This window comes from Urocitellus parryii, chromosome 8 (assembly GCF_045843805.1).
Source record: "Urocitellus parryii isolate mUroPar1 chromosome 8, mUroPar1.hap1, whole genome shotgun sequence".
NCBI classification, from domain to species: domain Eukaryota; kingdom Metazoa; phylum Chordata; class Mammalia; order Rodentia; family Sciuridae; genus Urocitellus; species Urocitellus parryii.
Window position 1 is genome coordinate 106,974,142 of NC_135538.1, and position 67,391 is coordinate 107,041,532.

General features: G+C 51.5%; 6 protein-coding genes across 10 annotated transcripts in view; 4 read left to right on the forward strand and 2 right to left on the reverse strand.

Annotated features, from left to right (window-relative positions):
* The first annotated feature begins 3,774 nt into the window (after positions 1-3,774).
* Positions 3,775-15,944, forward strand: Aars2 (alanyl-tRNA synthetase 2, mitochondrial). Its single transcript, XM_077801621.1, has 22 exons — positions 3,775-4,218; positions 5,198-5,389; positions 5,973-6,118; positions 6,315-6,482; positions 7,146-7,290; positions 9,161-9,306; positions 9,476-9,584; positions 9,933-9,971; positions 10,071-10,182; positions 10,633-10,766; positions 11,201-11,345; positions 11,562-11,734; positions 11,853-11,966; positions 12,065-12,205; positions 12,839-12,976; positions 13,077-13,186; positions 13,336-13,444; positions 13,731-13,853; positions 14,074-14,184; positions 14,747-14,830; positions 14,940-15,050; positions 15,413-15,944. The coding sequence occupies exons 1-22, from the start codon at positions 3,976-3,978 to the stop codon at positions 15,575-15,577; spliced, it is 2,958 nt and encodes a 985-aa protein (XP_077657747.1). The 5' UTR covers positions 3,775-3,975; the 3' UTR covers positions 15,578-15,944.
* An 11,185-nt stretch (positions 15,945-27,129) lies between these two features.
* On the forward strand, positions 27,130-37,000 carry Drc5 (dynein regulatory complex subunit 5). The gene is made up of 4 exons (XM_026394480.2): positions 27,130-27,466; positions 28,504-29,072; positions 34,439-34,888; positions 36,791-37,000. The coding sequence occupies exons 1-4, from the start codon at positions 27,130-27,132 to the stop codon at positions 36,998-37,000; spliced, it is 1,566 nt and encodes a 521-aa protein (XP_026250265.2).
* Positions 37,001-37,828: 828 nt separating this feature from the next.
* On the reverse strand, positions 37,829-45,883 carry Tmem151b (transmembrane protein 151B). The gene is made up of 3 exons (XM_026394465.2): positions 45,767-45,883; positions 42,892-43,332; positions 37,829-41,736 (listed from the first exon to the last, which is right to left on the reverse strand). The coding sequence occupies exons 1-3, from the start codon at positions 45,881-45,883 to the stop codon at positions 40,609-40,611; spliced, it is 1,686 nt and encodes a 561-aa protein (XP_026250250.1). The 3' UTR covers positions 37,829-40,608.
* Positions 45,884-50,799: 4,916 nt separating this feature from the next.
* Positions 50,800-57,710, forward strand: Nfkbie (NFKB inhibitor epsilon). Its single transcript, XM_026394471.2, has 6 exons — positions 50,800-51,386; positions 53,699-53,801; positions 54,491-54,713; positions 55,758-55,846; positions 56,003-56,242; positions 57,103-57,710. The coding sequence occupies exons 1-6, from the start codon at positions 51,019-51,021 to the stop codon at positions 57,166-57,168; spliced, it is 1,089 nt and encodes a 362-aa protein (XP_026250256.2). The 5' UTR covers positions 50,800-51,018; the 3' UTR covers positions 57,169-57,710.
* A 1,277-nt stretch (positions 57,711-58,987) lies between these two features.
* Positions 58,988-62,583, forward strand: Slc35b2 (solute carrier family 35 member B2). Of its 5 annotated transcripts, none has more exons than XM_026394434.2 (4): positions 59,057-59,148; positions 59,661-59,857; positions 60,046-60,200; positions 60,977-62,544. In XM_026394434.2, the coding sequence occupies exons 1-4, from the start codon at positions 59,138-59,140 to the stop codon at positions 61,913-61,915; spliced, it is 1,302 nt and encodes a 433-aa protein (XP_026250219.1). In that variant the 5' UTR covers positions 59,057-59,137; the 3' UTR covers positions 61,916-62,544. The 5 variants fall into 5 exon arrangements, with proteins under 5 accessions (XP_026250222.1, XP_026250221.1, XP_026250219.1 ...); XM_026394435.2 differs by having other exon boundaries at positions 59,664-59,857; XM_026394437.2 differs by lacking the exon at positions 59,661-59,857 and having other exon boundaries at positions 58,988-59,148.
* Positions 62,584-62,627: 44 nt separating this feature from the next.
* The window catches only part of Hsp90ab1 (heat shock protein 90 alpha family class B member 1), a 6,510-nt gene continuing 1,746 nt past the window's right edge, over positions 62,628-67,391 (reverse strand). The window contains exons 3-12 of the mRNA XM_077802202.1: positions 66,993-67,199; positions 66,747-66,906; positions 66,243-66,376; positions 65,808-66,116; positions 65,193-65,358; positions 64,815-65,005; positions 64,450-64,597; positions 64,059-64,327; positions 63,128-63,461; positions 62,628-63,006 (exon numbers count right to left, since the gene is read on the reverse strand). Coding sequence (XP_077658328.1) covers positions 62,897-63,006; positions 63,128-63,461; positions 64,059-64,327; positions 64,450-64,597; positions 64,815-65,005; positions 65,193-65,358; positions 65,808-66,116; positions 66,243-66,376; positions 66,747-66,906; positions 66,993-67,199 — 2,028 coding nt within the window. The 3' untranslated portion in view covers positions 62,628-62,896. The remainder of the gene's footprint in view (positions 63,007-63,127; positions 63,462-64,058; positions 64,328-64,449; positions 64,598-64,814; positions 65,006-65,192; positions 65,359-65,807; positions 66,117-66,242; positions 66,377-66,746; positions 66,907-66,992; positions 67,200-67,391) is intronic.

Here is a 67,391-nt window from a genome sequence, read left to right on the forward strand (position 1 = left end):
AGAACATGTAGAATGTGAGCTGAATGTTGAATAAACAGAAAGCAAAAGCTCAGACTGGGAAACTGTACAGGTCGACCCTCCCTTTAAAGAAAAGAAGAAGATGGAGTAGGAATCTACAGCATAAAAGACTTAAAACACATATCAACTTTTTGGGGGGAAGAATAAATGGGCAAGACCATACACTTAAGAATATGCACTTGGGTGAGTGACAAAATTATAAAGAAATGCAAAGCGGTGGTTACTATGAAAGTCACCTTTGGGAGGAGGAAGGTGATTGGGGTTGGGGCAGAAGCAATGGAGGGCCCCTTGGATAGCTGCCAAGTTCTAGTTCATGACCTGGGTGGTGGATACAAAGTTGTTGGGGGCGGGGAGGGAGTACCATTGAGTGCTAAGGATTAAACCCACAACCTAGAGCACGATAAGCAAGCCCAGAGCTACATTCACAGTCAAGATGTATGCTTTTCTAACAATTAAGTTATACATTTGTTTCAGTTGGTTTTCTACATGTTTTATTATGACTTATAAATGAGTTTTTAAAACCCACCTCTAATGGAGAGATCAGCAAACATTTTTAAATATTTTAGGTTTTGCAAGTCAAAAGAGGCAAAAGAGTGGATACTATGTAAGTACTTATATAACTATCTAAAATGCAATTATTTTTAAATAGTTTTAAATTATTTTTAAATGAGTAAGGATAAACTCAAAGCATTCCGACCCTCGAAGATCCAAAAGCCTTGAATGCCGGATCTCTGCTGTCTAGCACCCGCCAGTCAAGAGCTCCCAGCACTAAGTTGTCTGGGGAACGAGTGACCCTCCTCTCCGCTGCTAGACAGCAACATCCTCCGTGTTTCTAAGCAACTGGCGGAGAGGAGCGAGCACGCAAGCGCAGGAGCTCCAGCCTCCACCACCCGCTCAAAGAGAGCGCCACTCCTCAAAGGAGAGAACCTAGGGGTCCCTGAGCCTTAGAAATCCAGAACTGGCAAAGGCACCCTTCCTAAAACCGCAATCCAGATTCTCCCCTTAAGCCCTCTACTACATCCTTGTCACTCAAGGTATGATCTAGTAGACCAGCAGCAGCAGACCTGGGAACATTCGAGAAATACAAGAACCTGCTAGAATCAGACAGGAACCTTTCTTACCTGCCAAACCAGAACCCCACCCCAGACCTCAGTGTCTGCATTTTTAACAAGATTCTAGGAGATCCGCATGCTTCTTAACGTTTGACAGGTGTTGTTTCACAGTCCACATAAGTCATTGCTATAATAAACGCATCAAACCAGGAACAACTTTTATAGGTTAAACTTTTAACCTAGACACTAAAGGACCGCCTTTATGATTTATAAAAAGAAGGTTCCGAAGCTGGGTTCCCTATACTGATCATGGGTGAAAAGTATCCTCTGTCCATCAGTCCAGGACAGAATATACCACTGCATTCTGATTTCTGCTTTCAAAGCCAAAGGACAGTTTCTACTCCCAGAATGAATGTATCGCTTCTTTAAACAAGGTGAAAATGGGGGGAGGGCTCAAAATATGAGTGCTTTGCACCTGGCAGGATAAGTAGGTCAAATGGCAACATAAGAGAAATCTCAAGACTGAGGGAAGACACAGCACACTGTCTTTAACAAGAATAGAGGCAGCAGCCAACATGGTGCTCACAAAATGCAGCTGAAGAGCCCCCAGAAAACAGACCTCATTTTAAACTGCAAAAATGAAATTCCTGCAAACACTAAGACAGTGGCTCTGTACTCCCGAGAAATGTTCCCACATTGCTAACTTCCCTGTCTGATGAGTTCTCTCCCCCTCCATCTGTCTTGGGAAGCTGCAGACCTTGAGTTTTACTTCCTCATCAGATGATGGTGGCAAGTCAGAATAGACACATTCCAGTGCTAACAGAATCACTTTGTTTCACCAAGAAATCCTAAACAGAAGTGATTCACCAAAGAACACCACATTTATAGAAAAGAAAATGATCATATTTTTTTAAAGGCCAGGACAAAATTAAAAGAAACAATTAAACAGAAAGCAATTTTAAAATAATTTTTATTTTATTCTTTTTAAATATTTATTTTTTTAGTTGCAGTTGGACATAATTTGTTTTATTTATTTACTTTTATGAGGTGCTGAGGATTGAACCCAGGGCCTCGAACATACTAGGCGAGCACTCTACCTCTGAGCCATAACCTCAGCCCCTAAAAATAATTTTTTAAATACATGATACATATTATAACATAGATGAACCTTAAAAACATCATGCTAAGTGAAAACAATTAGTTACAAAAGAGCTCGTATATGATTCCACTTATATAAAATGTCCAGAATTTGAAAATCCTTATATATATGTGGGGGGAGATTGGTGGTTAATGGCCAAAGAATGTCAGCTTGTTTTGGAAGTAATGAAAATGTTCTAAAAGTGATTTGCAGTAATGTTGCACAATTCTGTGAACATACTAAGTTATTTGTGTACTTTAAATGGGTGAATTGTATGGTGTGTATATTTCAATAAAGCTGCTTTTTTTTTTTTTTTTTTTTAATTCATGGTACCACACAAGATACAGGCAAGTCTAAAACATGGAGTTCCTACTATAACACAAAGACTCTCTGAGCACGATCTGGAAAAAAGTAGAGGCCCTGCTATATTTATCCGGGGAAACACTCCCATCTCAGTTTGGGAAAGAATTTCACAGTTTTTTCAAGGTCATCAGTCTCACAGAAATCCCCAGCTGGTTTTAGGTTCCTGTTCCAGAAACGCTGGAAAAACCAAAACAGGCAAAGCACTTAACAAAACAGCACCTTTAACCTACGTGGGCTACATGAGAAACAGAATCATGGTCTAGACATGATGGGCTCTGTCAGAAAACAAAGTTGAGGATTCTCTATTGCTATAGAAACTCAAGTCCAAAATAGACTACACAGGAAATGGTTTCAAAAGGCCCCCAAAAAAACAACTCACAAAGAATAGTGGCCAAAAGAACCCCTTCCTCTATAGCCAAGGCCTTCTTTGTCAGCTCTGCTGACCCTAATGGGCCTTAACCTTGACCCAGTCTCTGTTTAATTTCCCAAACCTACAGCAGAGGTCATCATGAGAAGCCTTGTGAGGAGTCCGGCTGCACCCACAAGGATCTGTGTTGGCCTTACAGTCACAGCTGTTACAATGGAGAGAAAGACACAAGGGGAGTTGGGAAAGATGCCTCTTGCCCTGAAGCAAAATATACAAAACTCCAGGGCATCTGGGAGCCTTTGGAGATCAATCTCTGCAGCTTTCAGCCAACAGCTTTGTTCTGACCTGGTGACCTGGATTCTCTCTTATCCCCAGGCAAATTAAAAGACCAAACGTTATTAAGCAATTAATAATGAAGCAGATGCTGTTTGCCTTCTGTGTCTCTGACAGAAACCTGCTCCAAAAGGCCTACTTCAGTCTCTAAGGAGAAAATTACTATCTCCAATGCCAAGGGCAAAGGGAATTGGCAAGTGCCTAGAACTGTGCCTGGCACATAGTGATATTCAATGCCCCTTGAATGAATGCTGATATTCCCTTGGCATTCTGTACCTTCTTCCCTCGGCCTGGAAAAATACACAGCACACACACGCAAAACTGAATCTACACCTCTTCATTGTAACCCCATTTATAGCCTTGCAAAATCTAAAAGCATAATAACAAATACTGCTAAAATAGATTTCAGAGGGCTGGACATTTTATTAATTTTGTTACTAAAATACCTAAGCGCCTCAATCAATCACTAACTCATAGGAGGCGCGTTCTTGATAAATATTTGTTTTATGCTAAGTGAATCGAGGGCCCACTGTGTGCCAGGCGCTGTGCTATTCCAACTTCTGCAGCGTCCCCTTCCTTCCCAACCACTTCCACCTCGGCAGAGGCTGCCCTAAGTCCTCCTGTCGCCAGAGGCCGCTGCAGGAAAAGCACGGATTCCTTTCACGTCACTCTTTGATCCCTTGAGGTCGCTGCCCAGAGCTACGATGGCGGCGCCGGTGGCAGCTGTAGCCCGGCGGCTGCGGCGGCCCATTCGAAGGTCGCCCGCATGGCAAGGCCCCAGCCGTCGGCCAGCCTCCACCAAGCCGCCTCCAGCCCAGAGCTCCGCCGTGAGGGACGCCTTCCTGAGCTTCTTCCGGGATCGCCACGGCCACCGCCTAGTACCCTCTGCCTCAGTGCGTCCCCGCGGCGACCCGAGTCTGCTGTTCGTCAACGCGGGCATGAACCAGGTGGGGGCGGGGCCGTACTCATCAGGGGCGGAGTTCGTGAGTTTGCCCGGAGAAAGGCGCCGCGAGATTGGGCAAAAGAAGTGAGGGGTGGGGCTCACGGCTTTGGGAGAAAGGGGCGGGGCGAAGTTGGATGACGCGTTGGGGCGGAGCTTACGCCTAGATAGAGACTGGGGAGGAGTTTACTGGTCAGGGACGGGGTTTTTAGTCTCAGAATGGCAGGTGTGGAGTCCAGCGGAGTTATGAATAAAGATAACTTGACCGTTAATGTTTATTGAGCACCAGCTGTGTTCTCGGTAATGTTTTCTATTCTTTGATTTTGAGCAACACTTACTCTTTCTAGACTTCGTTGTTCTCATCTGTAACTTGAGGATCGGGTTGGAGGTTTACTTTAAAAGCCTACTAAATGCTGATAGTTTGGACAGTGCCCAGAACCAGTTTTGTTTTGTTTCTTGTTTGTTTTGGTATTGAGGATGGAACCCAGGGGTGCTTTACCCGTGAGCCACATCTCCAACCCCCCCCCTTTTTTTTTTTAAATTTTGAGACAGGGCGTCCTTAAGTTGCTTAGGGCCTTATTAAATTTCCCAGGCTGGACTTGAACCTGTGATCCTCCTGCCTCCAGCTTCCAAGTTGCTGGGATTACAGGCATGTGCCACCGCACCTGGCCTGTGATCAGTTTTGTTCCCTTAAGTTACTGAGTGTGTTTGAAGACGCTGAGATAAAGGCGTCACCTTTCAGTGCACTGTCTCCGGCCACCGGTACATTTATCATTCTTGATTATTTTACTAGTAGAGGGTCCCTAGCTGTGCTTCACACACACCAGAGATGGCTGCCACAGGCTCCCAGGTTGTCTTCCTAGGCCAAGACCACATTGTACTCTCAAGGTCACAATTGGCCTTCAGTCTGAACAGCTTTTGCTATGTCCACTCCCCATTTTTCTCTTCTAAGGAGATATCTGCCTTCTCCCTTCACATGCTTCTAGTTCAAGCCCATCTTCCTGGGCACTGTGGATCCTCGAAGTGAAATGGCAGGCTACCGGCGTGTGGCCAACAGCCAGAAATGTGTGCGAGCCGGAGGTCGCCATAATGATCTGGCAGATGTGGGTCGGGACCTTTCCCATCACACCTTCTTTGAGATGCTTGGCAATTGGGCCTTCAGGGGTGAATATTTTAAGGTGAGTCTCTAGGAAGTTCTGGAGTTAAGAAAGGATCAGAGTTAAGAAAAGATCAGACTTGATCCAGAAAGAGGCCAAGGTGAACTCTACCTTCCCTCCCTGTCTTCTTAGGCAGGGCCTCATACTAGATGTAGAGGCAAAGTGCTGGATAAACAGGTATAATGGGACTACACCTCATTTCCCTAATTGGGTTGTTTCCATGCCCTCCAGGGACTGTACCTCTCATCTAGTGGATGTGTTTACATTATCGTATGAATAAGTGGCCAGACAGCAGTGCTAAGGTGCTAACTGGAATTAAAAGTCACCCCAGACTAGGGTGGGTAGAGGATTTCATGAAAAAGTGGGATTCATTCTAGAACTTGAAAGAAGGTAGGCAGATGAACAGGGAAACTCTCTGGACAGGAAAAAAAAATAAACTTCAGAATCAGAAATGGTCTTGGTTTATTCCAGAAACAAGATAGGCAACGGAAATGGTTTTGTCTTCACTTAAGATCTGAACTCATGTGGCTTGGTTGGCACGTACTTGGGGCCTCCTCTCACCCACCTTCCCCCTTTCCCCCCCCCTTCCTGGTTTCTGCTGCAGGAAGAGGCTTGCAGCATGGCCTGGGAACTTCTGACTCAAGTCTATGGGATTCCTGAGGATAGGCTTTGGGTCTCCTACTTTGGTGGAGATCCCAAAACAGGACTGGACCCAGACCTAGAGAGCAGGGACATCTGGCTCAGCTTAGGGTAAGTCAGTCCCCTCTTTATATTCATTCATGGAGGGAAGGTAAACTGGAAAACAGACTGCCAGCATAGGTCCTTAGTCTCAGGGTCAGCTCTGTTCCTCTTCTTGCTGAGTTGGGACTTGGAGGAGGGAATCTCATGACAAAAGTGTCCCAGCTTCTGAATCTATCTCCCATCACTTACTTGGCTTTCTTCCCAGGGTGCCTGCCAACCGTGTACTTTCCTTTGGACCACAGGAGAACTTCTGGGAGATGGGGGACACTGGCCCTTGTGGGCCCTGTACTGAGATCCACTATGACCTGGCTGGTGGGGTGGGAGCCCCTCAGCTGGTGGAACTTTGGAATCTGGTATTCATGCAGCACAACAGGTAATGGGGTGCTGAAGCAGGAGAATTCTCGGCTAGAGGTTAAAAAGGTTGCCACCTTTTAGTCAGGGGCTGGGGTTGTGGCTCAGTGGTAGAGTGCTTGCCTAGCATGTGTGAGGCACTGGGTTTGATTCTCATTGACACATATAAATAAATGAATAAAATAAAGGCTCATCAACATCTAAAAAAATATTTTTAAATAAAGGTGGTAGTCTGAAGACTCATCCACTTTTTATAAAAACACACACTTAAAAGGCACTTAGTATGTATCAGACATATTTTTAAATACTTTTCAGATAATGACTGATTCAATCCTAGTCTTTGTCCATGCCAATTTAAACTAGTCTCTGGTCTGTTTGGATACAATGGAGTTGAACTTAATGCTCTTCAAGATTTTCTTCTAGCCTTGACATGTATTTCTAAAGGCAAAAAATTCTTTCCTACTGGGTGATGTCTGGGTCCAGGCAACGGTGAGGGTAGAGTTAGTACTGTATAAGAAAGGACAGGACTCAAGGCCATTGTCATGTCCACTGGGTGGGGGTGGGAGGGCAGAAGCATCCTGTTCCTCCCAGTGTTAATCTCCTTGGACTTCTCCTTACTCCACCTGGGCATCTGCCTCGAACCTGTATCCTGATTAACCTCATCTTATACATCTTCCCTGGTCAGAGAGGCCGATGGAAGCCTACAGCCCCTGCCCCATCGGCACGTGGACACAGGAATGGGCCTGGAAAGACTGGTGGCCGTGCTGCAAGGCAGGTGCTCCACCTATGACACTGACCTCTTCTCCCCGCTTCTCCATGCCATTCACCAGGTGAGCCTACCTCTGCCCTTCCAGAAGCTCTCTGACCTGCTTGTCACTAGCGCTCAGCCCCACTGGCTTGTCATCTTTGTTGAGAATTCAGAGTATTTCCAACACGTGGGGACAGTAAACAGCCAAGAATCCCAGGGTTTCAAACATGAGGCTGGGATTCACTGTTCCTTGATGTTGCTTCTAACTCCTTCCTTCCTTCAAACACTGTGAGTTGAGGCCTACTTTGTGTTGAGTCCTTTGTGCTTGGTACAGAGGATACAGCCATAAACAGAGAGATTGCAGAGATTACCTGCCAGTATGAAAGACAATAAATAAATATATGAACAAATAAGATCATAGGTTACTTGTAAACAAGTGATAAACATTGCTGATAGTAATCAAGGGGGATACCAAGGAATACTAGATGAGGTATGTGGAGAAGGCTCACCAGAGATGACCTTTGAACTGAAACCTAAAAGAGGAGACAGCAACAGGAAGTTTATTTCAGGCTGAGGGTACAGCTGGTACCAAATCCTTGAGGCAGGAAAAGGCTTGACATGTACCAGGGACCAAAGACAGCCAGCCTGCTAAAGTAGAGTCACAGGAGATGTAACTGGCCACGTGTCAGTTAGATTTTGCTATATAATAAAATACCCAAATGTTCCTTGACTTATAACCGCCATTGAGCTCGTGAGTCTGAGGCAGGCTGTTTGTTGGTTAGCTGGGTCATTCTTTTGGTCTTGTGTGAGGTCACCATACATCTGTGCTCAACTATAAGGCAGCTCTGTTTCGGGGTTTGGCTGACTTCCAGTTGGGGTGAGTGGGCTGTATGTCCATCATCATCCAGCTGGCTAGCTCAGGCTTGTTCACATCACAGTTCAGCAAGGTTCCGGGAAGGAAAGCAGAAGTGTAGGCTTGGGATGGTGTCCTTTTCACTATATTCCATTGACCAGAGCAAGTCACAAGGCCAGCTTCAGACGCAATGGAGAAATCGATTCTGTCCTTCCATGGGAAGTAGCTGTAGTTTCATCACAAAGTGCTGTGTGCTCGGGAAAGGACTGTTTTAGCAAACAACCCATCACAGAGAAGAAAGCAGGAGTCAAGTCTTGTGAGGCCTTGAAGTCCAAAGTGAGGCTTTTATTCCACCTGTGGTGAAAAGGACTGGGGTGTGGGGTGACGGGTCTCAGATACGCACGCTTCTGAAGGGCCACTCTTGTGTGGATCACGGGCTACAGGGTGATAAGAGTAATGGCCAAGAAACAGTTAGGAGGCCATTAGCAGGCCAGTCAAGACACCATGGGGCACAACGAAGGTGGCAGCAGCGGAAATAGAAAAAACAGATTGATTGGGGAGTTCTCATGGAAGTAGAAGAAAAGGACCCGCTGAGGGATCAGATAGGGAGGGGTAGGGTTAAAGACTTGCCAGCAGTGAATGACAGGGCTGTTTACTGTCTTGAGGAAGCCTGGGGAAGGGGTGGAATCCAGCGAGCACTCCCATGTGTAGATTGTAAGGCCTGCTTCAGAGGTCAGATCTGCACCTGATGAGTTCTGTGGCCTGTGTCCCTTAGCTCCTCTGAGCCTCAGTTTCCTCTGTTTAAAGGTAATAATACCTCTTGAACAGGGCTATTTGTAGGATGATGTCATTTTTCAATGAGGCGCCCAGTTCTGAGAGTAGAAATACAGTAAGTGATCACAGCCATGATCATTGTTAATGCTGATGTAAGCCCCATGTAGGCAGGACTAGCTCTCATTCACCTGGGTAGCTTCTCCAGAAGCCCATTCTGGAAGTGGGTGACTGTAGGGCTGAGGGCTGATGCAGTGGAATCAATGAAGAACATCTACCTGGGCAGATCAGTCAGGGCCAACAGCATGTTTCCTCTCCTGTTTTCCAGAGCTGTGGGGCACCCCCTTACTCAGGCCGGGTAGGAGCAGCAGACGAGGGACGCATAGACACAGCGTATCGCGTGGTGGCTGACCACATCCGCACACTCAGTGTCTGCATTGCTGATGGCGTCTCCCCGGGAATGTCAGGTGCCCCGTGAGTCTGGAAGGGCTCCACAGAGTGGCAGGAGCTGTTGGGGGCTACTGGGCAAGGAGGGAAGGACATGGAACAGTGGGTCAGGTGGAGAGCACAAGACAAATGGGGGAGAGGGCTTACTGTGATCAGGGGCTGCTGGGGGCTCATATCTGGGCTCTGAACCCCCTAGGTTGGTTCTTCGTCAGATTCTTCGGCGAGCTGTGCGCTTCTCCACGGAGGTCTTACGGGCACCACCTGGCTTCCTGGGCAGCTTGGTGCCAGTAGTGGTGGAGACACTGGTAAGGCCTCCCTAGGCCCTGAAAGACCCTACGACTGAGCCCAGCTAGTACCCCTGAGCCTGGGTCCCCAGGGTTCCTCATCCTAAGTGTCCAGCCCAGCATCCTCTCTGCCAGAGTTGCTTACAAGAGGCAAGGAGGCTGCCTGAGGGTCCTGGCCCAGGCCACTGAGCCTTTGACCTTAGGGTTCCCTTCTGCCTCTATCCCTAACCCACAGGACAACCAGTGGCCTATATATGCCCCTTCCCCTGTCCCTCAGAGGGCTTGAGCCTCCAGGGCAGTTGTCCTCAGGGAGGCCTAAGGTGGGCTGGCTGCCCATCAGGCCTCCTCAGCCCTCTTTACCTTCCCTAGGGAAACGCTTATCCTGAACTGCAGAAGAACTCAGCACAGGTACTAGATTTGGGTGGAGAGGGAGGGACGATGGGAGATTTGTGGAGAGAGATCCCCCTCTAAGGAGACCCAGCTCCACTCCTGCCCTGCCCTGTTCAGATAGCCAACCTAGTGTCGGAGGACGAGGCCGCTTTCCTGGCCTCCCTGCAGCGGGGCCGGCGGATCATTGACCGAGCTCTGAGGCGCCTGGGGCCTTCTGATTTGTTCCCTGGTGAGTAAGGTACCTAGCTGGAGTGTGAGGAGTTCCCAGACACCCCAAGGTAGGGAGGGGAAAGAGCTCTGGGCCAGTCCTGTGGCTCCTGTCCACATCCTGCCTCCCTGTGCCTCCTCTCCTGTCCCCACAGCAGTCAACTCACCCCGCGTCTCCCTACCCTGCATTGCCCAGCCAGCCCTGCCTCATGTCCCTCTGATCCAAGGGGGCCTGCATGCTTAGGCGGAGCCTCCCCACTCCTCTAAATACCCCAGCTCCAGCCTTGGAAATGAAGCTTGAAGGTGACCCCTCATTGAGGAGTCCCTTGTACAGGGAGAGGGCACTTGTGCTTGGCACATGGTTGTCTCTATGTGCTTAGAAAAGCCCTGGCTCCTTACTTCTCCCTTATGTCTCTCCCCTTCCTTTGCTGTACCCATGTCCTCCTCAACACTCTGTCCTCCTTCCTCAAAGCCGAAGTGGCCTGGTCCTTATCACTATCTGGGGACCTGGGGCTCCCCCTGGACCTGGTGGAGCTGATGCTGCAGGAGAAGGGGGTGAAGCTGGACTTTGCAGGGCTGGAACGACTGGCCCAGGAGGAGGCCCAGGTACAGCTGGGGCACCCCCGTTCTGGTTCTCTTGGGACATGTCAGCCTCTTCCCCAGCCCTGAGTTCCTGGGGCAAGATCTATAGCTATTGAGAAGAATCCAGAGGCTGAGATAGTCTGTCCCCTCACCCATGGGAATGATGGAACAGAAAGCTCAGCCCCTGCTCAGAGCCTATGGAGAAGAACACTAGCTGGCAGTAAGCTGAACAGAGAAGAAGAGGAGAGGCCAGAACAGCATCCTAGAGAGGGGGCTCCAGGGGCGGTGTGTAGGAAGGCCCGGGCCCAAGGAGCCTGCGTGAGGGAGGGTCCACCAGCCAACCAAGCCCTGAGGTCATATTCCATACCCCTCTGCAGAGTCCGTGGGGACAGGGCTTTCAAAGGCACAAGTCCCATGGCATTCTCTGTACTTGTTTCTTTCATGCACGGGTCCTACAGCACCGGGCTCAGCGCACTGAGCCAGAGCAAGAGCAAGGACTGCACCTCAATATCCATGCACTGGGGGAGCTGCAACGCCAAGGGGTGCCCCCAACCGACGACAGCCCCAAGTATAGCTACTCCCTGCAACCTGATGGGGGTTATGGTGAGAGCCTGGACCCAAGCTGGTGGCCACAAGCTTGCCTGAACATGATTGGGGAGGACATCAAAGATGATGGCTCCCAGCCCTTATGCATTCCCCAGGCTAGACACCAGGGGTCGCTGCGGCCCCAGCCTGGTGCCTGCTGGCCTCAAGTCACAGACCCACATTCCACATCCCCAGCCACGGTCTACCACAGATAACCCTTCTGCACCCTGGCAGAGTTTGGCACCTGTGAGGCCCAAGTATTGCGGCTGTATGCAGAGGACGGGACAGCTGTGGCTTCTGTGGGGGCAGGCCAGCGTTGTGGCTTCCTCCTGGACAGGACCAACTTCTATGCTGAACAGGGGGGTCAGGCTTCTGACCGAGGCTACCTGGTGCGGGCGGGACAGCAGGTGAGTGTTCCCCACCCTAGGCTAACTTCTGTGGAGGCAGACCTAAGCCTGGATGGGGGCCAAAGGGAGGGAGAAGACACAAGCAATGCTCCCGCATCTTGGCCCTGCTCTCCCTCAGGATGTGCTGTTCCCCGTGGCCCGGGCCCAAGTCTTCGGGGGCTTTGTCCTGCATGAGGCAGTGGCCCCTGAATGCCTGCAAGTGGGGGACCAGGTGCAGCTTCATGTGGATAAGGTAAGGACCCCAGCCCAGTTATGCTCAACGTCTGTGACCCCTTCAACCTCCCCAGGCCCCATCCTCACCCAGGACCCTGAATGACAAAAGCGTTACAGGCCTGGCGTCTGGGCTGCATGGAGAAGCACACGGCCACCCACCTCCTGAGCTGGGCTCTGCGGCAAACCTTGGGCCCCCACACAGAGCAGCGGGGCTCCCATCTCAATCCAGAACGACTGCGCTTTGATGTGGCCACCCAGGTGAGCCAGGCACAGGAAGACAGGCTTTATATAAAGCAAGTGGCTTAGAGAAAGACAGTCCAGTGTGCCAGGATTGACCAGACTAGACAGTGGGCCTCTCCTAGCTCTGATGTTGGGTTCTGCAGGCTGCAGCTAGGGACACTCCCTTCACCTCCAGCCACCCACCTACCTTATTCCCACTGTCACCCTAGCTATTCTTCTTTACATTGGGCTGCCTTTTCCCTTCTCTGTTCCCCTTCTCCCTCTCTACCCATCAGCTCTAATCCTTCCACCAAAGTTCACTCATTGACGACTCCCAGTCCTACCTGCTGACCCCTTGCTTCTGCAGTGCCCTCAGCTATATTTCTCTCCCATTGGGCCTCTTGTTGTAAGTTTTCTAAGGACAGAAGTTGCTATTTTCATCAACTTCTGATGCCCAGTGAAAGGGCTGCAGCTTCCAGTAGGCCCAACTCCCAGGTGGCCTTCTAAGGAAGATAATTATTCCTCTACCAACGTTTATTGAGAACCTATTATGTGCCAGCCACTGTTGTAGAACCTGGGGATAGTTCAGTGAACATCAACTGCTCCTTAATGCATCAGTTACAAGGATAAGGCTAATGCCTGTTTCCATGTCCATTTCCCCCAACCCTCCAGGTCCCACTGACCCCAGAGCAGCTCCGGAGAATAGAAGATACTGTGCAGGAAGCCGTGGGGCAGGACGAGGCTGTATACATGGAGGAGGTACCTCTGGCACTCACTGCCCACATCCCTGGCCTGCGCTGTCTGGATGAGGTCAGTTGATGGAGATGGCCTGCTCCCTTCAGTCATATCCAGAAGGCTTCCTCCTTGTCCTTTACAGGCAGTTACAGGCCTGTCCCCTCTTAACCCTCAGGTGTACCCAGACCCAGTGCGGGTGGTGTCCGTGGGGGTACCCGTGGCCCGTGCGTTGGACCCCGCCTCCCAGGCTGCACTGCAGACCTCCGTGGAGCTCTGCTGTGGGACGTGAGTCTCTCTCTGCTGCCCTGACCCGGGGCCCTAGATCTTTACCTTTCCATGGTCTTTGGAGCCACCACACCTCCACTTGGGCCTCAGGCTTCTCCCTTCTCTCCAATAATCCCTTCTGACTTTGTCCTGCCTCCTCCTTCCCATAGGCACCTGCTACGCACAGGGGATGTGGGGGACCTGGTTATCATCGGGGAGCACCAGCTCACCAAAGGCACCACTCGTCTGCTGGCCGTCACCGGGGAGCAGGCCAAGCAGGTCAGTGCACCAGTAGGCCCAGGAGACTCCCAGGTGTGGACAGGGAGGGCAGGGGACACAACTGCTCAGGGATGCCCCGCAGTGGAGCCAGTGTTCATATTCGCACACCGGTGTGGCCAGGCCAGCTGTTGGCAACTGGCACCTGGTAAGATTATTTGGTGCTATTACCTTGATGAGCTCTTGGCTGTTAAATATTTCTAATTTGACCTTGACCAGCTGCAAGCCCCTGTCCTAGGGAGGTGACAGTAAGCCTGGAAGCTCTGACCATCTTGTCTCCTCTCTGCAGGCCCGAGAAGTGGGCCAGAGCCTCACCCAGGAGGTGGAAGCAGCCACAGAGCGGCTGAGTCGAGGCACCCAGGACCTGGGGGAGGCACAGCGGCTATCCAAGGACATGGGACGGCTCACGGAGGTAGGGGCCATCCCCATAAGGGAGCTGTTTCCCACCTTCTCTTGGTCCTGTTCCCTTCCCGGGCTTCCCTGGACCCTTTCAGTCTCTACCCAGCACTCCAGTTGGTTTGGGCTCCAGGGGTTTGTCTGCAGGGCGGGTGAGGTGTCCGCCCAGGCCCTGCTGCTCCCTGCCTCAGAGGCATGACCTAGGGAAAGGGCAAAATGACACACCCTGGCCACAGGCTGTGGACACTGCCACGATGCCCCAGTGGCAGCGACGGGAGCTTCAGGCCACATTGAAGGTGCTCCAGCGTCGCGCCAACACGGCCATCCGCAAGCTGGAGATGGGCCAGGTAAGAGGGGGTGTGGCCACGCCCCTGTGAACCCCAAGAAGCTTTCCCCTAAAAAGGCTAGGGTGGTGGGAGGCAAGTCAGAGCCTATGCAGGGACAAAGGGGAAGGGGCTGGTGACCACTGCTTCCTTCACCTGCCAGCCAGGAGCCATCTCAAACTGTGTCCCCATTTTTCTCTCTGCTAAACTGTCTCCCCCAGCTTTTCCTCCAGGAAACCTAACTTGATTAACCCCATTGAACCCGCATTGCCCTGTGACTGTCATTCCCCTCCTGGTCCATCTGTGCTCAGCCTTCCTCCTGTCACCTTCAGTGACTTATTTGTAGGGGCCTAGAGCTAAGATGAAAGGGAAGAGGCAAGGCAGGCGGGAAGGACGTGGGTGGAGCACAAAAAAACGAGGACATCCTTGGCAGAGCCCTGCCGCCACCACCACTCAGAGCTGATGACCTTCACTGAGGGAGGGCACAGAAGCACATGGGGATCTGGACTGGGGCTTAATTCTGAGGTGGGATGATGGGAAATCTGGCTCTCAGCTTGACCCCTCTACTGTCCTTCCTGCCCCACAGGCTGCAAAGAAATCCGAGGAGCTGCTCAAGAGGCACACGAAGGGGCCTCTGATAGTGGACACAGTCCCTGCTGAGTCCCTATCAGTGAGTGCTGGCACTGGGGGCTGCCTCAGGGCCCGAGGAGGACACGGTCCTGGCTGGGAGGTATCTGAGAGTCTAGGAAGCTAGGCAATCCCCTGTGTCCTCCCACCAGGTGCTGGTGAAGGTGGTGCGGCAGCTGTGCGCACAGGCCCCCAGCACATCCGTGCTCCTTCTCAGCCCCCAGCCAGTGGGCAACGTGCTGTGTGCCTGTCAGGTGGCCCAGGTAAGGGAAGCGGGAGAGCACCCCACCCCTGGCAGCTCCTGGTCCAGCTCTCTGATTCTGTATCTTTTATTCCTCCCAGACAAGAAGGTCAGGATGCCTAGGGGACATCCCAGAATGGGCATAGGGCAGTTTCCTTTTCCCTAAAGATAGCCCTTTGCTGCCCCAGAAGACACTGTGGGACTCCCTAATCCCCACCCCTCCCAGGCTCACTTCCCTGCAACAAGTCACAGATGCTCATCAGCCTCTGCCCATAGCTAGAGAGGGGCTGCTGGTCACCAGGATGCCACTCTTGCGGGTCCGCTGAGTGGAGGCTGGCAGCGAGGGCTGCTGTGCATCCCTTCCCCTTCTGATTCTGTCCTCAGGGTGCCACACCCACCTTCACAGCAGAGGGATGGGCGCTGGCTGTGTGCAGCCACATGGGGGGCAAGGCCTGGGGCTCTCGAGTGGTGGCCCAGGGCACTGGAAGCACCACAGACCTGGAAGCTGCCCTCAGGACAGCCCGAACCTACGCCCTTAACCAGCTCTGACCCAGGTCCACCCTGGCACCCACATGGACTAAAGGCACGCAGCTGGCACCCCGAAAGGGCCAGCAGAACCTCCAGTAAGCTGAAGCAGAGAGGATTCGAGGCTGGAGGCCAAGTGGCTGAGCGGAATTGGGCCACCTCTTCTGGGCCCTGCATGACACGAGGAGACATGGGCCAGGGGAAGCAGAAGTGGGCCCAGAGACACACCATCCCCACCCAATGTGAAGACACGAGCTGTTGTGGCTGTGATTGCTTATTAAAAAGTACTTCAGGGGCTGGGGATGTGGCTCAAGCGGTAGTGCGCTCGCCTGGCATGCGTGCGGCCCGGGTTCCATCCTCAGCACCACATACCAACAAAGATGTTGTGTCCGCCAAGAACTAAAAAATAAAAATATTAAAAATTCTCTCTCTCTCTCTCTCCTCTCTCTCTTTAAAAAAAAAAAAAAAAAAAAAAAAAGTACTTCACGGGCTGGGGATGTGGCTCAAGCAGTAGTGGGCTCGCCTGGCATGCGTGCGACCTGGGTTTGATCCTCAGCACCACATACAAAGATGTTGTGTCCGCCAGAAACTAAAAAATAAATATTAAAATTCTCTCTCTCTCTCTCTCTTGCTCTCTCGCTCTGTCTCTCTCTTTAAAAAAAAAAAAAAGTACTTCACAAAGGATTGGAAGCTCTGGAAGTTTCTTCTACTTAAAACAATGTCCAGTGCTTGCCTCACATGCACAAGGCCCCTGGCTTCAATCCCTAGCACCATCAAAAAAAAATTTTTTTTCTTCCCAGCATGGCATAGGTGCCCCATCACCAGTCCGACCACTCACACAGAGCAGAAAGGCCACCCAGGATCCCAGTCTGGACCATCCTCATCCTCAGAGTGCTCAGAAGGTCCTGAATGCTGGGCTTAGCTGGGTGCCACCTAAGGGCTTCCTGGCTATCGGAATCTAGAAGTGTCCTATGTGAAAGTCATGACAGCAGAGCCAACCCTCCCAGTGACTTCTTGTTTTAGTTCAGGCCCTGCTGACTTGTTGAGAACACTGAGCAACAGGAGCTGCTCAATCATTGAGACTGTGGCAAGCACCAGACAGTTTCTGCTTGGAAACAAGTTTCAGACTTGCTTTTAGTGGGAGAAATAGGCAAGAAAGAGAAACAAGAGCCAGGTACGGTGACACAGGCCTGTAATCCCAGCTTCTCAGAAGATTTAGGTAGGAGGAGGGCAAGTGTGAGACCAGCCTGGGCAATTTAGTGAGACCCTATAACAAACTAAAAAGGGCTGAGGATGTAGCTCAGAATTAGAGAACCTGCCTGGCATGTGTGAATCCCCAAGTTCAGTCTCCAGCACAGAAAAAAAAGAAGAGGGTGTTAGACAGTGATGAAACTAAAGTGAGACTGGGGGTCAGGAGGGTGGGGTGGCATTACTGCCTCACCTTCAGGTGGCATCCGAGCTGGGAGCCCGAGGTGAGAGTGTGAGCCCCACAGAAGTCTGAGACAAGTGTTCCAGGCAGAGGGCAGCCAGTGCAGGCCCCTGCAGTGGGGTGAAGAGGCCAGTGCCACTGAGCAGGGAGCTGGGATAGTAGGGGAGAGGTCAGAGAGAGCATGGGGTCAGACCAACCACAGGCTTTTTAAAACCAGTTACACAGCACCTGCCCCAGCCAGAGCTGAAGCAAACAGCTGCCCAGAGCTGGAGGAGGTCAGGGGCTGGAGGGATGGCCTCCTCCCCCGCCAGAATGAGTTCACCCTGCTCCAAGCCAGGCACTAGAACTGCCTGTTCCCAAATCCTGTTGCAAGATGAAAAACAGAACCTCTGTGGACCCATCTTCAGTGCAGGGGTCCCCTGGCTACCAGATTTTGGGGTTGTCTATTAAAAAAAAAAATGTGTTGGAATGCAGGGTGTCATTCCTCGAACAGTGTCTCATTCTGATTGAGTCGTGATGATTTGTGGGTAAACCCATGCAGGGCTTGAAGGGGCTGATAGCCCTGGTGCCTGACTTTGGACTGCATAGCTGTACCTTAGGAGTGTCCCAGCTGCTCCTGTTCACTGATGCTCACCACAGGCCCAGCTCCTCCCTGGGCACCGCAGTGCATTGTGGTATTCCCATTCTATTGATAGTGGAGCATCTGAGATATTCATTTACCCAAGGTAACTAAGTGACAGTAATCCACAGAGTTGAAGTTAAAGCTGAGTTCAGCCTTCATGAGACACCACCCCCACTAGGCTGCCTCTCCCTTCCAGAAAGATGTTTTTCTTTTTTGTTTCTTTTGTTTGTTTTTTAAGTAGCCAGCCCCTTGGAGATCAGGGACACCAACCACATTGGTCACTCCAGGTCCGGAAGTGGGGCTGGCACTCAGCTTGGGGCTGGGAAGGCCTGGATGCTTCCTGCCTCAGGGGCCCCCTGTTTACATCTTGGAGAAAGATGTGGGTCTTCAGGAAGCCTTGAGGAAGCTCAGTGACTCCTGGGGGTGCCCGGAAAGAGCCTTCCCATCCTCGGTTTCCACCATGCTTTTCCTGATCCACTTCCCCGCCCGACCCCAACCTTTTCACACAACGGTATCCAGAGGCCAAAGCACCCATGGCAAGAGCTCTGCCGTCACCTCTCCACACAAAAAGTCCACCCATTCCCAAACTCGCCCCCAGAAGCACCAGGCCTCGCCCAAGGTCGCGGAGCTCCCGCTACCAACCGCCCCACGCAGCCGATTCCCCAGGAAGCCCCAGGGCGACCAGCGAGCCGCGTGCCCGGCCGCAGGACAACCGTGGGGGCCGCCCCCTGCGCTCCCCACACCTCGCCCTGCGACGACCGCACGGCCCGCCCCCTGGCGACGCAGGCGTCCCTAACGACCCTGCGGCCAGTGAGGGCGAGCGCCCGGCCTCCGGAGCTGGAGAGGGACCTCTGGGAGAGGGGACACCCACCCAGGGCTCCCGGATCGATCCTACGCACCGGAGCGGGGCCCAGAAGCCCCTGGGGCTCCAGCGCCCTCCTCACACACAGCCCATCGCCTCGGCCCCACACTTCCAGTAGCGGGGGAAGCGCTGGTCCAGGTCGGCACGTACTGCTCTGTCCCCACCCTACCCGGGTCCCCTCGAGGGGATCCGCCCCCACTTACCCGTCCTACCCCGTCACTATTTGCAAACTGGCCCCAAGGACTGGGGTCCCCGTGAGGGGAGTGGGGAACTGTGGGAATAGGAGGGGGAAGGTGAGACATCAGGTAGGTGGCGAGGGACAGCATTCCTACTCTGGGGCCCCAGTCCTCTTAGAAAGACTGTCCCTTCATCCCCAGCGGGAGGGCTGCAACCCTGCAGCTCCAGAAGCTTCCCTCCTGGTTTCCCTTGGTTACCGAAGAGAAGCCAGAGCCTCTTCAGCCCAGGTAGGACGAGGGAGGGACCCGCTGGCCTTTGGAGCCAAGCTTCCCTACCGTGGTGTCTGAGGGAAGTTGAGGATGAGGGATGGGGAGAGGAGCCTCCCCTGGAGTCCTTTCTGAGACAACAGGCCTTAGTGAGCGGAACTGGGGGAGGGGTCCCAGAGCTTATGAACCCGCTGTTTCACTGAGACAAAGACCAAGCCTGGGCTCTGTCAGAGAAACTCTTTTTCCCTTCATCTTGTGATTCCACAAACTGAGAATTCCCAACTGGGAATTCAGGAGTGACATCCTAAGGTGAGCCATGGTGGCCATGAAAGAGGTCAAGGCAGGTGTGGGCCAAAGCCCAGGCCCCTGAGGAGGGCAATCCTCAGGGAATCCTGGTGTGAGGTTGTGGTGGGGTAGGGACTAAGAAGGCAGAGGAAGCTGAGCAGGAAGAGCCACAGGGGCTCTAGCAGGCAGGCCATCACAGCTGGGGCACCTCCAGGGGCTGATAGAGGGCTGGACACCTCTGTTTCTAGTTCAGAGGAAGGGATGCAAGGACAGTTGAGGACCAGGGTGTGAGGAGCAAGGTGAGGAAGCTCCCCCACAATGTCATCTACTTCCCATTTGGGCAGTGGGAAGAACCTTTGCCTGGAGCGGTTGAATTTACCTAGGAACTTGAGAAACGACAGAGAAGGTCGAAGACTTCCCCTGTGAGGAGAGAATGTGCTAGAGACTGAGGCATCAACTCTCCGGTCTGTGAGGAACAAGGGCCCTGCATGAGTCATGGGGAGGGAGAGCCAAAGGAGGCAGGCAGGGTTCCAGCTTGGGGGAGGCTTCAGAGTCCAGCAGTGAATGGAGACAAGGAGGCCTGGGCTGCCTAGGTCAGCACCTGAGTGGGTAACCCTGGGTTCCATGCTGGTGACAAGAGCTCATGAGCTAGAGAAGGCGGGAGGCCAACAGGGCAAGTGCTGTGAATCACCAGGTTGGGATTAATCCAGCACCTCATGGGAGGAGAGGGAGCACTGGACAGACAGAAATTCAGACCTCAGTCCTCACTATCTAGGGGACAGCAAATAACTGAAGCTTTCTGAGCTTTAGTTTCATTTGTGAAATGGAGATGATAGTGTTTTAATAATAACAATCCTCTGTAATATATTTGAGGAGTGAATAAATTACATAGGTGAGGCATCTGGCATCTTTGTCATAGTATTCACACGTGCCCCCAGTGCTGTTTCTGGGCCTGGCACTCTGAAATGTCACACACACACATTAACTGCTTAGTCCTCTAGATAATCCCATGAAGGGAAGTGTTGCCACCTCCATTTTACAGATAAAGACACTGAGGCTTAGTGGGGTTAAATGTCCCACAGATGCAAGGGACAGAGTAGGGATGTGATTTGAGGCCCATATTCTGAACTTTGGGCCAGTTGTGTGCTCCTGCATGCTATTAAGTACCTACAGTTCAAAAAATGATGGTTCTATCTAGCCAAGGATATGGTTTCCAGAACAAGCCATCAAAAAACTGGGGTAGTAGTTTTGTTTCCTGTGCTTACGCATGTTAAGAATGGACCCTTGAGGTTATGACCTAGTGTGGACATGGTCCCTTTGTGATTTCGGGATCCTGACTAAGGACATATTCTAAGGACAAAGAGTGGGCACCTGGAGAGGGTTGGCCTTTCCCCAGGGATCATGGTCCTGGGTTGGCAGTGCTTGATGTTGGAGACTTCAATCCATGAAGCCCACCTTGCCTGTGAGGCAGGCCCCAGAGAAAGATGAAAGTCCACAGCACACCCCCCACCCTCCTCTCTCCTCCTCCAAGGGCATCCCTTAGATGGGGACACCAACTGTGCCCCAAGAGCCACCCTGCTGGTAGCTCTGACCTCTCTGGAATGTCAGAGAGAATTCCTGCCCAGAGTCAGGAACATGCTTCCAGGCTTCATTCTGGGATCCCCTGACTGCCCCAGAGGCTCCCTAAGGAGGTGAGGCTCCAGAGAGGAACTTGAGCCCTTTCGGGGACTGTCCTCTCCTCTGGGGACCTTGAACTCTCTGGGTTCCCCCTAGGCCCTCAACTAATGGGTGTCTATCCATCCCTGCAGGCTCCCAGGGAAGACAGTGCTGCTCACTGACACCCTCAGCTGCAGACTGGTGAGTCCAGGCCAGACTGAGGCCAACCTGTGAAGTAGGTGGCTATGGCAGGCCTCCCGCCTCCAGCTCCTGTGGTCCCCCCACCATTCTCCTCTCGGTGGGACATTCCCTTCCCCTTTTCTAACGGTGCTCTCTTGCATCTGAAATTCATTCACACTGAGATGTAGATTTTTTTTTTTTTTTTGGCAATACTAGGGATCAGAGAAGTAGCTCTTATACCAACATGGATGTCCCTCTTATTGTATATGTTACATAGAATGTGCCACTCTCCTGGGTGTCCTAGAGCCAGTCATTCCCTGTTCTGCCATCAGTGTCTTCTGTAAAATGAGGATGAAGTTACCACCCCGCCTGCATCCTGGGATGGTGGAAGACTCAGATCTGAGTTCCCAAGGGACCTTGTAACTGTCGGGTGCTGAACAGCTGTGGGTTGCTGATACCGCCTCAGGCTGGCACAGCTGGGATGTGACAGTGGCAGTGCATCGTGATGCGTGATGTGGAGAGGAAGGGGTCCCAGGAGTTAGACATTTGGTCCCTCTCTGCTCCCCCACTGAACTATTTCATCTACCAACTTAGGACTTTTTTTCCCATCGTTTCATTCACCTAATTGTGAGCTTAGCTAAAGACAGGACCCTCTGGTCACAGAAGCCCAACTCTTAGCGTCTGCAAAGAAGACTGCCAAGTTAGGTCTGAGAGCTGCAGGAACTGTGAGGAACCAGGCCGTTCTGGGTGCCTTGGGGACAGAGATGGGGACTGAAGTTCTGGTGACCTGGACCCACCCTTCCTTTCTGCTGCCTCCCCCAGGCTTCCTTCCCTCCTGCTCCAGCAGCGGGGGCTTCAGATCCTTCAAGGACGTGTCCTTCTGTCTGCCTCCACTTGGACAAATCTTAAGAAGGGCTCTGATTGGCTGGCATCAGGCAGCCAGCCCTGAACCAATTGCTCTGGCCAATAGGAATCTCCTCTTGGTCAGAATCTATTCTTAGAAGCAAGTGGGACAGCCAATAGCAGCTACCCCCATGGCAGGCCTGGCTGGGTGAGGGACAGGAGACAAAGGAGTAGGAAGCAGCCCCACACCTTGAGGAGCTGGGTTTGGCCTGGGTGTGGGGAGAAAGGGTAAGCAGCTTGTCACTGAAGGGACACAGGTTCTGGGAGGCTGGGGCTCTGACAAAGGCCCTGACTAGAGAGTCTGGGGGGAAAGATGCTGGGGGTCAGATTCCGTGAACCATGAATAGTCTTCTTCCTGGGTCAAGGTGGCAGGAACAGTGTTTTAGGCCCAGGGAACAGCCTGAGCAAAGGCAGGGAAGTATGAAGTAGCCCACAGTGTCCCAGATGCTGAGAGGCGTTTATTGCCAGGTGTGGTGGTGCACTTCTGTAATCCCAACGACACTGGAGACTGAGGCAGGAGGATGGAAAGTTTGAGGCCAGCCTGGGCAACTTATCTCAAAATAAAAAACAAAAGGGGCTGCAGGTGTAGCTCAGTGGTACAGTGTCCCTGGGTTGGGTCCCAGTACCAACAGGAAAAAAACAAAAAAGAGTTTATTTCAGAGAGCACCCACTAGTCAGTTGTGCAGGGAGGAGCTGAGGAGGCTGACTTCCGCCCATGTGCAGCATGAAACACCAAAGGCCTTACACAGAGACCTGGGTCAGGGTTAGATGTAAGAGCACCAGCCAGAGGCCAGGTGCCCAACAGCTGAAGTTATGATGTATTGGACAAGGAGTCCCTGAGCAGAGGCAGCAGCAGGAAAGGCTCAGAGGTGCTGGTGTTGGAGGTGAGGAAGAGTCAGCAACCAGAGGTGGGGCCTGCAGGAGGCTGGCGCCCAGTTCTGCTATCTAGATGGATGGAACCTGAAGGAGCTGGGAAGCTTTCCAGCCTGAGTCTGGGAACTCAGAGGAGGGATGTGAGCTGGGACCCGTAACAGGAGTGACGAAGGCAGAACCCTGAGGGCCCTCAGCCTGGGGGGGCGGGGGCAGAGCCCCAGAAACCTGTGATGGAGACTTCTGAAGTGAACTGTCAGAGCAGTGGGAGAGCCAGGTGGTGGTGACCAAGGGCAGGGGGCAGATACCTGGCCTGCCGAGGCAGGAGCTGCGCTTCATGCCGTCTTCACAAGAGCCACATCAAGACAAGGAGTTGGTTTTGCTCATTACCCTTTTAAGTATATTTTTGTTTGCTCTATTATTAGTTTTTTAAAAAGATTTTTAAACTGGGCACAGTGTTGCACACCTGTAATCCCAGTGGCTCAGGAGGCTGAGGCAGGAGGATCGAAAGTTTGAGGCCAGTTTCAGCAATTTATCCATGCCCTAAGCAACTACTTAATGAGACCCTTTCTCTAAATAAAACATAGAAAGGACTTGGGGTGCTGGTGTTGTGGCTCAGTGGTAGAGTGTTTGCCTGGCATGCATGGGGTACTGGGTTCGATCCTCAACACCACAAAAAAAATAAAATAAAGACATTGTGTCCACCTGAAACTAAAAAATAAATATTAAAAAAAAAGGACTGGGATGTGGCTCAGTGGTTAAGCACCCTTGGGTTCAATCTCTAGTAACAAATATATGTATACATATATATTTTGGGGTTTTTCTAATATTTATTTTTTTAGGTGTAGATGGACACAATGCCTTTATTTGTATGTGGTGCTGAGGATTGAATCCAGGTCCCACCCGTGCTAGGTGAGTGCTCTACCGCTGAGCCACAATCCCAGCCCATGTATACATATATTTTTTAAAAATATTTGGAAACATTTAAAAACTAAAATCTTGCTTAGAAAAATCCTCTGTGTCTGATAATAAGGTATCTGCCAAAAATATTTTCATAAAGTCTAATTTTTAGAAGAGTTGATTAAGTGAAAATTATTATGCAGTTAATGTCTTCAACATTTGCCTTAAAATGACATCAGACCTGTGGCCTTGCTGTTTCTGTAAACACGGAAGGTGGCAGGGCCTATTTCTATTCCAGCCCTGCAGGTGGCAGCCTCCCAGAGTCAGGCTCCGCCCCTTCCTTCTGAGGAGTTGGCCAGGGCCCTGGGGAGCCTTGGTGGGTCCCTTGCGCCACGCCACAGCAGGGGCAGACTACAGCCCCCCAACAGCAGCGAGAGTTGTCAGGACCAGGCCTTAGGAAAAGCTGCCCATTCCTGAGAGAGTGGGCTACAGGCCGTAAGCCTAGGGCTGTCCTGTCCCCAAGGGCGTCTCACCTGGCCCAGGTAGGATTCCTCGAGGTGTGTCCCCCCCCTCCCTGAGGAAGGAGCAAGGCCTGCCTCCCAGAATAGTGAGGCCGGGTGGCATTGTGAGTAATGACAGAAGCACCTCCCCCAAGACAACGCCCACAAGTAGCCCCGGTGCTTCCTCTGCCCAGCCCAGTCCTGCTTGGCTGAGAAGTGTCCCAGACAAGGGGAAGGACAGAATGTTTTAAACTAGAACTTTAGAAAGAGCCCAGGAGTCCAGATGCAGGGCTGGCAGTAGCGGGGCTGACTTTTTAACCTGTCACCTCTGACTCCCTTCCATTACCTATCTCCTGCTTGCATCTAGCCCCCAACACCACCACTGCCCCTTGTCCTTCACCTCTCCCTGGAAATAGAAAAGGGCACTCATTCAAAGGTGCCAGGTCAGCATCCCTGCCTTCCATAGTGCCTCTAACACCCCTCCAGCACCCTTTTCAATTTTCATCAATATTCAGCAAATATTATCACAGAGGAATCTCTACAGTAGTCTTCTTAGGAAGATATTAGTATCCCATTTTACAGATAAGGAAAACTGAAGTTCAGATAGGGTAAGTAACTTGGCCAAGGTTACACCGCAACCAGCAAAGCCAGAAATGCAAAGTCAGACCCGTGCCTCCACACAACATCTGCTTCCAGCCCCACCCTCTGTCTGAGAAGCCATTAGCCAAAAGGCTGGATGGACCCAATCTGGAAATTTGCATTTGATCTGCATAGGGGTGTCACAATGCATAAATATCTTCCCTACACTGGCCCTGTCCCCAACCCCCTCTCAGCCAGGCTTTTCCTCCTTGAGATGCCTGGCAGGCTTGGGGAGCACCATCTGGTTCCTCCCTCTGCCAAGGACGCGTTTGTTGGATCAGAATGTTCCTTCCCGCCGGACGCTGCACAGTGCACTGGGTCAGGGCGCCACCGGAGGGGGAACTGCCCAAGGAGCAGCCAGCGCTGGGGCAGCCGGTCTCCACCTGCAGGTCTCAGGACAGGGGCGCCCCGCAGCAAGGTTGGAGGAGTGGGCGAACGCCTTCTGTCTTCAGCCCCAGATTTAGCTGCCTTCTCCCCTCCCACGCCAGCCCACTGCTGTCTGGAGAACCAGAAGACTGGGCGGAGGCTGAAGGGAGGGGCCAGAGGGAGCCCCTGGCAGGGAGGAGGTGGAGAGCCTGGTGGCCTGGGCAGGCGTGTGTGCGGGTCCTCTCTCCTGTCTCAACCGGCCCTGCCCGGCCCTCAACAGTCTCAGACACTCAGTGCTCCTATGGAGTATCAGATTCTGAAAACTGGGTATAAAAACAATGGGGGGGGGGGTGCCAGGGATTGAACTCAGGGGCACTGGACCACTGAGCCACACCCCCAGCCCTATTTTGTATTTTATTTAGAGACAGGGTCTCACTGAGTTGCCTAGCCCCTTGTTGTTGCTGAGGCTGGCTTTGAACTTGTGATCCTCCTGCCTCAGCCTCCCAAGCCACTGGGATTACAAGCGTGCACCACAGCACGGGCTAAAAACATATTTTTAATAGTTTTGTTGATTACATATTTAAATGGCAAAATTGTGGACATACTGATTTAAATGCAAGAGTAATTTCACCTTTTTTTTAAACTTTTTTTTTTTTTGCCATGCTGTGGATACTAGGCAAGCACTCAACCACTGAGCTACACCTCCAACCCTCTTATAGACATAATATCTTCATTTTGTTTATTTATCTTTTATGTAGTGCTGAGGATCGAACCCAGGGCCTCACATGTGTGAGGCAAGCGCTCTGCCACTGAGCCACAACCTCAGCCCAGCTCTCTTTACTTTTTGAATAGGGATATTAGAAAATTTAAAATAGCAAACATGGCTTGCATTTGGGGTCACCTTGTATTTCTATTGGTCATACTATTCTCAACCCAGTCCTCAGGGTCAGGCAGTTGCTGTTCTTTCTGTGCAATGTTTAATGCACAGAGCTGTTCTGAACTAAGTGGTTCTTTCGGAGACCTCAGTCTTTTAGCAATACATACTGAATCCCTGCACCTTCGGAGGCACAGTACATGTAGGGTTCAGGATATGAACTTAATAAAATGAATTCATTATTTATAAACTGTGTGACGTTGAACAAATCAATTAGCTTCTCTGTACCTCAGTTTCTCATCAGAATCATGGGGAAAATACAAGTACCTATACCTAGAAAACTTTTGTAAGGATGAGTTAATATACATTAAAAAACTGAAGCTGGGCACAGTGTCACACACCTGTAATCCCAGCAGCTCAGGAGGCTGAGGCAGGAGGATCACAAATTCAAAGGCAGCCTTAGCAACTTAGCAAGGCCCTAAGCAACTCAGCAAGACCCTGTCTCTAAATAAAATGTATTTTAAAAGGGGGTGCTAGGATTTGGCTCATGGATAAGAGGCCCTGGGTTCAATCCCCTGTACCAAAAAAAAAAAAAAAAAAAAAACCCTAAAAGAGTGGGTGTATAGCAATGACTGTAATTCCTGTGTAACTATTATTATATAAAAATTTGGGCTGCTCCTTGCTACAGTTCCATGTATTAGACAAAATACAATACCTCTTTGTATTATTTTATTCACTACTCCAAATAATCCTATTGGTCCTGTAACCCTTATTTCACAGGGTAAAATTTCATTTAACCTCTCTGAAACTCAGAGAGGTCCAGTAATTGGCCCAAGGCCACACTGGGATTTATACCTGGATCTACTCCACTCCAGACCCTGACAGCTAAGCACCACTCTGCTGAGATCCTCCAAAGTAACACCTATACCCCTCCCCCCCATTCTTTTGCTCTAGGTCCCCATCTGAACCAAGGACCGGCCAGTCTGAGAAGTTTCCTGTTGCAAGGTCACCAAGAGGCTTTGTGTTCCTTCCTTGCCACGCCCCAGAATGCAGGGCACCCTAACACCACCATTAGTGTCCGGCCCCAGCCAGTCCACAGTCTCCAACCAGGGCCCGCCGCCCACTGCAAGCCAGATTTCAAACGTAGACCCACAGTCTTCGAAGACCTTGTCCTCCTCAGGCCCACAGCCTTCGAAGACCGTGTCCTCCTCAGGCCCACAGCCTTCGAAGACCGTGTCCTCCTCAGGCCCACTCCCAGCAAAGAGCAAGCCCACAAATGTGCGTCACATGCGCCGGATCATCGCTGAGGATGCTGAGTGGTCACTGGCCATTGTGCCCCTCCTCACAGAGCTCTGCATTCAGCACATCATCAAGAACTTCGAGAGTGAGCCTGCCCAGCTTGGGCTTGGGAGGGCAGGAGCAGACCAGGAGGGAGGCAGGAGTGGAGGCTTCCTGGTGTGGAGACCCCCAGAAGCAAGGTCCTGGGGCAGCCTGCACCCGCTGGTAGCATCCTCCTAGCTGTTGGGCACTTCCCTTTCACCAGGCACCCAAACAATGTCTGGTGCTGCCTCACTTTCTGGCCCCACCAGACTCCCACCCACACAGCAGCACCCCCAACCCCCCACAGCAACCCCCCCACCCCCTCCACAGCAACCACCCCCACACAGCAAACCCCCACCCCTGCGTCCTTTCCCAGTCTTGTCCACACTCTCCAGCAAAACCTGACCTGAACCAAATTCACCTCCTCCTCTGGAAGGCCCTCCCTGGTTAACCCCTCCTCCCAGATGGAGTCTCCCATGGTTTGTGTGGGTTCCTCCTCATTTGTTCTGTACTCTCTGATCCCAAAATGTTAATCCTTTCCAAAGAGGACTGCCAGCCCCTCCCAGTAGCAGGGGGGCTCTCTGAGGACAGGACCATCATTTGCCTCCAGCAACTACTGCCACCTGGCCTCATTTACTGTGGCCCTCTGCTGGCTGGAATGTCAACTCTGAGGGGGAGGGGCTTCATCATGTTTATATTTCCAGCGCCTAGAAAGTGTCTGGCACATAGTAGGTATTAAAGCAAATATATTTGCTTTCAAATAAATGAATCAGGTCAGACTGGGAGTCAGGAGTTATCTCCTCCATCTGATGAGGTTGTCATGGAGGATTGGAGTGGAGATTTATCCTGGACCTGGGTTCCCTGAGCCCAGATACTGAGCTGTCCAGCTGCAGGCAGGGAATATTCTTGGGCTGTGACTTCTCATCTCCCCTCCCATTGAGCCTCCTAGAGCAAAGGCTGTCCCTCCTTTCGGAGTGGAGCTCCCCAAGGGCAAAGAGGGTCTTTCCTTTCCTCAGTGCCCCCAGGAAAGCCAACCCCAGGGAACCATGTTGTCATGTCCCCAACACTGAGACCCCTGTTTTCCTTCCTCTACTCCCCAAGAAAACCCTATCCTGAAGCAGCTGCTCCCAGAGCACCAGCAGAAGGTCTTGAACCACCTGTCCCCTGATCTGCCGCTGGCTGTGACCGCCAACTTGATCGAGGATGAGAACTACTGGCGTCGCTGCTGCACCAAGCGCTGGCCGGTGTGCCACGTGTCCAAGCATGGCGGCAGCTGGAAACACATGTTCTTCGAGAGGCACTTGGAGAACTTGCTGAAGCACTTCATCCCGGGTACCACGGACCCCAGCGTCATCCTCGACTTGCTGCCCCTCTGCAGGAACTACGTGCGCAGGATCCGTGTGGATCAGTTCCTTCCACCGGTGCAGCTCCCAACCTCGCCGCTGACCCGGGAGCCGTCCGAGTCGGAAAGCGAAGTGGAGTCGGAGGAGCCCACCATGGACCACTACCAGCTGGGCGATCTGGTGGCCGGCCTGATCCACCTGGAGGAGCTGGACCTGGTATACGGTGTCAAAGACTGTGGCATGAACTTCGAGTGGAACCTCTTCCTTTTCACCTACCGAGACTGTCACTCCTTGGCGGCCACCATCAAGGCATGCCACACCCTTAAGGTACCATCTGCCCCCTGCGTAGCCCCACCTCCTCTCCCCAGTGTCTTCCGGATTCCCTCCTCTCCCTTCTCTACTACCATCTGCTTCTTCCCAGGTTTTTTTTTTTTTTCCATGCATCCACCTAGGAGTTTCGGGGGCGTTTGCTGGGGTGCTAGGGATTGGACCCAGGGCCTCAGGCAGGCATGCTAAGCACAGGCTCAGACCCCCAGACCCAGACTTGACTGTTTTTTAAAATGCATCTTGCACCAAGCGACTAGTTTCAGGGTATGTAGATGAAGGAGGCTCAGTTCGCCAGCCAGTTAGTCATTCTACAAACATCTGCGCTACAGACCCTGTCCCAGGTGCTGAAGATCCAGAGAGCAAAATTATACTATTTGTGCCCTCTGCAGCTAACAGTCTGGAGGGATGAATGGCACTAATGAGCAATCATATAAATGTAAAATTGTAACTAGACGAAGGGTTGCCAAATTTAGCGATTAGAAATACAGGATGTCCAGTTAAATCTGAATTTCAGAAAAATAACAAATTTTTTAGAAGTTATGTCCCAAATATTCCATGGGACATACTCGTTCATCTGAAATTTAAACTGAACGGGGCATCCTGTTTTAGTGCTTTTTGTTTGCCTTGTTTGTTTGTTGCGCTGTTGGACTGTTAGAAATCAAACCCAAGGTCTCTTGCCCACTAAACACCTGCTCTACCACTGAGCTACCCCCACCGGGCCATCTTGTATTGCCTCTGGCAACCCTAAACTGGGATGAAATGCATGCTTTTAAAAAAAAAAAGGCATTCTTAAAAAAAATATTTATTGGGCTGGGGAGGTGGCTCAAGTGGTAGCGCGCTCGCCTCGCATGCGTGCGGCCCGGGTTCGATCCTGAGCACCACATACAAACAAAGATGTTGTGTCTGCCGATAACTAAAAAATAAATATTAAAAATTCTCTCTCTCTCCCTCTCTCTTTAAAAAAAAAAATATTTTATTTATTTATTTATTTATTTATTTATTTATGCGGTGCTGAGGATTGAACCCTGTGCCTCACACATGCTAGGCAAGTGCTCTATCACTGAGCTACAGCCCCAGCCCACAGAAAAGACATTCTTATGAGAGATTATAAAAGGGACATTTGACCTTGTCCAGGAAGGCTACCCTGAGAAAGTGTCACTTGTGTAGAGATTATAAGGAAGAGTGGGAGTTATAGTCTTGAGGAAAGAGACAAGCTCACTCCAGGCAGAGGGAGCAGCACATACAGGCCCCTGGGCATGGTCAATACAGCTAATTCCAGGGCCTGAAGAGAAGGCCGTGTGGCTGGAGCCATGAATATGGGGGAACAGGGATGGGGTAAAGAGAGAGCCAATCAGCGGCTGAATCACTGGGGGAAGGAAGCCTTGTCAAGGAATCTATCTTTATCCTGAGGAGCTCTGGGGCACCACCTGGATCAGTCAGCTTTCTGTTGCTATACCAAAATATCTGAGGCTGAGTACTTTATGAAGAAAAGAGGTGGAGGCTGAGGATATAGCTCAGTGGTTGAGTGCTTGCCTGGCATGCGTGGGGGTAGGAAAAAAGTGTTTTGGGTTCACAATTTTGGTGGCTGAAGGGTCCATACAGCATGACACCACCCCTTGTTTCTCCTCTCCACAATGTGGTAGAGAAGCAGAAAAGGAAACAGGTAAGGAAGAAACCAAGCGCATGGGGTGGTCTCACTTTATAACAACCTGCTCTTATGGGGTCCCAGGAGAACTACATTAATCTCTTCTGAGGGAAGCACTCTCGGTGACCCCACCACCATCCACTAGGCTCCGCCTCTTAAAGGTTCACTACACTAGTGATGAAGTCTCAACACAATGATCCTTTGGAGGACAAACCATAGCACCATCCGAGGGTGTCAGTCAAAAGGATGCTCATGTTATTGGATCGTACCTATGAAAAGATGACCATGTTTGGGAAGGAGAATGGGAAGGGCAACAGTGGACATGGCAGGTGACCTGGGAGACCACTGCCAAACACAGATGAGATGAGGGTAGTTTGAACCATGGAAGTGTCTGCAGAGGTGGGGAGACTCAAGAGGTACGTAGGCAGTATGATCAATAGGGCTAGGGTTAGGGTTAGGGTTAGGGTTAGGGTTAGGTCTCGCTGGCCTCAGAAGGATGTAGAAGAGAAGGAAGCAGCAGGAGACATCAAGGATTCTTGCTCCTGAGACCAGATGGTTGGAGGGGGCTGCAGGCAGAGACACGGGATCCGGGACCCCTGTCTTGAGGGGGACCCCTGTTTTGAGTTCCAGTGTGAGACATCCTAGAGCAGGGGTCATCTTGTTAGTTGGGTAGAGGGTCCGACACTCAGCTGAGGAGTCTGAATTGAACATGGAAACGGGTGCCATGTTCTCAACATGGCTGGTGAAGGCCTGCATTTGGATGGAGTCTCATAAGGGAGAACCAAGCGTGAGGAAAGGAGAGACTTGGCATGTGGTGTTGACGGCAAGAGCTTGCAGGCAGGCAGAGGGGGAGATGGCATTGTGTCACGGAGCGACAGAGGCACGTGTTTCAAGTAGAGGGAGTGAGCAATGGGGTAGGGTGCAGCCAAGGACTGGCCTTTGCAAACCTGGACGTCCCTGAGAAGAGGTTCAGAGGCGTTCCAGGAGCACAAGCTGTGAGCGTGGTTCATGGGGAGAGTGGGAAGTGAGAAAGGGGGCGGCTGAGACCAGCTTCTTGGAGAACTCGACTGGGATGCAGAGATGAGGAGAGCGGTGATAGATGAGGGCTTTGGGTTTTCTTAAGAAACTTGCATGTTTAGAATGAAAGCAAGGCCCCATCCACCTGCATAAAAGGGGAAAATGCAGAAGAAAGGTACCAGTAGGACTGTGTAACTACAAGTCCCACCATTGTGTGTGTGCAACTATAATGCACCAATTAAAAAAAAGTAGAAAAAATTAAAAAGATAGTTTTAGAGGAAGAATAAGGAAGAGGAGGAGAAAAAGAAGGGGAGGAGGGGGAGAGGGAAGAGGAGTTTAGGAAGCTGAGGATGGAGGATAGCAAGTTCGAGGCCAGCCTCAGCAAATTAGTGAGGCCCTAAACAATTTAAAAACAGCTGGAGGACCAGGCAAGGTGGCGAATGCCTGTAATCCCAGCGGCTTGGGAGGCTGAGGCAGGAGGATCACAAATTCAAAGCCAGCCTCAGCAACAGCGAGGTGCTAAACAACTCAGTGAGACCCTGAGGATGTGGCTCAGGTTGAGTGCCCCTGAGTTCAATCCTTGGTACCCCCCCCCAAAAAAAAAAAAAAAAAAAACAGTTGGGCGGGGGAGAAGTCCAGGTCCATGGATCAGGGAAAATTCTGAAAAGGCAAGAACAGTGGGACCTAGCACTGATGTGAGGCAGTTGGCCTTGGGCAATGGAAATGAGGATGTGGTGAGGAGCAGTGGGTGTGTGTTTGATATCAGAAATAGGATCCCATTTAGTTGCTGAGAAGTCAGGAGAGTCCACAAGCTGAAAGGGAGTTCTGTAGGGAGGCCCCTTGGAGTCTGAGGTTGGAAAAGGTTAAAATAGTTATTGTAGCCAGGCACGATGGTGCATGCTTGCAATTCCAGGGGTTTAGAAGGCTGAGGATGGAGGACAGCAAGTTCAAGTTCAGCCTCAGCAATTTAGTGAGGCCTGAGCAACTCAAAAACATCTGGGCTGTAGCTCAGTGGTAAAATGCCCCTGGGTTCAGTCCCCAGGTACCTAATAATAATAATAATAATAATAATAACAACAACAACAATAATTGTTGTAAAGCTGGGTATTGTGACTTATGCCTGTAACCCAAGAACTCAAGAGGCTGAGGCAGGAGGATCACGAATTCAAGGCCAGCTTGGGCAACTTATTGAGATCTTGTCTCAAAATGAAAAGTGTGGGGCTGGGGATGTGGTTCAAGCGGTAGCGCGCTCGCCTGGCATGCGTGCGGCCCGGGTTCGATTCTCAGCACCACATACAAAGATGTTGTGTCTGCCAATAACTAAAAAATAAATATTAAAATTCTCTCTCTCTCTTTCTCCCTCTCCCTCTCTCACTCTCTCTTTAAAAAAAAAATGAAAAGTGCTGGGGATGCAGCTCAATGGTAGAGAGCCTCTGGGTTCAATCCCTGGTACCAAGCAATATTTATAAGTAAAATAAAATAAAATAGTCATTGTAGATTATGAGAGAGTTTGTTGTCCAGAGAAGTAAAGTTGCATAGGTACACAGCACTGAAGGCCTGCTGGTGGAGTCAGTGATACCAATCAGTCCCATCAGGTGACATTTTCCATTCTGTTTGTTGACTGGGTACAGGCATGCAGAAAATAGAGAGCGAGGCTGATCCAGATTCCAGGCTTCATTAGGTAAATGCAATAAAAATACAAGAGGATTTTAACCAAGCTTTAACCTGGCTAAGAGGGCAGTAAAGGAAGGAAAGAATTAAAGGGTAGGGAGACAGAGGCCAGCCACATAGAAGTCTGAAGGGAGACAGAGGATAGGTACCAGCCAGTGGGAAGCAGAGGGTCGGGCTCCTATCCACAACATTCATAATATTATCCCCACCATCTTCCTTTTATTTTTTATTTTTTTATTGATTAAAAAAATAAGCAACAGCAGAATGCATTACAATTCTTATTACACAAATACAGAACAATTTTTTATATCTCTGGTTGTACCTTTTATTTTTTCATTCCATTATTTAGTGTTTCTCACCCTCCCTCCCCACTTCCTGTCTCCCCAGCTAACCTCTTTCAAGAGTTCCTGTCCTTAGGGTTGGCAGTGTAGTTCAATGGTAGAGCATGTGTCTAGCAAGAGCCAGGCCCTAGGTTCCATTCCCAGCAGTAAAACAAAACAAAGCAGCCCAGTGCGTGGTGCCGCCTGTAATCCCAACAGCTTGAAGGCTGAGGCAGGAGGAACTATGAGTTCAAAGCCAGCCTGAGCAACTTAGCAAAGCCCTAAGCAACTTAGTGAGACCCTGTCTCTAACTAAAATGTAAGAAAGGGCTGGGGACGTGGATCAGTGCTTAAGAGCCCCTGGATTCAATCCCCAGTACCCTCCCCCCAAAAAAAATGAAAGTTAACAAAGGGATGGGGATTAAAAAGGGGGGATGGGGATGTAGCTCAGTGGTAGAGCACCAGTAGGTTCAATCCCCAGTATTGGGAAAAAGAAAAAAAAAGGGAATAACATGTCCCTCTGCCACCTACCACCAATTCTGTACCACTAGGTAGACCTGTCCTGTCCAAGAACCAGCTGGGTGGCCAATACCAGTGGAACAGAGTCTCAGACCTCCTCGTAACTACCTTTGGTACCTTCTCTACCTGCAAAAGGGGGGCAGGAGGGCAGCCTGCCCTGTTGGCAGGTGCTATAGACCCTCCACCTACCCGCAGATCTTCAGGCTGACTCGAAGCAAGGTGGATGATGAGAAGGCCCGCATCCTGATCCGCAGCCTGCTTGACCACCCAGCCCTCAGGGAGCTGGACCTGTCACACAACCTCATTGGGGACCGTGGTGCACGTGCTGCTGCAAAGCTGCTCAGCCACAGCCGCCTGCGCGTGCTTAACCTGGCCAACAACCAAGTGCGTGGGCCGGGCGCGCAGTCGTTGGCTCACGCCCTGGCGCACAACACCAACCTCATTTCCCTCAACCTACGCCTCAACTGCCTGGAAGATGAGGGAGGCCAGGCACTTGCCCATGCCTTGCAGACCAACAAGTGCCTTACCACACTGAACCTTGGTGGCAATGAGTTGTCTGAGCCCACAGCCACGCTCCTCGCCCAGGTGCTTGCCATCAACACCACGCTCACCAGCATTAACCTGTCCTGCAACCACATCGGGCTGGTGAGTCCTCTCTTTTGGGGCAGGCAGAGGGTGAGTGTGGAATCCACTTACCATGGGAAACCTAGCACAGTGGTGCAGGCCTGTAATCCTAGCAACTCGGGAGGTTGAGGTAAGAGGATTACAAGTTCAAGGCCAGCCTCAGCAACACGGATAGGCCCTAAGCAATTTAGCAAGACCCTGTCTCTAAAAAATATGAAAGGCTGGGGTGATAAAGCAACCCTGGGTTGCCTTTATCACTAAAAAGACAAAACAAAACCCAACTGCCATGGGACCCTTGCAGGACAAGTATCGAGAGGTTATAGATGGGGGCTGGTGGTATGACTCAGTGGTGGGGCATTTGCCTAGCATGAATGAGGCCCTGGTTTGATCCCCAGCACTGCAAAAAAAAAAAAAAAAAAAAAAAAAAAGAAAGAAAAAGAAAAAGAAGAAGAAGAAATCACAGCTTGAGTTACTACACTCTGCACTGAATATGCATACATACTATGCTATAATATATGCATATGCAATAATATCCAATATTTTTCCTTTAATCTTTAAATCTATACAATCAAATGGGGGGGTTGTTTTGTTTTGTTTTGTTTTGTTTTTTGCTCTGTTTTGACAAAGCTGGGGTTCAAGCCTACCAATATATTCCCAACCCAGCCTGAGTCCTTTCTGACAGTGCTTCTCAAACTTCCTTGACCAAGTCCTGGAATACAAAATACAAGTTACAGGGCTGGGGTTGTGGCTCAGTGATAGAATGCTTTCCTGGCACATGTGAGGCACTAGGTTTGATCTTCAGCACCACATAAAAAATAAATACATAAAAATAAAGGTATTGAGTCATGTACAACTAAAAAATATTTTTAAAATATGCAAGTTACATCCAGGTTTGGTGGCACATGTCTGTAACTTCAGTGACTTGGGAGGCTGAGGCAGGAGGATTGCAAATTTCAGGTCAGTCTCAGCAACTCAGCTAGACACTGTCTCAACATAAAAATTGAAAAAGGACTAGAGATATATATAGCTCAGCATCTCTGGGTTTAACCCCCAGTACCAAAAAGAAAGTGGAAATTCAAGTTTCATGAACACCCAGTGGACATGCACAAAAATATAATATCATTGAAATTTATATTTACTGTCTGTGATTTATCCTATTTTCCTTTAGATTCTATTTTATTTATTTTTTAAAATGCTTCTGTGACCCATTAAATTGACTTCACAACACACTATTGGGATACAACCACAGAACAGCAATATTCCACCTCCCAAGGTGTCATTCTTTCACACTGAACCTTCCATGAGAACAACCTTGCACTCTCGCCCACTATGCCTGTCAGGCATGCACCATGTGCACCATAGATATGCTCTTGGCTGCAAGTAACAGAAAACTGAGCCAGGAAGTGACTTAAACAGGAGGAATATTTAGGATCTCACGTAACCAGAAGCCCCAGATCCTGGAGCTGACAAATCCCTCCATTCAGTGCCTCTGCTTTGCCCAACCCAGTCCCATGGCCATGGCCTCTCTGATGCTCCCAAGATGGCAGCTGAAGTTTTAACATCTCATATGGGGACATGCCCAGAGGCAGTAAAGGGGAGAGCACTGTTCCTCTCTCCTTTTTTTATTTTTGTCACCCTGCCCAACTTCCCCCTCACATCTCCCTAGACAGAATAGTCCCACATGTCCAAGACCTACCCAGATGCTAGACATCCAAGTTTTTCAAATCACTGAGACTGAAAAATAAATTTAGGGATCTTGACCACCATTTTTCAGGTAGAATGGGACCGAACGGGTCAGCATGCATAGATAGGTTAAGTATGGCTTTGTGAAATTGTTTCAGTCATATCCATATTAAAATATGTGTGTGCATGTGATCCTGGGTGATGATGAAAAGTGACCCTTCCCTTTTCCTACTGTCCCAGGATGGTGGCAAGCAGCTCCTGGAAGGCATGTCAGACAACAAGACCCTCCTGGAATTTGACCTCCGCCTATCAGATGTAGCCCAGGAGAGCGAGTACCTCATTGGCCAGGCCCTCTGTGCCAACCGGGAAGCTGCCCGTCAGCGGACCTTGAATCCTGGCTATTTGACGTCTCCCATCATTGCCAATGACCCTGATCATTCTGTGGAATAAGAGGGGGGACAGGGACCTGACTTGGGTCATTACCTGAGCTCCATCCAGAATTTCATGCTTTTGCTGGGCACTCTGCTGCAGATGTCACAGTGGTTCAGAGGAAGGGGGAGGGGAGACCAATCCTTGAAGTGAGTGATAGAGGGTCATAGGCAAACGGATGGGAGGTGGGAAGGGGAACTGGGATAGGGAAAGAAGAGGTATAAAGCAGACACCTAGTTTGGGGACCCAGAAAAAGGATTACTGGACCCCACGAATAACCAACTCCTTCCAGCAATAGGTAAGGCAGAGAGGACTCTGAGGACTGTACCTGATCAGATTTTCTCCTGTGAGGGCTGCCCACCTCCCTGGCTCACCACTCCCATATTCCTCTCTGCTGTGCAGACCCGTAACCTTCAAGTACATACACACATTCTCTCCCTCTTCCTCTCTCTCATTCTCTCCTTTTCCCTCTCCTCCTCTCTCTCCCCTCTGGCTACAGCAGAATCATGCCTGGCTCTTTCTGCCACCTTCCTGTTGCCTGATTCTATAAGGTCAGGTTCTATAGGTCACACCATCCCCTAATCCCCAACTCTCAACTTGAGAAGGGGACAATGGGTGACAGGAGCTCAGACCTCCCTTGAGGAGGCAATCATAGAGAATGACTGCTGGGGAAGTGTGGTATTACTCCTGCCATCCACCCCAGGGAGCTTCTTGCCGGAGAAAGGAGATAGGGAAGGAGCGCACGCTGGGAAAGAGAGGTCAGTGAGTCATCCGCAACTTTATTATCCACCAGTTTGATTTGTACAATCTTTGCGCTTGGATATCCACAACAGAAAGGCCACAGTGTGATGCACCCAATTGACAGAGACCTGTCTTCTCCCCAGCCAGGCCCAGCCCACCCCACAAGCCCTTGTCCCCAGGACCATGGAGCCTTCCAGGTGCTCTCCATGAATCCCCAGCACTCTGTGGCTGCCCAACCTGGGACCAAACCCAAAGGAATCACATCAGCCCATGGGGCCACAAGAGGACCTGACTGATGGATTCAGGCTGAGCTTCATCCTCCATTCTCTTTGGGCTGAGTGGCCCAGAGCCTCCAAATCCATGTCCCCATAGGGCGGGCCATGGGCTACAACCACAATCCAGGAGTGCCTGCCTTCTAACAAACAGGCGCTGAGCAGAGCACCAAAGGGGGCTTGGGAGTGACTGCAGCATGTACCTGTCTGGGCCACCTAAAGTCCTTCCATGCCTGACACCCTCTGACAGTTCCGGAGTGCAAACGTGTAGGTGTGAGGGTAGGTGTGTGTGTAGCCACAGCTGCTAGCAGAGGTTCTAATTAGAGAAACAAGAACATTCAGTGTAAAGTTTAATTTTAGAGATTAATTAATTTTCTGGTTTTCGTTTTCCCTGGCAATCAATAAAGTCACCAAGAAAATAGACCAAAGAATTGGTTTCTCTCTAAGTCTGTGCATGTGTGGGAGCTGAGTCTGTGTGAGAAGACCTAGGCAGAAATGGTCCATTCAGGGGAAAAGTATAACAGGGCTCCTCTTCCCATCTTCTGAGGCCAGGCTGTGGTCTCAGGACTGGGCCTGAGGGAGGAGCCAAGTATCTCCAGCCTTGGAGCCACAAGGTGGCCAAAATGACCCCATATGGGGACAGGACATCCATGTGCCAGGCCAAGAACTGGGGCCTGAGGCCACAACTCACCACCTGTACCTCACAGATGTCCATTCAGAGGAAAAGAGGGTGTTCCTGCTTCCAGATCCCTGAGAAGCACAGACTCAGGGTCCAGGCAGGTTTCATACTGGCAGGCAGGTGAACACTGATGCCCAGGAAAACTCAGTGGGCAGCTGTTCCCTTCTGCCCAAACCTCTCCCTCTCTGACGTCCTCTCCCTCCTCACTCAGCTATCTATGATGTAATTGGAAAGTTCAACTCCTTAATGAGCCATGGGCTATGGCGTCTCCACAATTTGTCCATTCCCTCCACCCCCATTTCCTCCTGGGAAGGAGGGAAGGGGAGCCAGGGTGATGTTGCATAGGTGGAGGCCACACCCCTCTATAGGGCAGGCCTGGCTGGGCTGGAGGAATATGGGAGAGGCTGGAGGTGGAGATCTGATGGCTGAGGCAAAGCAAGAAGCAGCAGGGGTGGGCCGTGCCTGGGTGGCCCCAGGGAATCCCGTCTAGGCTGAAAAGTGAGCTCAACCCTGGGACGCTAAATCTGCTGGGAAAACCTTAGTTGGGAGGGCATGGGTTGTACAAGACATGCACACTGACACACACTGGAGTGGAAGAGCACAGGGGGAGAGAAGTTGGTGTCAGAGCTTTAGGGAAACAGGACAGGAGGCCAGCGCCTTAGGGCAGTGGCAGGATGCCCTTCTGAAGACCCTGGAACACACAGCAGGGCTTCAGCTTGTGGGATAGAAGAAGATGGAGTGGTCAGGCAAGATTCGGAGAATTCCTGCCTCTGACCCTGCCACTGGAATTGAGTATTTCTCCAGCTGGGACTTATGACACCATCCTCAGCCCCAGAGAGGCGTGTAAAAGGGGCAAGCACATTCCACTCCTCCACATGGTTCTGGGGGAGGAAAGGGCTGCCACCCAGGCACCCCTATCTTTAGAGGTCCTTTCACTGTACCCTCTGCTGCCCTCTGCTCTTTAATTCTTCTGCTTGACACACAAGTATCTCGTGGTCTCTCCACTTAGTCACTCACCCTGGCCAGCTCTAATGAGTATTGCCAGGGTGGCACCTGAGTCTCTCTAAAGGGAGCACCCGCCCAGAACCCAGGTGAGGAGGTTGCTGCTGGGAAGCTGCCGGAGTTTCCAGAGAGGACTGAGGCGTTCTGCCCTCTATGGCTCTCTCCCCTCCCCCCTGCACCCTGGCAACAGCTCTTCAGAGCCAGGGATGAGTGACGTAGGTGTGGTGAGCACAGTCCCTCCAGGATCTGGCTCCTGGGGCTCAGTGAGATAAACAACAGCGGAGGGAGTGGCAGAAAGGAAACCCCAAGCTTTGGGGCCAGCGCCAAGAAAAGGACAGCAACATTTCCACGACGTGGAGATGGAGTATTGGGGCTGCCACCTGGCCCTGGCCTCAGACCCGCTGAATTCATTAGCTGGTTGGAAGCCAGCCCTCGGGTTCACCAAACCACCGCCCCCTCAATAGAGGCCTCAGTGGGGCCATGAAACGGAAGAAGGAAAGCCCCAACTGCCCTTCCCCGCAGCCTCTACACCTCCCAGCTGCACTGCCCGAGCTGCTCCCTTGAGAGGAGGCCCAACAGCACAGTTGCCAAATAACAGTCAGGAGACCCGTTGACAGGCTGGACGGGAAATCTCGAATGTGCGTGTAGGAGGAGGAGGCATCTCCTTAGGAACTTGAGTGGGGCTGGAAGAGCGACTCTGCCCAGGTGGGTGGGATTTTAGGAGAGGTGCTGATCCCCTCCCACCCTTCTGTCTCTTTGTACAGGGAAGACAGGGGTCTCAGTCCCACCTGGGACCGTCTGGGCGCTCTCCCCTTACCGGCTTCCCGCTGTAACCCGCCCAGCCTCAGTCATCGTGTCTCCCCCTGCTACACGCAGGGAGCCCAGGCGGCAAGGGGCAGGAGGGAGGACATTGTGGGCCTCTCCAGGGCCGGAGGTCACAGTGAGGTCTCCACGCAGGAGCCGTGGCGGTGCAGCGGCCGATGGCTGTGGCCCAGACACCCCTCCTGCCTGTGGACGATGAGGACTGGAAAGTAGAGGGCGTCGTGATAGGGCGGCGGCGGGCCGGCCTCCTCCTCGTCGTCGTCTTCGTCGTCCCCCATGCTGGCCTGGCTCGACAGCCGCGTCTGCTCCGTGGGGCAGCTCGCTTCGTTGACGCTCCCGCTCCGGCTGCGCCACAGACAGCTGCGTCGGGAACCGTAGAGACGGCCGAGCGAGAAGCGACTGCCCCCGCAGCCCGCGCCTCCGCCGGGCCCAGGGCCGGCCCGCGGGCTGGCGCATATGCTCAGCGCGCTGCGTGAGAAGATGGACGAGCTGCTGACCGCGCGCTGGCAGTGCTCGCAGCTGCGCCGGTATGGGGCCACTCCCGCCGCGCCCGGGCCGCCTACCCCGCCGTAGCGGCAGGTGGGCGCGAAGCCACCGCCCGCCGCCCCGCTGCAGCGCGCGCCCAGCCCCGCCAGGTCCATTAGCACCGCCTCCGAGTAGCTGGGCACTAGCTGCTGGTTGGAGCGAATGTGCCATTCCAACTCCGTGCTGTCCACCGTGTTGACGCGCGGCAGGCGGTGGGTAAGCGGGGGCAGGAGCTCGTCGCTGGGGCTGAGGCCGCCGCCCACGCTGCTAGCCGAGCCCGGGCCCTCCAGACCGAAGAGCTTCTCCACGTGGTAGTGCGCGTAGGCTGTGCGGTACTCAGCCAGCACGCGAAGGGGCCACGACAGCGTGAGTAGCGCCGCAGCCCAGAAGGCCGACGAGCAGGCATACCAGGGCGGCCTGGTTGGGTCCGGGAAGGCCACCATGAACTCTCGAAAGTCCACGTTCTTGAGGTGCATGCCCTCGCGCGCCTCCATATAGTCGTCCAGGCCCTCGTTCTCCGCAAAGAAGCGCGCGCGCTGGCACAGGTATGCGTTCTCAGCCTCCACGCTGGCAAAGCTGAAGCACTTGGTGAAGCGCAGCCTCGTGGCGGGCGCGCCCTCCAGCCCCACCAGCGCCTTGGACACGTCTCGGACGCCACAGCGCGCATAGTCGAACTCGGCCTCTGCTACATGCGTGTTGACACGCTCGTGGTAGACCTGCAGCACGGGGAGGCGGCTGGAGTCCCCAAGAGTCGGTGCCACGGTGCCCTCCTCTATCTGCTCCTGCTGGCCCTCCCGACCACCCGTTTGTCCCATTGCTGTTCTTGTTGCCTGGTCCATCCCTAAGCCTGTCCCGTTTTAAGCAGCGGCTGGAGCAGGGAGATCTTACCGTCTTGGCTATGGAAACACTGAGCTCTTTGCTTAATCAGTGAGTTAAGAGATGAGATTGGACTACAGTCAACCCTCCCTGACTGCATTCAGTAAGCTCTGCTTCCTCTTGATCCCTGGTTTGTCTGATCCTTTTCTCACTGCCTGCACTGCTCCTCACCACCACAAGCTGCCTCCCCGTCTTCATTTTTCGTGTGTTTCCAAATGGGTATCCAAAGGAGCCCCGAAAGAACCCCTCTGTCACTAGGCTCCCCATTCTGGCCTTACTTATCACTCAACCTCCTTCTTTCCTATCATAGGTCCCAGGCTTTTGTCTACTCATCCCAATTCTGAAACAGAGGTCACCAGCACCACAACTCCTCCAGGACCTCACAAGGTCTAATTCTCAAAGTGGTGATTGTTTTGTGGACTCTCCATAAATTCCCCCACACTATCCTCTTCGAGCCTTGAACCGGGAATCCAAGCACCTGGTTTTGAGTCTATCACTCGGGAGTTGCAAACCTTGGGCCAGTTTCTAAGCTTAGGTCTCCTTACCTGTGAAAGAGAACTCAGTGACAGTCACCTCACTGAACAGGTGAGCACATGCTGTGAGACTGGACCTGTGAAGTCATCTGTAGCCAATAAGCACTGAATAGTATAAACCTTGGAACAGACAGCTTGGAGCTGACTCCCATCTCGTCCACATGCTAGCTAAGTGACCTTGAACAAGTTATTTAAGCTCATGGGGTCTTGGCCTCCTCATCTGTAAGATGGGGACATACCTTCCTCATAGACTTGCTCTGAGTATTAAATAAATGCTTCAATATTTGTAAAGTACTCAGAGCCTGGCTCTTTCTGTGTTTGCTATTATTAAGTTATTCTTACCACCCTCTTATTGAAGCTCCCATCTGAGCTCACAGATGCCTTGTGCTCTTTCACACACAGGTGCAAGTCTGAGCACCCTCTCCCATCTTGAATGGCCTGCTCTCCCCTCCAGCCTCTCACCTGGGTAGTAGTGTAGGCATCTCCGTTGCGGTATCTGGTGACCTGACGGGTTCGGCGGACATAGTGATAGCTGATGGCCTTCCACCAGATGCAGGGTGTGGCCTGCTGCATGCGGCCCACACGCTCCCGCACGCTGCTCACATCAACACGGTGCTGCAGCTCATGGCGGGCTTGGCAGTGCCAACACTCCACCAGGTAGACGGCGTACAACATGAGCAGGAAGGCCAGGGGGATGTAGACATAGCCATTGGAGCAGGGGCTGTCATGGTACATGAGGCTGTTGCCCTGGTAGGCGCTGCTGAAGGTGAGGCGGGTCACTGTGGTGACATGGCACCAGGCCACTGCCCCCAGGCAGCCGTACATGAGCAGCGAGAGCAGGAGGCACTTCCAGTGGGACTCACGGCAGAGGGACTTTGTGAAAGAGGGCTGGATGGGACGCTGCTGCTCAGATGGGCAGGGAGGGGGTCAAGATGAGTGGGAAGTCAGACAGAGTGGCAGGACCCAGCAAAGAGATGGATGTAGGAATGGAGGGGAAGAGACCAGCATCAGAGACACAGACAGGGGTGTAGGGAGAAAACATAAGACCGAGATGGGAACCACAGACCAGAGATAAACGCAGAAGTGATCCAGAGAGAGCCACAAGGACAGTAAAAGGGACCAGAATGCCAATACAGGAAAGTGCGGAGAGACACCCCAAGAGGCAGAGAGGGATCAGAACCAGAAATGGAGGCCCAGGAAGCAAAGACACAGATGGATAGGATGGCACCCAGAGAGAGAGAGTGCAAAGACAGACACAAAGATGGTAATGAAACAGGAGGAGGTGTGGATGGGGAAGAAGGGAGGACAGACAGATAGGCATCAGCAAAGGTAGGACGCCAGCCTAGACCCCTTCCAGGTGTTCCAGGAAAGGGGGGAGGGACCCACGTCACCACCTACTTATCAGGTGGGGGCCCTGACTTTTTTGGGGGGGTACTGGGGATTGAACACAGGGGCACTCGACCACTGAGCCACATCCCCAGCCCTATTTTGTATTTTATTTAGAGACAGAGTCTCAATGGGTTGCTTAGCACCTCGTTTTTGCTGAAGCTGGTTTTGAACTCTCAATCTTCCTGTCTCAGCCTCCCGAGTCACTGGGATTACAGGCGTGTGCCACTGCACCCGGCTGGGCCCTTACTTCTTGCAGATATTTTCAGTCTAGGTTCTAGAGGAGCCACTCCCCTTTAACCAATCCAATTCCTTAACTCTCATGGCAATCAGTCTGATACTTCTTTGGAGGAGGATCCAGAAGAAAGCCCAGGCCCCCTTCTGGATTCCTCCAATGAGTCTTCCTGCTACACCCTATTATTGTTTCCCTCTGTTCTAGGATGAGAAGGAGGGGATGGGGTCCCTAAGCAAAAGGCAGTCCAAAGGGAGGTATTCAAAAAGGCAGAGTTGGGGCCAGGGTTATGGCTCAGTGGTAGAGCACTTGCCTAGCATGCGTGAGGCACTGGGTTTGATCCCTAGCACCACATGAAAATAAACAAATAAAATAAAGGTATTGTGTCCATCTACAACTAAAAAAAAAAAAAAAATTTAAAGGCAGAGTCATGTGGCTAGGGAGAGGATGGGAACAGGGGATATGGGGCAGGAGTAGGAAGAAAGACATTTGAAACCCAGCCATTTGTCACAGAAAACAGTTTTCAGTGCTCCCTTAAAGCATTTGGCACATTCTGTCCCATGGTTGGCCCAGTGAGTTGTTTACATGTCTGAGCCTCCTCTAGACTGAGCACCCCTGAGGGCAGGGCCCATGCCTAATTCTTTGCATCCTGGATGCCTACCATGGTGCTGGCACTCAGCAGTCACGTAATATATGACCTCTTGCTGGAATCCTGACTTGTCCCTTCAGTTCTGCAGGCCTAACTTGGAGGCCAGCCAGGAAAAGGAAAAAAGGGGTGGAAAGAAAGAGCATAGTAACAAGCAGCAGGCCCTGGACTTAGTATGGACAGGTAGGTGGAATAGGAAATAGCACACAGCATGTACCTATAAGAGCACATACCTATGTGTGCCTTTTGGAAGCCTTGTCTCTGGGAGTGTATGCACCTTTGTGCCAACCTGGCTATGTGCTTGTCCCAGTGTGGGCACAACCAGAAGGAGCTCTACCTATAGTTCTGTCCCTCTTGCTGAGCTCCTGGTCTAGTGCAGTGTGCATGTATGTGCATAAGTGTGCATGAGAGGCCCACGGTGGGGGGGCTGCTTCTGGTAATTTCCTCAGTTTCTTTGTCTCCAGTTTCAGAAGACTACCCTACGGCCCTCAACTAGGGATATGCTTAGTACCAAGACTGAAGGATTCTTGAGCTTAGGGACCCCTAGGGAAAGGAGCAGAGGGTTGGGAGATAGGGTGCTCCCCACATGCACATTCACACCCCTGTGACCCCAGGAGGTACAGCTTCCATACACATCTGAACTTCGCAGGGCCCTAGCCTAGGTAACCTCACCATTTCCCCAAGGTGCCTTCCTGACTCTGAGCCCCTATAAAGTCCCCCTTCATGGCCATCAAGAGAGCATCCCCTCTGTAAGATAGGATCCCACCACCATGCTCACCCCACCCTGGGATAGCCTAGTCCCCGGCTCCAGCCCCGGGGTCCGCGAGGCCCCGCCCCAGGCCCCTCCCACTGCCCGGGACCCCCTGGCCCCGCCTCCGGTGCGGCCCCCTCCTCGCCACCGCGGACAGCTCCGGCCGCCAGGTGGGGGAGGCAGCGCCGGACTGCGGCTGTGGCGGCCGGCTCGGGGTGCGGGGCGCCGGCCGCGTTGCGGCGGAACCGCGGGGGCCGCGCACGGCGGGGGGGATGGGGACCAGGCCGCGACAGCTCCCGGGGAAGGGGCCGCTGGCTCTCACCTCCTCTCGGGCGGGGCCCTCGTCCGCCGCTGCCATGGGCTCCTCCAGGACCCCCGAGCCGCCACCGCCGCCGCCGCCGCCGGCGCTCTCTCCCGCGGCCGAGCCAGGGGGGGACATGGCGTAGAGGGGGCGCGTCGAGCTCAAGACCTCCCGGGGGGCTGCCAGGGGCTGGGGGCATCCTGCGCTGGCCCTGGGGAAGGGGTGGGAGGGGGCGGGGCCCTCACTGCTCCCCACCCCCCGACGGGGGGAGGGGGCCTGGAAAGGGCACCGAGGGTAAGGGGATGGGGGCCGGGGTTGGGGGGCAGGCTAGAGGGGCCGGGCTGGGGGGGCCGGGGCCGGGGGCGGGTGTCACCTTGAGGCCCTCGCGGCGCCGCTCCGCCTCCCGCCCGCTCCCGCCGCCGCCTTTTGTCTGAACGGAGCTGGAGCCAGCGCGCCCCCCCTCTTCCTCCCAGCGCAGCCCAGCCCCGCCCTCGGCCCCCCAAACTCCGCCTTCCTCAAGCCTTCCTAATAACCACCTCGCAAAGGGGAGAAGCAACAGGGGCTCCGCGCACCCCTTCCCCGGTCCCAGCCCTGCTCTCCACACCTCCCTCCTGCCCGCCCGCCCATCCTGGGAAGATCTATGCCGCAACTCCTCTCCTGTCCTCCGTGGAGGGGGCGCCCGAGGGTCAACCAACACCCCTCCAGAGCCGGCTCCCGCAAGTTCCTGGATCTAAGGAGCAGGGGGGAAAGGAAAATGAGACTTGGTATCATAAAGAAGATCCTTATTAGTTGCATCGTAAAGGGTTAAGGCAAGAGCCAAACTTCAGACGGTGGAATAGCGGTGAAAGGGGAGAGAATGAAGCTAGTTGTAAGAAAAGGACTAACAGAGGACAGAGGAGAGGACATTGGAACCGGCCTTCACTGAACCTTCTTCCTCCCTTAGAAGAACAGCCCCAGAAAAGCAATGAAGTATGTACAATGCCCTAGGCTGGAGGTCAAGGAAACTTGAGTTCTAATTGTTAATCTTGGCTCTGCCATTAGTGAGTTGTCTGACCTTGGGCAAGTGCCTTTCCCTCTCTCAGCCTTTATTTTTTCATCAGTCCAGTGAGAATGTTGACTAGATAATCTCTAAGGCTTCTGGTCTGTGGGTGTAGGAGGCAGAGTCACAGACCACAAACCAGGCTGAGTGACTGCAGCCAGCCTGCCCCCACCCCATGTTGTCCATCTCACATTGCTTTTCCCTACATCGGGTAGGACAGTAAGGAAGGGAACTGACATTCATTCATGCATTCCTGGATGGATGCATCCATTCAATAAACAAGTATTAGGCAGCCAATGTGTGCCCTGTATAAAATGAAACACAATTTCCTACCCTCCAGGAACTTGAAGTTTACAGGGACTAAAGGACATGGAAACCAATCATTACGATAGGATGTAATAAAGGCATGCATGATCAATTTGTTCATTTGCAGTCACTGGGGGATCCTACTTTGTGTCATTAGGGTCCTTGACACCCAGTAACTGTTCTTATTTATCCTCAAGGAACCAAGGCAGAAGGAGAGCAAGTGACTAACCTGTCATCTGCTAACACTCAACCCAGCTAGCTAGTCCTAGAATTCAGATCTTTCCTGTTCAAAAATTCAGGGGAAGCCAGGCACAGTGGCACATGCTTGTAATCTCACCTACTTGGGAGACTGAGGCAGGAGGCCACAAGTTCAAGGTCAGCCTCAACAATTTAGTGAGACCATCTCAAACTAAAAACTGAAAAGGGCTGGGAATGTAGCTAGTGATAAAGCACCTCTGGGTCAATCCCCAATATAAAAAAAAAAAAGTAATTCATAACAAAGCCTGGATATCTGATCTCTGGGTGTAGGATACAAGCAAATCTATGTGCAGGGGCTATTCCTGCACCTCATTTGGGGCAGAAGAAGCACTTCCTCCACCTGGTCTTGCCTCTGTTTTCCCTTCTCAGGCAAGGTGAGGTTCCATCACTTCAGAACCATCCAACCTGAATGATCCTTTCCAGGTTGGTGAGTGCATTCTCCCGGCCCAAGTAGAGAAGGGTGTGGTACTGAAGAGGTGGGGCCTCTCTTCACTCCTGTGGCAGAGGACAGAATCTCTTGGTGGCTATTCCAATGTCTTACACCCATGCTTTTTGGGTGATTTCAGCCCATTCAGACTGAAATCAGGACTCCAGTCCTCCATGCAGACAAAGGGCCAAGGTCCTAACGCAGCCTTCCTAACCTTCAAGATTCTTTACTTCCCCATATAGGTGTTTATAATCTTCCTTCTGACACCTACCCTTTCCACCTCCCATCCAAGAGCCTTTGGAGGAAAGATAATCCAACTCCTTTTGGCCAATGCCACAGCTCCCAAGACACAAAATACCACCTTGCCTTCTCCATTCACACACACTACCCTTCCCTTGAAGCTCCAGGAAAAGGGTAGTGAGGGGGGATGGTGGGATGAGCCAGCTGACCAGCTGGTCACCATGGAAACTAGAACTGTTTCCCAAGATGAGCCTGGCTAGGGTGGGCAGAGATGGGGAGTGAAGGCAGGACAAAGGGAACCAGAGAACTCAGCAGAGGGAGAGAAAGACTTCAGGGGTCTAGCCTCGTACAAGACTGTTACTGAGGAGCAAAGTCAGGGCCGTGAACACGCTATAACCTGAGTCGAAGTTCCTAGGGCATCTTTCCAAATAACACTGCCATGGTCCCTTTCCCCATTCTTGGAATGACAGGAGGGCTTCCTGTCAGAGTGCAGGTTCTAGTGCTCATGGCAGTAGGTGACTCAATGCTGACCTCATGTGGCCATGAAAGGGGCTGATACACACCTGTTATGGCTCAGGGCCAGACATCTAGCTGGGTTGGGGTGGGTTTTTCTTTAAATTTGGCCTCTGTGTCAATTAGAAGGGTGGTCACTGAACTCTCTTGAGTTCTGTATCCCTGAACATGGCTCAGATGCCATCCATGCATGGCTTAGATCTTGACAAAGGAAGACAGTTTCACTGAAATGAATTTCAAGGTTTGAGTTAAGTCAGAAGAACCCAGCATTGCATTTCCTGACCTTTGAAACTTGGGCAATTCAACTCACTCGTCTGGCCCTCAGCTTCCCAACATTAAAATGGGGGTGATAGTACCAGATTTTGAACCTGTCTGTTCTAGGTCTGGAGTTTATACTTTTGCTCTAGACTTTGAGGATGGGAGAGAAGCATGCAGGGGAGGAGATTAAGAATATCTGAAATCACACTGACCCAAGGGAAGGAGAGGGGTTGGAGGTTTTGGTAATGTCTTGTTTGTTTTCAGGGTTGTTCACCTGTTGGGCAAGCACTCTACCACCGAGTACACCCCAGCATCCCCAAGGGAAGGAGATGCCTCAGTTTCCTTGGGCTTTTCCCTCATGACTCCTCTCTGCCTCATGCTCAAGACATCCTCCCCATTTTAGTCCTCCACGTGGATGGAGAACAGTGGATAAGAGCAGGCCCTTCTCTTCCCCTATCTACCCTTTTCCCTTCCCATTTTCAGCTCAAAAGAAATGCTCCCTCATCTCACCCCACTGAATAACTGGCCCACCGTGTGCCCCCCAACACTGTTCTGTGTCCTGTCTTAACACAACCACCTTGAGTTGCAATTGCCAGGAAGTTTTTTTGAAAGCTGGGACCTTGGGATTTTCTTGGTGGGGGCGGGGGAATTGTTAGTTATTACTGTGATGGTTGGTTTTGTTCCCAGAAGAGATAACAATGTCAGGCATATAGCAGAAGCTCTATACATAATGTCAAATGAGTGAATGGCTGGATGCATAAAATGAGGTTGGTGAGAAGTGGGGAGAGCTGGTTAGGAGCCACCTCACCCCAGCTTCCTTCCTCCCAGCCAGAGATGAAAAAAAAAGCTGTTACCTTCGGGATGATCCTCTGAGACCATTGCTAACCCAAGGTCAATGGCCCTTGGAGTCCCAGGAAGTAGCATGAAAGGAGCAAACAATGACCAGTGGCATGGAACTCACCTGGGAGATGTTCTCCCATGGCCTCTGTGGGCCCAAGGAAAGCAGGAACTGGGAAGAAAATATGTTTGGGGGCTGAGACTGAGGAAATGGAAGGGGCCTCAGCAGTGTGTCTGGGGCCTCTCCACCCTGGCCCTACCTTGAGGAACTAAATTTCCCTGACCATTGGGGGTGGCCAGATACTGTAACCACTCAAGGTCAGTGCTCGCCCTGTGAGGAAGAAGAAACCCATGAGCACTCTGCCTGTTAAACAAATCTGCCTGAGAAACCCCATTTAATAAAAACATATTCTCCTGCCCAATTCTATGTGATCTGGAGAAATGACTCTCTATGTGGGACTACAGGGAAGAATTTCTTCTCTAATAATAATGGATCCCGGGCTGGGGATGTGGCTCAAGCGGTAGCACTCTCGCCTAGCGTGCGTGCGGCCCGGGTTCGATCCTCAGCACCACATAAAACGAAGATGTTGTGTCCGCCGAGAACTAAGAAAAAATAAATAAATGTTAAAATTCTCTCTCTCTCTGTCCCCCTCACTCTCTCTTAAAAAAAAAAATAATAATAATAATGGATCCCTTTTCGACCTATACTCCTGAACTTGGAAAGATGAAAAAGCAAGAAAAAATCGAGAGAAATAGGCTGAGAATAGGAAGCAGTGCTTCCCAGCCCACCACCTATGCGCTTTCCCCACAAGACTCCCAGCTTGTGCAGAAAATTAATATTCCTTCAAAACAAACAAAGAAACAGAAGGAAGAAAAGAATGACTGCATGGAATTAATGAATGGAATAAAGGAGGAAGGGGAAAGAGTGAGAGAATGAACGAATGAATGAATGAATGATGAATAGGCAAATTAATCCACGAAGGAGTGAGTCAGGGCGGGTAACCATGGACTCTGAACTTACGCACAGAGGCGGCAAGGGGGATTCCGGAGGGGCGGGGCCTTTGCCCGGAAGCGCCGTCGGGGGCGGGGCCCGGGGCGGGGCCATCCCCGTGCGGCCACTTCTTTGGCCCGAGTGGGCGGGGCGAGAGGGAGGACCCGATTGGACTGCCCAGCTGCCCAGCTGCCCAGAGTAAACCGCTGCCGTGGACCGGGTCGACGCTGCTAACCTCGTCCGCGCTTTTCGTCCACTCTTTGCGCCCGCACAACCTGGAACCGAGGCAACTGAGAGCCCGGCGTTGTCTTTACCAGGCGGACCCGCAACCCGGAAAGGCCGCGCGGCGTAGCCCGGAGACCGATCCTGCTCGAACCCGGCCCCAGCGGGCTGGCACCGCGGGCATGTCGGAGGCGCGGAAGGGGCCGGACGAGGCGGATGAGAGCCAGTGTGACTCCGGCATAGAGTCTCTACGCTCTCTGCGTTCCCTACCGGAGCCCACCCCGGCCACAGGCTCCAGGCCCTCGGACGGCTGCAGCCCCCAGCCCTGGACCCATCCTCCGAGTTCCTCCAAGGAGCCGCGGGAAAAGGAAGACGGGGACGGGGAGCGGGCTGACTCCACTTATGGCTCCTCCTCGCTCACCGAGCCCTTGCCCTTGCTGGGGGATCCTGAGGCTGAGGACCCAGCCCCAGGATCGTCACTGCCCTCCGCGGGGGCGCTGAGCCCTCAGCAGCTCGAAGCATTCACTTACATCTCTGAGGACGGAGACACGTGAGTATGGGGGCTAGGCTGAGATGGAATACTAACTCTGGGCTTTCCAGGAGCTGCAGCTGTCCAGGTACCCCACCACTACCCCCAGAGTACACCCCAAGGAACCCCCACGGTGGAAGGGACAGTCCCCACTCTCTTCCAAACTCCCTACTCAACTCTTAGCCCACTTTTGTACTCTAGCCAGGTCCAGACCAGAGGACTTGTCATCATTTATTTGCCGTCTTTTTGGGAAATGATTAGAGTTAGCACATTTCTTACCCAGGCACCTGGAACCCCAGCCAGTATCTTGGAAATCTACCAATAACCCACCCCTGGGAAGAGAAAATTCCCCTGACCAGTCCAGTTTTTTTTTTTTTTTAACTTGCTGGGGGAGGGGGCATCCGTGTTTGCTCAATATCTGGGATTCCCAGCTCCTGACCTCAGAATGCCCTGTCTCAAGGAAAAGGAGACACCAGTTACAGGTTGCCATTCAGTGCCAGGAAGCTTGGGATGGGGGTGCTGGCAGGGTGCAGGGTTGGGACTGGCCCTGAGAAGAAGAGAGTGACTAGGCTGGGGCCAGAGTGCCCAGGCAGACAGGGGACTGGCTGCCCCAGCTTACTTCCTCCTTTACTGAGAAAGGGGAAGTGAGGGCTGAAGTCAGCCCCCAACACCCTTCATTCCTGAGCACCCCAAATCCTCCCTACTGTTCTGTCTTACCCCCTCATTCTATTCTTCCTCTCCCAGGCCCAGAGGGAGTTTGATGGGCACTGGGCCAGGGGACAGCTGAAGTTACAAGTGATTGTGTGGGATGGGATGGTCAGTTGAGGACTTGAAAAGAAGAAAACACTGGCAGCTGGGATTTCGGGGTGAGAAATGGGAGAGGAGGGTTGGAGTCCCAGATCAGAGATGCTGGAATGAATAGGCACAGGGGAGGCGGAGGTGCCTGTTCTGACCTGCTTTTTGGAGATGCAGGAGTTGTAATCTTGGGTGGATGTTGACAAAGTTATCCTCTGGACCCAGTGAGTGGGAGAGGAGAGATCCTAGGGCTTTTGTACTCTGTGCCTAGATCACTACCCCAGAATCCAAGGTTTCAGGGGCTTCATGCAAGATATCTATGGCTGACCTTTGATCCAGTGAATGGGACTTCTGATACTTCCCTCTTTCATTGGCCTCTCAGCCTCAGCCTTTACCATATCTAGTTAGAGACAAGTGGTGTGTGTCTGAGAGAGAGAGAGAGAGATGTGCAAGGACTTCCCAGCAGGTCCCTCAAGAGAAGGTGGGCATTTTCCTCCCTTGGAGGTGGTTGGGCTTTGGGAGGTGTGGAAGTGGGAAGAGGAAGTGGGAGGAGGGGAGACTGAGGGAAAGAGGGAGGTGGCTGCAGGAATGTGACCCAGAGAGCAGGCCCTGGCCGAGGGGATTTCCAGAGCGGTTCCTCCCTCCCTCGTCACTCTCTCCTGGGCCTCTCCTGCCGCTTGCCTGCAGCCAAAGCCTGCCCCCTCTCCTGCCTGAGCAGCCCCCTGCCCAGCCCAGATGGGCGTTTTAGCCAAGATGTGCCCCTCACTAATGCTGCAAGGCACTTGTCCAGGCCTAAATCCTCCAGCCCCGGCTTTCATTTTCCCCACCTGATGTGGGGAAACCCCGAGACTGGAACTTCCCTTGCCCAATGCTCCCCCTTACCTTGAGGTTAAGACTCTTGTCCCCTTTATCAAACAGACCTTTTCTGCATTGCACAGATCTCTTAGAAGTGCACAGGGCCACTAATCAGGCCCCGTCTGGCTTGTGCCATCTGAGGAGTGGCCCTCATGACTCCCTTAGGAAGGGCAGCAGAACAAAATGCTGTCTCCTGCCTGTCTTCCAAGAGTTTCTGTCTCCCTCCCTTGGAATGCATAACACTGAGTTACTGGGGGGAACCCCACATCTGCCTCCTCCTGTCCTCCCTGTTGTGGGGAGGTGGGGAGCTCAGCCCTGGAAACCCCCTCTGCACCACTCCCGCGGCTTTCAGTTTGGCTTTGAGCTGCAGCTGGCTTCGCAGGGCCCTGGGGGCAGGGGGGAGCAGGGTGTGGGCAGGCTGGACAGGAAGGCCCTTGTCCTGTCAGCACCCTGCCTACGTGCCCACCCAGCCAAGGCCCTCCTCAAGGCCACCAATGGGAATGTGGGCCTCCATCCCCAGAATCCTGCCATTCCATATCAACCCTCACTTCCTGGCCCAAACTCATCTCCTGCACCTACCTTTCAGGTTGCTAATTAGAGGGTAACACAGTCCCTCTAAACCCAAGACCCCAGTCACCCTCTCTGGCCTGTGCCCTGACCCCAGGCACTCCCCTGCTCCCCAGGCTGGTCCACCTGGCAGTGATTCACGAGGTCCCAGAGGTGCTGTTCTGTTGCCTGGCTTTGCTGCCCCAGGAGGTCTTGGACATTCAGAACAACCTTTACCAGGTAGGTAGAAGGAGGAGTCTGTGTCCATAGTAGCCATCCCCAGAAGCCACACCAGGGTTCTTAGGCTGCTCATTTGGGACCTGTATGCCAGATGCTGGGCTTGAAGTGGAGAATGCAGAGATGAGTAAGACCCAGCCTCTGCCCACAGGGCACAGTCTGGTCTGGAGGACCCGGTGTAAATGCCTAATTATACATCATGATGACAAACGGTGTGAGAAAGACTCATACCTGCTACTGTTGGGTCCAGTGTCTTTATGGAACAGGTAGAGAAGGCTTAGTACAGGAGGTGACATCTGAATGAAGACTTAAGGAAGGAAGGAGTTTGCCCGGGGAGACTGCCTAGTGCCAATTCCTGCAGCCTAACCCCAGGGGGTAGCACAGGTCTCCCTAGAAGGTGAGTGACTGGACTCTGATCCCACATGTTCTTTCTCTAGGAGTTGAGCAGACCTATGAGAAGAACAGGGGGTCATTTCCCTCACTCTGCTTCCAGAACTGGGGTCCTAAGAACTTGGTGGTAGGGTGATAGAGGGAAGGACTTACTAGTACTTTCTTAGAAGACCAGGGCTATGGCCTTTGTAAGCTGCTCTCAAAGAAAATGATGGCATCTGGATATTGCTATAGCATCTAGCATGGTCCCAGAGGTGGGAGCATGCTGCAGTAGCTGACTGACCCTCTGTTTGTGCCTGCAGACAGCACTCCATCTGGCTGTTCATCTGGACCAGCCGGATGCAGTTCGGGCCCTGGTGCTGAAGGGGGCCAGTCGGGTGCTACAGGATCGGCATGGTGACACAGCCCTACATGTGGCATGCCAACGCCAGCATTTGGCCTGTGCCCGCTGCCTGCTAGAGGGGCAGCCAGAGCCAGGCAGAGGAACATCTCACTCCCTGGACCTCCAGCTGCAAAACTGGCAAGGTTTGGGTAGCCCCACCCAGGGCCTTTGGGGAAGAGGAGAGGGCAGGAAACAGGGACCCCACTCCTAGGAAAGGGGGAGACCCAGCTTGTCTGTTGATGTTCCTCCAGTTCTAAGCACCTGGACACTTAGTACATCTTTGCTAGATGAAGGAATAGATGATGGATGAATTATTTGATTCAGAATTGACCCAACACCTACTGAGTGTTGAGCAGAAATCTAAGTTTTGTCCTTAAAATATATAGTTTAATAGAGATTAAATGAACTCCTTCATTCATTCAACAGAAATGTCCTGAGTGCCTTTCTGTGTGCCAGATTCTACCCCAGGAGCTCAGCTCCCATCTGAAAACAAAAATGAGAAAGATAGAGATGGACAATAAATATAAGAAGTGAATTATATAATATGTTAGAAGGAAGTAGGTGCTATGGTAGAGGGAGTAGAGCAGAGGGAGGGGAACTGGAATGTTTTTTTGGGGGGGGGAGGTTGATGTGATTTTTAAAAACGGTAGTCAGGAAAGGCCAGGGTCATTTGAACAAAAACTTGAAGGAGATAAAGGATGTATATTTGAATCTGAATCTCTATTATAAGCAGAGAGTGGGGGAGGGAGAGTTATAGACCAGAAAGGAGATAAGCAAAGAAAGGCAGGGCACACAGAAGGAAGTGGCCCCTGGAGAGAGTCTGGGGCATGAGGATCCCCAGATGGCTCCTCGGAGAAATCTGGATTGAGCTTGAAGACAAGTAGAGTTCTGGAGTATTTGTGGGTTTGAGGGGTATGTGCCCTGGAGGAGGGTATGTTTGGGGGCTGTCATTCAGCAGCCTGACCCCTGAAGCATGAAAGTTTCAATAACATGACTGAAAGGTGGAAACTTGCAGTTCCTTTCCCCTCAGACTTTTGAGGGGGTTTTCGGGGTTGCATTTTAAGAGTCCTGTGATTAAAGGCATTGAGTGGGCAGGAGTCCCTTGGGGCTGAGGGTTAGGGAGGTCCCTGAAGAGAGTGAAAGAGAGCTGTGAATGCCAATCAGTGTCCCTACCCACCTTACCCCAGGTCTGGCCTGTCTTCACATTGCCACTCTACAGAGGAACCAGCCTCTCATAGAACTACTGCTTCAGAATGGAGCTGACATTGATGCCCAGGTGAGGTAACCCATCAAGGCACTGCCTGCTCATGGCACCTGACCCAGCCTTGCCCCTGCAAGTTCCCCTACCCCACATAGCAAGTGGTGCCTCTGCTCTCCTCCCAGATCCCACTGCCACTTCAGGGCCTTGGCTGACATCCTTATGCCTTTCCAGGAGGGCACCAGTGGGAAGACAGCATTGCATCTAGCTGTGGAAACCCAGGAGCGGGGCCTGGTACAGTTCCTACTCCAGGCTGGTGCTCAGGTAGATGCCCGCATGCTCAATGGGTGTACACCGCTGCATCTGGCAGCTGGACGGGGCCTCAGTGGCATCTCATCCACTCTGTGTGAGGCCGGCGCTGACTCCCTGCTGCTGAATGTGGAAGATGAGACACCGCAGGACCTGGCTGAGGATGTACGAGGCATAAACTTCTCCATTCTGGTTTCAGGGCCTCTCACACCCATAGCAGAGATAGGGACTGTCAGTAGTTGGAAGGACCAGAGAGTTAGGAGTCTTGGGGTACAACCGGGACTCTGCCACTTACCAACCAGTCATGCAACCATGGGCCAACCTTTATCCCTCTCCAAACCGGTTTCCTTAGTTGATCAGGACCAAGAGCCCCAACTTTATACTCCTACAGGGGCTCCACAACTAGCGTGAATCAGTAAAGCTGGCCAGGTGTATGACCAGCAAGTGGTGAAGCCTGGGAGAGAGCAGAGAGCCATACCTCGGGGTCTCTCCTTGGCTCCAGCAAATGCTTAGGCATAGGAATGTAGGCCCCATGTTTCTAGGTCTTGGAAATTTTCAAGAGGTGAAACCCAGGTTTTCTGTATAGTCTTCCTGTTTTTAAATGTTAAGTATAAAACAAATGTTCAGAATGTTGTGCCCCCCACAACAAAAGTAGATCCAGAGCTATATCATCTTTTATTTTTTCAAATTTAGATATTCTTAGTTGTAGGTGGACGCAATACCTTTATTTTAGTTTTATGTGTGCTGAGGATGGAAGCCAGTGCCTCATGCATGCCAGGCGAGTGCTCTACCACTCAGCCCCAGCCCCAGCCCCCAGAGCTGGATCATCTTTAATGTCCCTCCTAGCTTGGATATTCTGGCATCATTTTAGAGATTGAAGGCTCTGCCATGTCAGGAGGCCTTTATTAGTATAAGTTCTTCAACTCTGGTGAGGAGGGAGTGGCCCAACAAGTTTCCCTAGGTCTCCTCCACTACTGACTTTTCTCATGGCCACTGATCTTGCTTCTCTCTATTCTCTTTCTCAGCCCCTTATTCTTTTGCCCTTCGATGACCTGAAGATCTCCGGGAAGCCGCTGATGTGTGTTGACTAAAGCCAGGACAGGAAACTGGGGCCACTGTTGCTGCAACCTGGGCCCAGTGTGCCCTTCTGGTGTCCTAGGGACTACTGAAGCCAGAGCCTGGAGCCAGTATGGTTCTGAGTGAGAAAAGAGATTGCAAGTCAGAGAGAGCCAGGCTGGAAGAAAGAGCTTCCCAGGTGGACTGGATGGAGATTCTTGAGAGGCGCCTAAGCCCCAGGCATCCTGGGTGAAGTCTCTTTACCTCTCTTGGAGATGGCAGGGCTCTCATTTCTACCTGTCGGGTCAGTTTGAAACTGCCAACCAGTGGGAAAATGTGGAGGCTTCTGAGTGAGGAGAGACTGAAATAGAAGAAACAGGGCCCTGAGGGGTCCCACCTTACTGCTATTGCAGATTCCAAAACACTCTTGTCTATAAACTTTTAACAGAAGGCCCTGAACTGAGCCTTTGAGAAAGGAACATTGCAGTAACATAACACTAAAGTAGCAGAGACTTTTTAAAAGTGTTTTCCTCCTACCCAGGTGCAGTGGTACAAACCTCAGGAGGCTGAGGCAGGAGGATCACCAGTTTGAGACCAGCCTCAGCAACTTAGCAAGACCCTGTCTCAAAATTAAAGAAAAAAATAAAAAAGGTGGGGAATACAGCTGGTAGAGCACCCCTGATTCAATCCCCAGTGTTAAAGGGTTGGGGGGTCATCCCTTCTAGAGTTGTTTTGTGCATGTGCATAGGCAGATCTGCCCTGTGACCTTTTGATAAAAGCAAAGAGAAGGAAATTATCCCCTGGGTGTGATAAGGAGCTAATAGTCCTCAGGCTTGTCGCTGTCCAGTGCAGACCCTTGTCCTTGTTGTGGAAATGAGGGATGAAGAGAGAGGAAGAGGAATGAGAAGACACAGGCCCTGGAGGCTGCCATCTGGAGTAGCCAGAAGAGGCTAGGCACCAGAGACCTGCAACTTTTTACATATTTTATACCGGTGAGGCCTACATTGGCATGAAGAAAGGAGGAATAAACCAACATGGTCTCTGACTTTTAGAGCCTATAGTGAGACAGCCTCACTCATAAACATTAAAATCATAAATATCCAAATATAATTACAAAGTGCAGTGGGTGCTGTGAAGGGAAACAGGAGGAGGAAAGAGGACAGTAAAGTGGGTGAGGGACCTTTCTTTGGATGTTCCAGGGACGCCTCTGAGGAGAGTCATCTCATTGGGACATAGGATGAGTAAGTGATGGGGTAGAGCATTTGGGTGGGGGAAAGCCTTTGGAGAATTAGAGGAACTGAGAACAGACCAGCGAGGCTCTACAGGGCCTGGGTAAGTGGGCGAGGAAGATGGGTCAGTTAGGTCATGCGGAGCCTCAGTGGTCACGGGGACGAGGGGGACAGAATTACTGGCCCAACCAAAGAAGGAAGGAGACATCTTCATCCTGTCAGAACATGGGAGAACTAGTGGGGTGTGTTGCTTCTAATCCCAGCGATTTAGGAGGCTGAGAGAGGCGTATCCAAGTTCAAGAGCAGCCTGGCCAACTTAGTAAGACCCTGAGTTAAATCCCTAGTACCAAAAAAAAAAAAGTTGGAATGACATAAAGGGGAAGTATTTGGGACACAGAGACTCGACGTCCCAGTCCACAAGAGGGCAGTGGTCACCCCTATTCCCAGGGTAGTGAGGACTGAGAGCGACGACACCCAGGGGAGGTGTCGCTCCTGGGCTGGGGCTGTGGGCTCCTCCGCCCAAAAGCAGCCCAACCTCTTGGAACCCAGCTTCGTCTGCCTCCAGGCCGCGCGGGGGCGCTGTAGCCCACCGCCGCCGGGGCGCTGCGTGGTAGCGGCAGGGGGCGGCGGGGGGCGGCCTCCGGGAGGGAGGCGCCAAGAGCGCGGCACTTCCGCTAGCCGCCCGCTCGCTGGCTGCTAGCGGAGGCGGCGGAGGGTGCGCGCGGCCCGGGGACTCGCATTCCCCGGTCCCCCTCCGCCCCACGCGGCCCGGGTCATGGACACCAGGTGGGAGGACTAGGGCAGCGGCAGCACACATGTTCGAGCCTCTGGGCCACGTGATCGCCGCTTTTCGGCACTGGGGGCCGGGTGGGGTCCCAGCCGCCAGGCAGCCGGCCCGCGTGGCGCTGCACGGAGCCGTGCTGACGGGGGCGCGGCGTGGGCTTGTGCTCCTTGAGGGACTTGGGGGAGTGAGGAGCGAAGGAGCTGGGGACCTTGGCGGTCCGGGAACGTGGGAGGCGGGATGGGGGGAGGGGGAGCTGTCTCTGGCCAGAGCAGCCTGGGCGCGCTGGAGGGAACAGAGGGGACCTGTGTGGCCAGAGAGGCGGGTCCGCCCCCGGGGAGGGAGGAGGCCCTGTCTGCCCGCCCCGCGCCTAACCCCCCAAGACAGAGAGAGGCTCTTTGTCCCGCTGGGCTTTAGCGGAGGGGGCGGGGAGAAGACGAGGCACTTATGTGCGGTCCCCTTCTTTGGGCCAGGGGGCTGGAGGACTGCACTCTAATTCTTATGTCCGCGCTCCCAGCAGGTGGTGGGCAGTGGTGGTACTGGCTGCGCTCCCTTCCCTGGGTGCTGGTGGGGAGACTCCTGAAGCCCCTCCGGAGTCATGGACCCAGCTGTGGTTCTTTCGCTTTTTGGTGAATGCTGCTGGCTATGCCACCTTTATGGTACCTGGCTACTTCCTGGTGCATTACTTCAGGAGGAAAAACTACCTGGAGACAGGTGTGTGGAGAGAGGGTGGGGAAGAGGGCTAGGTGTGAATCGCAGGTGTTGGTTCAAACCGGAATGTGACTTGGAAAGGGAAGGAGGGGGGAGGCCAATAGGCTGGACAGCAGGGCAGGTTGGCTGCTCTGGGGAAGCTGAGTTGCTGTGGAGGAGGTTTGGAACTTGACTATATGTGTCTTCTTCAGGCAGGGGTCTCTGCTACCCCCTGGTGAAAGCTTGTGTGTTTGGCAATGAGCCTAAGGCCTCTGATGAGGTTCCCCTGGCTCCACGGACAGAGACAGTGGAGACCACCCCCACTTGGCAGGCCCTGAAGCTGCTCTTCTGTACCTTGGGGCTCCAGGTAGGTAGGCAGGCAAGCTCTGCTTCTTGTCCTGGATTGAGCTCAGTGGGCAGGGACTCTGTGAACTCAGTTTTCATTCTGTCTATCTCAAAGGTTTGTGGGTCTGTGTGTTATGTGTCCCTTTCTCTCAGACACACAGAGCACCATCTTCAAAATGTTTGGAGGAAGCAGTGACTTTCCTTTCTTCATCCCCTCCGCTTCTCCAGCATTGGTACTGCAAGTAACAATGCACTATTGTTTTATGATGTCTAGAGCAGAAGAGGGCTCATCTCTTTCCCAAGTTTTTGGTGACATCTATTGTGCTGTTATTATACTTCCCTCTCTCCTGATGTGCTTCATACGCTGTAAACCCACTGATAAAAAAGATTGGGGAAGCCATTCAGTACTACATAAGAAAGGGGTCCTAAGGCACTGACTGTGTGGAATTTTAGAGTGGGTACTAGTCCCCCTTTTTGGAGCATGTTGAACTATATAGGAGTCAAACTCTTTTTGCCTCCCTGAGTTTGAAAGTAGGTAAGAGAACACTTTGGATGGAGCTAACTCTAGTGTTCTCATACTGTGGGAGCAAACAAGGTCCAGGGAGTTCTAAAGCATATGTTAATGTTTTTCACCACAGTGAATTTTCTACAAGGTAAATCCAGACTTGGGAGAGGAAATTTCTACTTCAGAAGAACACACATGCTGTCCTTTGTCATTGAGAATTATCCTGAGGAAAGGGAAGTTAAGATCTACTTTTTCCTTCTCTTATTGTCTCCTGTCTACCCTCCCCAACCCAGGTGTTCTACCTTACTTGGGGTGTGCTGCAGGAAAGAGTGATGACCCGAAGCTATGGGGCCACAGCCACGTCACCAGGTGAGCGCTTCACGGACTCGCAGTTCCTGGTGCTAATGAACCGTGTGCTGGCACTGATTGTGGCTGGCCTCTACTGCCTCCTCTGCAAGCAACCTCGACATGGGGCACCCATGTACCGGTACTCCTTTGCCAGCCTGTCAAATGTGCTAAGCAGCTGGTGCCAGTATGAAGCTCTCAAGTTCATCAGTTTCCCCACCCAGGTGCTGGCCAAGGCTTCCAAAGTGATCCCTGTCATGCTGATGGGAAAGCTGGTGTCTCGGCGCAGCTATGAACACTGGGAATACCTAACAGCTGGACTTATCTCCATCGGGGTCAGCATGTTTTTGCTGTCCAGTGGACCAGAGCCCCGTAGCTCCCCAGCCACCACACTCTCAGGCCTCATCTTATTGGCAGGCTACATCGCTTTTGACAGCTTCACCTCAAACTGGCAGGATGCCCTGTTTGCCTATAAGATGTCATCAGTGCAGATGATGTTTGGGGTCAATTTCTTCTCCTGCCTCTTCACAGTAATCTCGCTGCTACAGCAGGGGGCCCTCCTGGAGGGGACCCGATTCATGGGGCGACACAGTGAGTTTGCCGCCCATGCCTTGCTACTGTCTGTCTGTTCCGCATGTGGCCAGCTCTTCATCTTCTACACCATTGGGCAGTTTGGGGCTGCTGTTTTCACCATCATCATGACCCTCCGCCAGGCCATTGCCATCCTTCTTTCCTGCCTCCTCTATGGCCACACTGTCACTGTGGTGGGTGGGCTAGGGGTAGCTGTGGTCTTTGCTGCCCTTTTGCTCAGAGTCTATGCCCGAGGCAGGCTAAAACAACGGGGAAAGAAGGCTGTACCTATGGAGTCCCCAGTGCAGAAGGTCTGAAAAGATAAGGACCTGAGAGGTGAAATGTAATAGGACCCTCACCATACTTTCAGAGGTGCTGGCTCAAGGGCAAAATATGGGTTTTCTCATTATCATAAACCAGCTCTGCAGCTGGGGATGGGGAGCCCAGAAGGTATCTTCCCTTTTGCCTTAAGCCACCATCCTCCAGTAGGCAAGTTGAGCCTCAGGGTAGAAGGAAGTCTTGGTGTATGGAGGTGTAAAGGGAAAGCTCCTCCATCAAGCTTTTAGAAGTTTTGACCCACCTGGTGGCTCGGCTACCAGCAACTTATCTGCTTGCCCCCTACCTTCTATACACTCTCATTTCTTACTGTTGAGAGAAGCACAAGTATTGTAGGGTCCAAATGCTGCTTCCCCAGGAGGGTGAGTAAAGATGGTAGTGCCAAGGGAGGTGAATGAAGAGCCCTGCTCAACACTATGCCCTTGGGCTCTGCTAGGCTCTGCTCCATGAGCCAATTACAAGTTTGGTACTTTGGGAAATGTCAATTTTTGCTCTTATAATTTTATTAAACTGCTGCAACGGACTTGGCTCTGTGTTTTGGTTGCCTTAAGTGATTGAAATGAGAATGTACATATACCTTTCAAACTAGCATATAACCCAGGTAAACAGCCAGTTTTTCTATACTATTATACAGGATAGAGAATGCTATGAAGCAGCAGTATCATCCACTTTACAAGGGAGAGCAGAACTGTATAAAACTGCATCTTCTTTATTTTGCATACTTTAATTGTGGAACAAAATAAAACAAAAACACAATACAACATCCAACCCTTCGGCCAAACTAGGTAGGGGATGGAGGGCTTGAGGCCCTTATTTCCTGCCTTAATTAAGATGCCAAGGACAGGAGAAAAAACCACTATAACATCAATCAGCAGAGGAAGCCAGGTGGGAGAGGGCCACTTAAGGCTACTGTGGGAGCCATGGGGAAACTATACAGAGGGCAGATTTCTCAGTAGCAACTCCTAATCTACTTCTTCCATGCGAGATGCATCCTCATCACCCTCGAGAGGGGGTATCTCATCAGGAACAGCACTGCTGGGTTCCTCTGCTGTCACTTCATCTTCATCAATGCCTAAATGTTAAAAAAAAAAAAAAGGCCCAGTGAGATGTGAACTGAAGAGCATTAAACAAAATCTGTTCAAAAGGTCAGTTCCAGAACTTGCCCCCACATCAAATCAGTCCACATTGCCTACCTAGGCCTAGCTTTATCATGCGGTAGATGCGATTGGAGTGGGTCTGAGGATCCTCAAGTGAGAAGCCAGAAGAGAGCAGCGCAGTTTCAAATAGCAGCACCACCAGGTCCTTGACAGCCTTGTCATTTTTATCTGCCTCTGCCTTTTGCCGCAATGTCTCCACAATGGGGTGATCAGGGTTGATCTCCAGGTGCTTTTTGGCCATCATGTAGCCCATTGTGGAGTTGTCTCGAAGTGCCTGGGCCTTCATAATCCGCTCCATGTTGGCTGTCCAGCCATAGGTGCTGGTAACAATGCAGCAGGGTGAAGACACAAGCCTATTGGAGATTGTCACCTGTAGACAGTTTAAAAAATTTTTAGTGGAGCATGGTGCAAACCCATAGTCCTGACTCTTCCAAGAGACTTAAGGCAGGAGAATCACTCCAACTGAGGAGTTTGAAGACAGCCTCAGAAGCACAAGGAGACCCTCTCTTAATAAACAAACAAACAAAAAACCCTTAGGTTTAGATTGGATCATCTGAAAGGTAAAAATTATGGTCCATATTTTTTTAAGTTTCTATGTTCCCAAACACAGGAATTAATACCTAATCTCCAAATTTTGTATAATGGACTAAGAGAAATAAGACCTTGCTGAGCCAGGTGGCACATGCCTATAATTCCAGCCACTTGAGAGGCTGAGGCAGAAGAATGAGAGTTCAAAGCCAGCTTCAGCAAAACAAAGCACTAAGCAACTCAGTGAGATCCCTTCTCTAAATAAAATACAACACAGAAGTGGGGATGTGGCTCAGTGGTGTAGGACCCTGAGTATGGTACTCACAAAAATGGGGGGGCTTAAACAGAGTAAACCTCCTAATCAGCAACATTAAATTCTGAAAACAGCAGCTCCCAAAGAGAGATTACAAAAATGTATCATAGTCCCCAAACTTCTCACCTTCTCAACCTTTTTATCCAAGATTTCTTTCATAAGCTTGCAAAGGTTCTCAAATTTCGCCTTACTCTCCTCCATTTTCTTTTTTTCCTCCTCATCCTCAGGTAGCTCCAGGCCTTCCTTGGTCACAGAGACCAGGCTCTTCCCATCAAACTCCTTGAGTTGCTGTACACAGTACTCATCAATAGGCTCAGTCATATATACTACCTCAAAGCCACGTTTCCGCACACGCTCCACAAAAGCAGAGTTGGCCACCTGCTCTTTGCTTTCACCTGTAAGGTTATTTAATGTGACTTAGTGACCAAAAGGATTTACACTGCCAGTTCCCAGTTAGCCCTGATGTCCATCCAACCCCAGATAGGAGGCTTTGATCAGACTTAAGGTTTTAACTCACCAGTAATGTAATAGATGGACTTCTGTGTCTCCTTCATGCGAGAGACATACTCTGACAGAGAAGTCATTTCATCTCCAGACTGAGAGGTGTGATAGCGCAGCAGCTCAGAAAGGCGTCGCCGATTAGTAGAATCTTCATGGATTCCAAGCTTAAGGGTACGAGGAAACAAAATAACCCACCTTAGAGATAATACCCTTCCCTCTCCAATAAATGAGGAAATACACTCTAATTAGTAAGAAAGTGGTCAAGACCAACCTCAGTCAACATAGTGACATCCTATCACAAAAATAAAAAAGGCTGAGCTTAGTGGTAAAGTGCCCCCCCAAAAAATAAATGTCAAAGGGAATAAGCATTTGCCTCTATACCTTAAGATTTTTAGAGAATGCCTCATAGAATTTTTTGTAGTTCTCCTTGTCTTCTGCCAACTCAGAGAAGAGCTCAAGGCACTTCTTCACAATGTTTTTACGAATAACTTTCAAGATTTTGCTCTGCTGGAGCATTTCTCGGGAGATATTCAGGGGCAGATCCTCAGAGTCAACAACACCACGAATAAAATCTGCAATCAAATGGCAGAAAATTCAATACAAACAACTAGACCCAAACTGGTCACCCAGATTCAAGCGGAAGGCTCTTTTGCTCCCTGAACCTTCACTTACAATTACCCTCCTCAGACTACAATCCCAGGAGAACACTGCAGATCTCAAAAGACTTAACCCCCAAAAACAGACACAGGAGACACTCACTGAGATACTCTGGTATCAGCTCATCACAACTGTCCATGATGAACACACGACGGACATAGAGTTTGATGTTGTTCTTCTTCTTCTTGTTCTCAAAGAGGTCAAAGGGAGCCCGCCGAGGGATGAACAGCAATGCCCTGAATTCCAACTGACCTTCTACAGAGAAGTGCTAGGAGAAAAACCCAACATTTCAGGACAAGAGTGCTTTTCAGTCACACCAAAGCACCTACAACTGGAATGCTACATACCTGAAGAGCCTCCATAAGGAGGAAAAAAAAAAAAAAAAACGCTGAACCCGAAAGCCAATAAATCTTACATTGTCCTAGCTATATATAATCTTGTTGAATTAAGAGAACAGTTCTCCAATCAGAACCCTGTTATGTGTAAGGCTGCCATCGACATTACCCAGATTTCTATTAAAAGACAAAAGTGAAGTCATTCCGGAGAACAGAATCTCTCTACTGTGGCAGGGTCACTAGTAAGTGAACTCACATGGCTCCATTGACTCTCAGTCTCAGCTACCAACCAGTTGGGCAAGTTCACTGTGGACTCTACTATCTACCAATACACACTTCTACCTGTTTCTCTCCAGCTGAGCCCACATATAAGGTTTCTCACCTTGACTGCCAGGTGGTCTTCCCAATCATTGGTTAGGCTCTTATAGAATTCTCCATATTCTTCCTGAGTGATGTCATCAGGGTTTCTGGTCCAAATGGGCTTGGTCTTGTTCAGTTCTTCATGATCAATATATTTCTCCTTAATCTTCTTTGTTTTCTTCTTCTTATCCTTACTAGTGTCATCCTCCTCATCTGAGCCCACATCTTCAATCTTGGGTTTCTCCTCATCATCTTTATCTTCCTCTTCTTTCTCACCTTTCTCTTCCTCTGCCTCATCATCACTGATTTCCTTCTCTCGTTCCTTCTCCAACTAAAGTACCAAACATAGTGGTTAAGCGTGAAAAACACAACACCAGGAAAACAAAGCCAGGGACCACAAAACTCCACAACCACAGACACTCAGTGCAGATGGGCTGCCAGCCTGGTTGGTACTCACATAAAGGGTGATTGGATAGCCTATGAACTGTGAGTGCTTCTTCACTACTTCTTTGACCCGCCTCTCCTCCAAGTACTCTGTCTGGTCTTCTTTGAGGTGGAGAATGACTTTAGTACCCCGGCCAATGGGCTCACCTAGAAGAAACAATCAATCACAATAAAGTATAAAGCTGTGAGGCTAAAAGCATCAATGATTTTAAAAGAAACTCTCCATGCCGGGAGCAGTAGTGCACACCAAAAATCCAGGAGGATTATGAGTTCAAAGCTAGCCTCAGCAAAAGCGAGGCACTAAGGAACTCAGTGAGACCCTATCTCTAAACACAAAATAGGCTAGGGATGTGCCTCAGTGGTTGAGTGCCCAAGTTTAATCCCAGGTACCAAAAAAAAAAAAAAAAGAAAGAAAAAGAAAAAAAAGAAACTGCTCCACAAACATCATACTCAAGATTTCTATCTCTTCTTCCAAAGAATTCTAACCCAGCTACTTCCATACAGAAAGCCAACTCACCATGATCAGCCCGCACAGTGAAAGATCCCCCAGCAGAAGACTCCCAAGCATACTGTTCATCATCATTATGCTTTGTGATCACAACCACTTTCTCTGCCACTAGATAAGCAGAATAAAATCCAACACCAAATTGCCCAATCATGGATATGTCTGCACCAGCCTGCCAAAGAATATTTTTAAATATCAAATATGAGATTTGAAACAGCAAGACAAAAAAAAATCCTAAATTTGAATGTGCATATATACCTGAAGAGCCTCCATAAATGCTTTAGTTCCAGACTTGGCAATGGTTCCCAAGTTGTTTATGAGATCAGCCTTGGTCATGCCAATGCCTGTGTCCACCAAAGTCAGAGTCCTTTCCTGAGGGTTGGGGATTATGTCAATTTTCAGCTCTTTACCACTGTCCAACTTGGAAGGGTCTGTCAGGCTCTCATAGCGAATCTTGTCCAAGGCCTGTAAACATGAAATGACACATCTTTTTTTTATAGTCCATCTCTTCACCCCCCCCACCCCACCCCACCCCCGCAAATCTTGGTTTTCTACTTCCATATAGCCTCAATTCTGCTATCCCTTAGATCTTCAGACCAACAGTTACATTATCCACTTCTCTGGTGTCTTCCTTTCAAGTGTGATAGCCACCCAGAA

Excerpts from the sequence above, each read along its gene's own strand:
- Aars2 (XM_077801621.1), top strand. The coding sequence starts at position 3,976 with ATGGCGGCGCCGGTGGCAGCTGTAGCCCGGCGGCTGCGGCGGCCCATT. Across the intron at positions 6,483-7,145 it reads GTATTCATGCAGCACAACAG|AGAGGCCGATGGAAGCCTAC; the intron begins GTAATGGGGTGC and ends TTCCCTGGTCAG. Across the intron at positions 13,445-13,730 it reads CCGGGGAGCAGGCCAAGCAG|GCCCGAGAAGTGGGCCAGAG; the intron begins GTCAGTGCACCA and ends TCCTCTCTGCAG.
- Drc5 (XM_026394480.2), top strand. The coding sequence starts at position 27,130 with ATGCAGGGCACCCTAACACCACCATTAGTGTCCGGCCCCAGCCAGTCC. Across the intron at positions 29,073-34,438 it reads AGGCATGCCACACCCTTAAG|ATCTTCAGGCTGACTCGAAG; the intron begins GTACCATCTGCC and ends ACCTACCCGCAG. Across the intron at positions 34,889-36,790 it reads CCTGCAACCACATCGGGCTG|GATGGTGGCAAGCAGCTCCT; the intron begins GTGAGTCCTCTC and ends CTACTGTCCCAG.
- Tmem151b (XM_026394465.2), bottom strand. The coding sequence starts at position 45,883 with ATGTCCCCCCCTGGCTCGGCCGCGGGAGAGAGCGCCGGCGGCGGCGGC. Across the intron at positions 43,333-45,766 it reads AGGGCCCCGCCCGAGAGGAG|CAGCGTCCCATCCAGCCCTC; the intron begins GTGAGAGCCAGC and ends CCATCTGAGCAG. Across the intron at positions 41,737-42,891 it reads ATGCCTACACTACTACCCAG|GTCTACCACGAGCGTGTCAA; the intron begins GTGAGAGGCTGG and ends CCCGTGCTGCAG.
- Nfkbie (XM_026394471.2), top strand. The coding sequence starts at position 51,019 with ATGTCGGAGGCGCGGAAGGGGCCGGACGAGGCGGATGAGAGCCAGTGT. Across the intron at positions 51,387-53,698 it reads ATCTCTGAGGACGGAGACAC|GCTGGTCCACCTGGCAGTGA; the intron begins GTGAGTATGGGG and ends CCTGCTCCCCAG. Across the intron at positions 53,802-54,490 it reads TTCAGAACAACCTTTACCAG|ACAGCACTCCATCTGGCTGT; the intron begins GTAGGTAGAAGG and ends TTGTGCCTGCAG.
- Slc35b2 (XM_026394434.2), top strand. Across the intron at positions 59,858-60,045 it reads GAAAAACTACCTGGAGACAG|GCAGGGGTCTCTGCTACCCC; the intron begins GTGTGTGGAGAG and ends TGTCTTCTTCAG. Across the intron at positions 60,201-60,976 it reads TCTGTACCTTGGGGCTCCAG|GTGTTCTACCTTACTTGGGG; the intron begins GTAGGTAGGCAG and ends TCCCCAACCCAG.